Source organism: Podarcis filfolensis (genome assembly GCF_964270895.1).
Source record: "Podarcis filfolensis genome assembly, chromosome: 3".
In the NCBI taxonomy this organism is placed as follows: Eukaryota; Metazoa; Chordata; class Lepidosauria; order Squamata; family Lacertidae; genus Podarcis; species Podarcis filfolensis.
In genome coordinates, this window is record NC_139606.1 from 73275973 (window position 1) to 73348061 (window position 72089).

Consider the following 72089-nt stretch of genomic DNA (forward strand, 5'->3'; position numbering starts at 1 on the left):
GGATGAGAACAAAAATTGTGCTCTGGCAGCGCGGCGGCAGCAGGAGGCCCCATTAGCTAAAGTGGTGCTTCAGGTTAAGAACAGTTTCAGGTTAACAACAGACCTCCAGAACGAATTAAGTACTTAACTCAAGGTACCACTGTAACAATTTTTCCATGCTTTTGGAAGGGTCATGGTTTGTTTTGTCTTTTTAAAAGTCTGAATTGCTTTTAATTGATCAAAAGCCCAGGTACAAAAGGGATATTTGAAGGTGGATGCCTGATACACAAGCCCCTTGCACAGCTCAAAGTCTCGAAATTTGACGCACACACTTTCCAATTTCTCCCACCATTTGCAAAAATTCACATTGTGCTATTTTCACAGGCAGTTTCTCGGTTTCATTTTCAGCTTCATTGCTTTTAAGTCTACTAAATGCCAAGTGAGTGGAATGGCTTGTACTCTCTGCTGGTAAAGGGAATGATTGACAGCAAGGCTTCTGAGGGAATGCTCTGAATAATCCTGCCAGAACAAAGGTGGGGCTCATGATGCTGTCAAAGGCAAAAAATATTACTTTATAGTAGAAGTCAGAGCTGTAAAACATGACAAAATGAAGTCCTGCCTGCACCAGTGGCTGAAGGCACATTAATGTCCCCTTTAAGAGTATTTCCTATGCATCTCACCTCAGCATCATCATGGCAAGGAATCAGTATCTACTGTCCTCAATGGCTTCAAGTCAAGATGGTTACATGCTGCCTCCAGTATCAAACCTCTGCATGTCTGTTGCTGGGGAAAGTCTATGAACACCATATTGTTGTTGTTGTTGTTTAGTCGTTTAGTCGTGTCCGACTCTTCGTGACCCCATGGACCAGAGCACTCCAGGCACTCCTGTCTTCCACTGCCTCCCGCAGTTTGGTCAAACTCATGCTGGTAGCTTCAAGAACACTGTCCAACCATCTCGTCCTCTGTCATCCTCTTCTCCTTGCGCTATCCATCTTTCCCATCAGGGTCTTTTCCAGGGAGTCTTCTCTTCTCATGAGGTGGCCAAAGTATTGGAGCCTCAGCTTCAGGATCTGTCCTTCCAGTGAACACTCAGGGCTGATTTCCTTAAGAATGGATAGGTTTGATCTTCTTGCAGTCCATGGGACTTGAGTCTCCTCCAGCACCATAATTCAAAAGCATCAATTCTTCGGCGATCAGCCTTCTTTATGGTCCAGCTCTCACTTCCATACATCACTACTGGGAAAACCATAGCTTTTACTATATGGACCTTTGTTGGCAAGGTGATGTCTCTACTTTTTAAGATGCTGTCTAGGTTTGTCATTGCTTTTCAGCTTGATGGAAAATATTATTACAGAGTTTATAGATGTCCCTTGGCGCCCAATGCCCCTGTTATATCTCTGATTTAAAAGGTCGCCTTTTCTTTCAGTTGGTGTAAAATTTATTTATCTACTCTGAAATCTGCTGAATCTTCCTCACATACCAAGCTGGCTACCAGCTTGCATCATGTAATAAAAACCACACTCAATAATGAAGTACTTCAGTTAGCTTGTTCATCACAGCTATCAGACTTCCAACTTTTTTTTGTATAGAAGAAAACACTGCTTTTTTTATTCTCCATTTACAATTAAATTGTAGTCCTGTAGGATTAGCTGCATTAGCGTTATAAATGCACATCCACTTTCCAGATGCACACTACACTAATTAGCAAAATGCAGTTGATTGGAATAGCTCCATCTGATCTAATGAAAAAAGCCTTGCAGTTATGTTGTACCACAATGATTTCTTCATTAAAACCACCTAGCCCTGAACATTAATAAAAAAGCTAAAGTCTTCTTGGTTTAGACACCAGCTCTATACATAATGTTACTCTCTGATAACAAAAGTGCCATGGCCTAATAGTTATTTTCCCTACAGTCTGCAGGCTTGAATTATCATACAGTTTTGTTCAAAGAAATGAAATGGGTTCAAAAGTTGGCATTCTTTTTGGATGATTTTCTTTACAAAGTTAAAGCCACTTCTTAATTAGCCAGTGGCCTGGTTTGAACAACATGGTATTATTAATTATTATTATTTATTACATTTATATGTCACCTTTATCTTCCAAGGATGTCAAGGTGGTGTAAATAGTTCTCCTCCCCATCTCATCCTCACAGCAGTCCTGTGAGTTAGGATAGGTTAAGAGATGGCAAGTGGCCCAAGGTCACCCAGTGAGCTTCAGGGATATTCGTTTTGGGGCTCCTGCTCTTGCGTGGGTCACTTGTAGCTGTCACCACAATGGTGAGCCTTTCAAGTCATTTTCAGCCATCTCAGGGGGAGATAGGGAGTTCGGCTGAAAGAATCCACTGTAGGTTCTTAAATGGTTTGGGGTGGCAAGGAGGAGAGTCCTCATTAGGCTGCAACGACCCATCCTACGCCCATTTGGTCCATTTTGGCACTTAGTGAACTAATAAGGGGAGTGGTTTTGTTTAAGACCAACCTGGGTTGCCATTGTTATATGTACCCGCACAGCAATCAAAAACCTGCCATCTGTTCTCTCCAATTTCATTACCAACCACCCTGTCATTTTCAAAGCAATGTGTTGCTAAGACTGGCAACTGGCAAGGGCTGGAAAATATAATGGGGGTGACAACAGCTGTGTGAAATTTCATCAAAGAGAGTGGTGCTTATTACTCTTCAGCGATTATATCTACCTTTACCTTGAAGAGAAGAGGGGGAAAGGTGAGTCATTTGCTTGACTACAGAAACATGCTTCTCTCTTTATGACACTAACGTTTTAATAATTTGGGATGTTTCAGTATTGCTTCAAAGGGGATGACAAAATTCAACAGGGGCATGGCAAGAACAGAATGCATAATGAGGTCCAATTGAGAGTTAAATCAGACGTAGAAATGACCTTAGAATTGTAGACATGGATTGGGTCCCAAGGGTCATCTAGTCCAACCCCCTAAAATGCAGAAATCACAACTAAAGAATCCCTGACAGATGGCCATCCAACCTCTATTTACAAACCTCCAGTGAAGGAGAGTCCACCATCTTCCAAGGCAATCTGTTCCACTGATTCTTACTATCAGAGAGTTCTTCCTAATGTTTAGCTGGAATCTCATTTCTTGCCATTTGAATCCATTGGTTTGTGTTCTTCCCTCGGGAGCAGGTCTAGGTCTAGAGTTGATCAAACTTGGGTTGAGTGCAGACACAGAATCGGCTTGCCTGAGACATCAACAGTGGCAGCCTTACAACTGGAAGGGCTTTTCCAGTTAACACAAATAAAAGGGGAAGATAATATCTCTGTAGTCAATACTCAGGAAAATAACAGCAACAACGTGCTTTGTTCCTTCTGATTACTTACAACTATATTTTTTTTTACAATAATGACATGGGTTTTTTTAAATTTGAAAATGGTGTTGGGCTTAATAGCTTCTGGTAGGTATTTTATTTGTATAGTACACTACATTTGACCACAACACCATAATGGTACAGTTGTTGTTGTTGATGATGATGATGGAAGTACCTTGAATATGCTGTACAGTCGTACCTTGGAAGTCAAACAGAATCCATTCCAGAAGTCCGTTCGACTTCCATAATGTTCAGAAACCAAGGCACAGCTTCCGATTGGAAGCCACAGAAGCCACATCTGACGTTCAGGTTCCAAAGCATGTTCACAAACCAGAACACACATGGGTTTGCAGCATTCGGGAGCCAAAACGTTCGACTCACCAGGCGTTCAGGACCCAAGGTATGACTGTATTTCATTTTCCACCATCCACTTTATTTGGGTCTAACTGACTCTGTTACCCCTTTAATAAAACTTTTAAACTCAATACACAAAGTGTTGAGGAGAGATGCTACAGAATGATTGATTATTTTAATGTAGCAATATAGAATGATATTGATTAGGGGAGGGAAGTTTCACATTTTTTATATACAATTTGGAGTCAGTTATGACCCTTAAAGGACAGGAGTGCTTAATAATAATAAATGGATACTTAGTAATGTTGCATTATATGTCAACCTTATAGGCATGGAAGACACACAGCTCAATATATATGCAACACAATATTCTGCTAAATTCAAACATTTTGTCCATCAGCCTATAATACTTGAGGGGATTTATTTCCTTTGAAGGTTAGTTGTATTGATCTTCCATGTTTGTTTAACTTAAAAGTTTTGTAACACTGCTTTGTACTCCTTTACTCTTTATTGATTTGCTATTTTCAGCTTAGCTAAGAAGACTTTTAAAATGTAAAAAATCAACACTCTTTTAATACATGAATGCTCTGTGAAAAGTACAGATAGGCATTCCCTCTCAGGAGAGTGGTACACCACTTTGGTTCAGAGTGTCACCTTCATGAGTGCGGTCAACAAGTTTCAAGGTGATGTAGATTATATTCATGTTTCAAGGGTGCTTTGCGGCGGGTGGACTCTAATGGACAGCAAAGCCAATTTGTATTCAACAAGGAAAACCACAGAGAGATTTGGAAAGAGACTAGTCACAACAATGAACACAGCTTAATCTTGTAGATTTGCGTTAGTGTGCATGGCTGTGCAAGCAGCAGTTAGTATGTCCCTTCCTATGCACTTATTCTAGAGAGTCTGAAGGCTGGGCCAATAGATTCATATCTATCTCGGGGCAGTATAGGGTAGAATTTGCTTTCTTAGAATTGCTTGACTTCTGTGGAAATGCTAAAAGCTAGGACTGCCTACCAGATTAATTTGAAGCCTGGAGCCCAAAATGAATTGGGTTGATTTAGAGGAATCTGTGCTTCAGCCAAATTGGGCAGAGAAAGCCCTGCATCACTCTGGGTTGGGTCTCTTGATATCAGGGGGTGGGGTATCAGGCTTTAGCTGTGCTGCATAAAGACTGGTGTTTCTCCTTCCAGAATTCTTTCCAAGTCCTGGGATCATCTCTGGCCAGTGAGCTATTGTATCATTCAATGTAAAGAACTATGTCTGTTTTTATTGGAGAAACACTGGTTCCCTCTCTCTTGGCTCCATACAGAATGATAGGAGATTTGAAGCTATTTATTTATTTCTTAGTTTGGGAGCCCCTGTTTATTAACACAGAAGGGCTCAAGCTGTCATCATGCTATCTCCGAAAGTGTGAAAAATCCATTCAGACCTCACTGCCAATTAAAGGCTGTGCCTTCAGCTCCAGGCCAGCTGACACTAGCCAGTTATTGCTGTAGTCTCCCCAGCTGTTATTAGAAAATCAGGCTCCCCTTGGAGTCAGGGTATGCTGGAGGGCCCAGACAAGGCAAACTCAGAGAAAAGCTGGTTTGGCAAATCATTAGCTGGTTCAAATATAGTTGAAAATACAGAAAGACCCCTTCATAGTGCTAGGCAAGTTCTCTGGTCTAGTGGTCTATTAAAAACGCAGCAACAATTTTATTCCCCTTGAAATCAGTAGCAAAGGATTAAGTTATTTCCAAGGATCCAAAATATGTACAGTATAACCATAATATATATTAGAACCTTCCACACACTACCAGCATTCTGTTATTTGAATAACATCTGCAAAATCAGATTTATTTTAACATGCACTTCTTTGCCATGTAAAAGGCAGCTTGTAAAAGTTGTGTACCGAATCTGCTCACAATGCTACACACTATGTTTTGAAATCACATTCTTTCCCTCAAAAAATTCTGGGTACTGAACTTTACCACGCACCATTACACACACCAATTCACAGCAAACCTTAACAAACTATAGTGACCAGAATTTTTGAGGGAAATAATGTGCTTAGAACGTACTTTTTAAACAATATATGTATTTATTATTATTACTATTATTACTATTACGATGACTGCTACTATTATTTTAAATGTATAGTGTGTCATTATTATTATTATTTGGCAATCACTCGTAGTCGAGTAAGATTGTCTTCCATGAACACGGTCTTAGTGATGTGTCCGTAGGTGACGGTGGAGGCCAATTCAGGATCCACACATTTTCCAGGCAAGAGTTGATCATGGTGAGGGTTTGCCAAACATGCTTTCCTCTTAGCTCGTTTCTCCCTTTTGTTCTGAGTTTGAGTGTCTTCAAGGTCCATGGTATAGTGTGCATGTAGCCTTTGGCCCCATAAAAACTATTGCCATTAGTCAGCAGTGCCAAAGACCCCTGTGATAGCAGGGAAGATATTAATAGGCCCTTAATCATGAGCCCTTGGACTCTGTAGCATTATTCTGTTAAAGGCCATCATGCCAAGCGCAAGGTTCATGTCAAAGGAGAAAGAAATATCAGAGTATCATGTAAGATTTTGCCATTTCTTTGGCTTGTGGTAGCAAAAAGCCACACCACTCACCCATCTGTGAACTTGCTCTTTCAGGGGAAGTGCAATGTCATTCAGAGAAGGTTGGATACCATCCATAAAATCATTCGACCTACATTGAAGGGAAGAGTAGCAGTATCTGAGGAGAGTGTGAAAATCTGGCAAAACGAAGGAGGGAGGAGAAGACATAAAAATTTGTCACAGGATATAAAGCTTGACAAGAGATTAATAACCCAAGAGTGACATTAATGATGTTTGCTTAATTTTTACCCTCTTTTGCGTTATGTTAATTTATAATGTTCATGCTGGAGCATATTTTATACATGTGCGTGCTTTCACTCTCATTTTTTTTTCCTTCACTTTCATAGCTATCCTTTTCTGCTGTGATTTCTCAGGAGACGAGATAGTGCTTGAGGTCTGAATGGAGAGACACCTTACTTGGAGACACCTTCAGGAGCCAGTCCGCAAGGAGGCTCTATCAGGCAAAGTGAGAACTCAGATGTTTTCCTTCATGTGCCAATGATGTGCTAAGAGGCTACTTGGCTGTTAATGTCAATGGTCTCCAGAGAGGCTAGGCTAGACCACAAATCTTAATGGTTCACAAGGCATTTTATCTTACCAGCTGGCTTGACAGGATTTTAACAGAGGATTCTGAGATGTATTTTATGGTGGAAAGCCTTCAGGAGAGGGGCGGCTGAACCCTTTTGCAAGAGGGCTGCATTCAAGGTGAGCCAGCCTTGGCATGTGCTCATGCACAATAACACCCACACCTGAAGACCACACATGCATGCTGCATCTTGGTCTTCTCCCACATGACCTGAGGCTTCTGATGTTAATGGGGCAGCCTGGGAAATAGACATGGCACAATGGCACCCATACGCCTGAGGCCATTATTATACTTTGAGGTAAATGTATTCCGCCCCCCGCCCCCGTAACCATACAGTTTAGTAAAGCTGACAAAGTGGTTATTTTAGTTGAGCATTAGGGTATTTCTAGATTATGGCCCCATGTGCACTATACATTTAAAACAATCTCATACCATTTTAAACAGTCATGCCTTCTCCCCAGTGCTTTTTTTTCTAGAAAAATAGGTGTCGGTACTCACCATGAAGCTGTTGCAGTAAGTGCTATACTTTTTAACAACAACAAAAAGGTGCCAATACTGTGTAAAGGTAAAGGACCCCTGACGGTTAAGTCCAGTCGCGAACAATTCTGTGGTTGTGGCGCTCATCTTGCTCTATAAGCCGAGGAAGCCGGCGTTTGCCCGCAGACAGTTTTTCCAGGTCATGTGGCCAGCATGACTAAGCCGCTTCTGGAGAACCAGAGCAGCGCACGGAGATGCCGTTTACCTTCCCACCGGAGCGGTAACTATTTATCTACTTGCACTTTGACATGCTTTCAAACTGCTAGGTTAGCAGGAGCTGGGACCGAGCAACAGGAGCTCACCCCATCGCAGGGATTCAAACCACTGACCTTCCGATCGGCAAGCCTTGAAGAAAGCACTGCTTCCCCCAGAGAATCCCAGGAAGTGTAAGTTCTTAAAGGTGCTGAGAATTAGGAGATCCCTATTCCCATCATAGAGCTACAATTCTCAGAGTTCCCTGAAGCTCTCAGAGGAAAATGGGGAGGGTCTCCTTACAACTCTCCGCGCCCTTAACCAAACACAGTTCCCGGGATTCTTTGAGAGGAGCCACAACTGTTTAAAGTTTTCATTCTGGAATTAGAACAGTAATGCTGAATGCTCCACAGCCTTCCTGTATATTCTTCACTACATAATTCTCCTCTATCCCAATACCACTCATTGCCAGCCAAACTTCTCATTTTTCCCTCCCTTATCCCTGCCGATCAAATGTAAAGAAAGTACTAAATCATACATGGCAAGAAATAGAGAATGGTGCCGCTCCTGAAAACATCTCCTTGGTTCAATCCGTTAACTAGCTGTCAAAGAATCTGGCAAAGTTACCCCTGCTTCATTGAGGTTAGGTTTCTGTTTATGTTCAGGGACTGTCTTGGGAGAGGCTTAATCCAAGTCCAGCTGGTCAGCAAGCAAAGCCTGCAAGAGCTTTGTTTTCTTTTGAAGGAAGGGGGGGGGGCAAAATATTCTTCCCTCCTTCATTGTTGAGTGAATTAACCTCCCAAATTGCTGCTGGAGGTCACATGGGTTCAACCTTCTACACTACAGCACTACATTTTTATGCTTGAAGCTACCTGCAAACAGAATATTAGCAAGACAATTTTCTGTTTCAAAGAGAGGAAAACTCACAAAAGTCCATCCAGAAAGTCGCAGCTGGTACACCACAGGGCTTAAAGCAGGGCTAGCTGATCTGGTGCCCTCTGAAAGCTGTTGGACTTCAAGCCCAATCAACCCCAGCCAGCATGGCCAGAGATCAGAAATGGTGGAAGTTGTAGCTCAACAACATCTGGGGGGGATGATGTTGCCTGACCCTGACGAGTGATGTGGTCACATGCCCTGTCTCAACTCTTTATCACTCCACCACTTCTTCTCATGATCTTCAATGCTCATATCCATACATATGCCAATACACACTCCTCCATGCACACACACTTTGCTTCTCTACCTGCATTGGCTCTTCACCATTCTACCACAATGCCTGATAATAATAATAATAATATACTCCGTCCATCTGGCTTGGTTGCCCGAGCCACTCTGGGTGGCTTCCAACACCTATAAAAACATAATAAAACATCAAACCTTAAAAACTTCCCAATACAGGGCTGCCTTCAGATGTCTTGTAAAAGCTGGGTGATTCTTTATCTCCTTGACAGCTGATGGGAGGGTGTTCCGCAGGGAGGGCACCACTGCTGAGAAGGCCCTCTGCCTGGTTCCCTGTAACTTCACTTCTCACAGTGAGGGAACCGCCAGAAGGCCTTTGGAGGTGGATCTTGGTGTCTGGGCTGAACAATGCTACCAGTGTTTCCGCCAGTATTTATTCATTCAAAGCCTGGAACTGTGTTAAATTGTGTATATAGGCCCTCTTTTAGCTTTTTCAGGCCTCTGTGTTGACTGGGGCTGATGGGAGCTATAGTCTAAAAGCTCTAACCCAGGAGAGTGGCAGGTTAGCAAAGGCAGAGCCAAAGCTATGCTTGATAACAAGCCTTGGGGATTACATTTGCCATCTCCTGGCTTTAGACAAAATACAAACATTACTCTGTCTAAGCCTGGCAATGAGCCAGAACACGTGGCTTACTGGAAAGAGAGTGTGCCATGCTATATTAATGTCACAGACATCGATATATGCTTTTAGTGTTTGGCAGGTCAGGCTTTTAAGGCAGATACATTAGGGTATTGCTTATCCTAGTCAGATTCAAACGCAGCCTGTTGGTCTGGGCTGCATTTTCTCAGGGTCCCACATTTTCTGCCTTTGAACAGCCACAAATGTATGCATACACCCCCCCCCCCATATCTTGTCTGTTACATCTCCTGGGTGTTCTATAGACTGTTCAGCAGGAATGGAATCAAATAAAAAGTAGAGGTCGCTGGGGCTGGTCAGAAGCTGGCAGGTGGAAGGGGCTTAGCTATCTCCTCTGCTTGCAGCTGCAGTCAAAAACTACTGAGTCCCAAATGAGGCCAATCTGTTCATTCCAGGCAGGTTTGTGACTGCATCCTCCCCTTGTTTGCAGAAGCAGCCATTTTGACAGTTGACCTCTGTTGCAGAAAGGCTTGGTTTAAATATATTGGATACAGTTACATCACAAGCAGTCCCATGAACAAGCAGCATCCTAGCCATGGTTTATTTCTCCCTAAACAAGCCACGGCCACCAAGGCATGAACAAAACCCAGCTCCTGATTATGGTTTGTTGGAACAAGCCACATTCCTGCTTTGGACAATGCAGTAAACCCAAGTTTGTGGCTTGTTGGTCTGCTCACGCTAGGGGAGGGACTGGGCAGCTTACACTGCTTGTTCTTGATAAACCATGGTGCAAAGCTAGTGCCCTCCCAATGCTTCATAATGAAACTGCGCTGGTGGGAATTGTAATCCAAAACATCAAAATACAGAGTAGCTGGGGCAACCCAGCCAGATGGGCAGGGTATAAATAATGAAATTGTTGTTGTTGTTTGTTCTTGTTATGACACTAGGTTGGCAAAGGCTGGTGTAACTGTGGCATGTGAACAAGGTCAACATATTGCTTTTAGTTTTAGAAGAACCATTTGTTGTGTGTCTTTAAAATGTAGCCGGATTTATTCAAATGTGTCTGATTCCTAAATGATTCCAGCTCAGTGAAACAAATTGTGGTGAGCCAGGGAGGAAGGAATGACATCTGTCAACAGTATTTCCTTAGACCTTCTGTATTTGGAATTTATTTTGCTCAGAAAGATCAAGCAAGCGCTTCTCAATACTCAGACATGTTTTGGTCTTGGGAAGGGGGGAATATTTTTTTTAAAGAAAAGAGCAAACACATACTTAAAACCTGCCGTCACCCCAACATAAGTGGGCTCTTGAGACTGGCTTTGAACTATCCCTTTATCCATAGGCAAGCTATGAATGGACCAGGCTCATTCTTCTTCCTGCTGCTGCAGAGCTTATTTGAAAGATAATTATTTCACATTTCTGTGATACAGAGACATATTTACATTCACAGCCTGCCCATGAGACACTAAGAATGGGAGTCCGTTCTCATTCATTCAAAGGTGTATTGATTTCTAAGCAGCCTCTATAATAGCTGACAAATTTCTGCCTCAGGGTGTACTAGAATAAGCAAAGAACCAAGGGCTGGTTTGCATGACATTATTTACATTCAAAAACGAAGCAAAATGTCTAGCCACAATTTATGCCTCGTCCTAAACATTTTTTAAATGAAGTGCAGCATTCCTCAAACACCAGCAATTATGTTTGCTTGTTTCATTTGGAGGCGTTGGCCCATTTTCATCGAAAGCACTAAATTGCTAGTAGTCTTAATATGGTCTGAAGTTCAACATCAAAAAAACGAAGATCATGGCCACTGGGTCCATCACCTCCTGGCAAATAGAAGGGGAAGAAATGGAGGCTGTGAGAGTTTTTACTTTCTTGGGCTCCATGATCACTGCAGATGGTGACAGCAGCCACGAAATTAAAAGACGCCTGCTTCTTGGGAGAAAAGCAATGACAAACCTAGACAGCATCTTAAAAAGCAGAGACATCACCTTGCCAACAAAGGTCCGTATAGTAAAAGCTATGGTTTTCCCAGTAGTGATGTATGGAAGTGAAAGCTGGACCATAAAGAAGGCTGATTGCCGAAGAATTGATGCTTTTGAATTATGGTGCTGGAGGAGACTCTTGAGAGTCCCACGGACTGCAAAAAGATTAAATGCATCCATTCTTAAGGAAATTATCCCTGAGTGCTCACTGGAAGGACAGATCGTGAAGCTGAGGCTCCAATACTTTGGCCACCTCATGAGAAGAGAAGACTCCCTGGAAAAGACCCTGATGTTGGGGAAGACTGAGAGCACAAGGAGAAGGAGACGACAGAGGATGAGATGGTTGGATAGTGTTCTCGAAGCTACCAGCATGAGTTTGGCTAAACTGCGGGAGGCAGTGGAAGACAGAAGTGCCTGGCGTGCTCTGGTCCATGGGGTCATGAAGAGTCGGACACGACTGAACGACTAAACAACAACAAGTCTTAGGATCGTCCCTACAGCCAGCCCTATAAAAGGGTTCCCAGATGTACGTAACTCTGGTGCCTGCAACCTAAAACTATGCTGCAATCCAGTGTTCACAGCTTCCCGAAAGAATCTTTGTAACTGTGTAAGGAGTTGCAAACCTAGGGCTCAGTCCAGAGTAAAACGTTTATAGAAAGGTGCTGTTGAGTCATGTCTGTATCATGTCAGATACAGTAACTTCTTAGGGACAGCATAGGCTTTGCTACATTGTCCTCTTCTGCATGAACAACACTTTAAGCATGTTGAAGAAAATGATCTGTAGCCCTCTCTGTTGATCTGTGATGCTCCCTCATTTTTATGGCATACTTCAATTAATTTTCAGCTGGAAGTATGCACTCAAAGGGGATCCTTTAAGTGATGCATCCCCCAAACTATTCCACCCACAGACAAGGGAGTATCACTATATTAAAGTGCAAATGTGCAATGCGAAATTGGTCAATATATAACCTCCTACAAAGCAATAGGGATATACTGCTCAGGTTACATTCTAAGTGCTTTTTCACACAGGGACACACCGGCTCGTAGACATTTGTTTTCTACAGTGAAATCAAGACAGCCAGGAAGTTGGAAAGTCACTTCTTTGTTCTAGAGATGATACCCTTTTTTAATATTTAGGCAAATTTCTACTTGAAATGCCGTATTTTTCGCTCTATAAGATGCACCAGACCACAAGACGCACCTAGTTTTTGGAGGAGGGAAAACAAGAAAAAAAATATTCTGAATCTCAGAAGCCAGAACAGCAAGAGGGATCGCTGCGCAGTGAAAGCAGCAATCCCTCTTGCTGTTCTGGCTTCTGGGATAGCTGCGCAGCCTGCATTCGCTCCATAAGACACACACACATTTCCCCTTACTTTTTAGGAGGGAAAAAGTGAGTCTTATAGCGCAAAAAATACGGTAATTTGATTTGTGGTTGGTAGGAACAAGAATAAACAAACATCTAATATGAAAATATTATAGTTGCACCTTTAATCATGATCCTGTTGAAAGATTGCAGGCAAGGCCACTACCCTGATTTTTCTTTTGAGAGGGCAACAATATCCAAAAACAGACTCAAGCAGGAACAGGGACCCTGTAGCCCTTCAGGTATTGTTGATTTCCAGCTCCCATCAGCCTCAGCCAGGATGGCCAATATTCAGAGGGGATGGGAGTTGTGATCCAACAACATCTGGAGGGCCACAGGTTTCCCATCCCTGGCCTAGAGGATGAATATATGCCAAAAAAAAAACCACATGAGAACTTTGGGTTCTCCTTTGACCATCTAACTGGCAAGTAGCTGCTCTCCACACACGGCTTCCTTCTCTCTTGTGTCACCAGCCTCAAATAAAGAAAAAGATGGCATCAGGATTTTCTGCCAAGCCTGTAAGATTCATGTTGCTTTTGTCCAGCTTTCAAGGAATTGGGATTTTAGTGTTGATCCATGGAATCCAGTTTATGCTTTCTTTAAAGGTAGCTCACTTGTTTCAAGCAATCATTGAGAAGACAAGGAGTTCGGAACAAAACCCGGTGGAATGGCTGGCTACTAAGTTATGCTTTTTGAAAAGCCATACAAACAGCCTATCAAGAATTGTGCGCTACCCTGCTGTGTATACAGAGTGGTACCATATTCTAACCAGTCAATGTAAGTCACCTTGTTGTTTATTCTCCATTGAGGTAATTTACCAGCAAGTCTTTCAGAGATCACCTGCCCAAGTCCTTTCATTCTCTTGCCTGGATATTTCCGCTCTATTAAAGTTCATGGCGGAGCATTAGTGCTTGAATCCTTGCCTTTAACAAAAGCAAAAAGGTCAAAAGTCCACGGAATAAATTGTGGATGAGGCAGACTAATTGGTCTCAAAATCGAAGCATATGGCTTCTTTCAAGATTGTGACTTTCTAAAGACTTATTTGAAAGTAAACATTTGCCATTCCTCATGAAAGGCACTTTTCTCCATGGATCCTCTTGACCTTCGATGACCTTGCTTCCCAACTATACTGTGCTTTACACTTGGGGGTGATTAAGTCTTGAGGAGGCTCGCCTCTCTTATTATTCAGCACATTCGTCTCCAAGGTTGACGGACTCGAGGGCCAGCTTTGGAAAAATAAACTAGATCGGAAAGACCAGATACATGCAGCACCATTGCTCCACCTGGGCACCTAACATCTGCAGACTGGGACAATACAGTATGGATTATTGCAGAATCAAACAGTGCCTTGGTCTATTGCATATACAAATGCAATGACCAAAACAGCAGGCTGAATAATTAATATGGATCACTTGTAGAAAGCTTTATGGGGAATGAGAATTGCAGAGTGAGCTTAAGGGCATTTCCAGGTGATCACTTTTCTTCTGGCGAGTTTCAGTCACATTCTGGCAAATTCAGGTTGTACAATTACAGCTGATAGGGTGGCCTTGTGGAAACTCACCCCGCGCCCAAAGATTGTACTTTTTGCAATAAGGAAAATGATGGGGAAATGCACTGGAAAGTGTGGGAGAATGCATTCTAACACATTCGCCTATCCACAATCAAATCAGTATGAATGCTTATTAAATAGCCAAGATATGCTTAAAGCCAGATTAGACTATCAGGATGAATACTCAAGAAACAGGTATTCTGGAAGCACCCTAAGCTTAAATAAAGGGGTGGGGAATCAACTATTTGTTCCATTTTCATTTTTTCTGAGAGAGGTACAAATCTTGAGTTGTGACATCTGAACTAATGCTGAACCCAGGCTCTTCAAGAACTTTTAAAAAGTATATTTTGAAGAAGCTTGGACATGTGTTGGTTTTGACCATCAAGTTTCAATTGGCTGCCATATCTGGAGTTGTGAGGACATTTCCCCTCCATTTGTACATAGCAATACATGCATCATAAATGTGGCTCCTGTCAATCAAAATAGCAGAGGTCACAGTAATCTTGGAATGGATTATGGGCATTTTAGAGAGACCAAGCTCCCATCCAGCAAAGATTCCCAAAAGGATCTAAACAGGGTCAAGAAACTATGGAATCTCTACAGAATTGATAATGGCAATTAATGCACTATTTAATTATATTTTAAAAACATTTTCTTCTTAGGACTAAAGATACTAATTAAGAGAACAAAATCTTATCTTTACTCTTGCATACATAGATTTTTTTACAGAAGCTGTAGGAGATCAATCTGAATTGCATAGATGTTAACTGAAATTATGCTTGCAAAGGTGGGGAGAGAGAAAGGAAAAACAAACAAATCTTGCATTCACCATTTGCAATCAGTAGCAAAAGGAGGCTACAGATCCGACCATTCTCCTTATCTGGAGATTTTTTATTTTTTTAAAAAAAGCAGTCAGTGTTAAATGAAGATATGCAAATATACCCTTTCCTGTCCTGAAATACTTAGCTTGAAGGCTAGCCTTGCAGAATTTAATGCCAGTAGGAACACTTCCTGTCCATTGGTTCAGAAGAAATGGAAAACAAAAAGCAAGTGAGATTTTTGCCTCCCAAAGCAAAACACCTTGTTTGTTACAACTGGGATTTTCAAGAGGCGTGTAAGTTCCCTATCCTAAGGTCCTCTTCATATATTCAGCTGTCCCAGGTTTGCTGCCAAGGGTACAGGAACTGTGGGGTCACAGCCAATCCAAGTTCTCTAGTCAGTGGAGCTGCACAAGGATAACAACACTTTTGGCCTCTCTGCCTCCTGTTCTCAAACCTAGACTGTCATTTTTCCTTTGCAATGTGGCGTTTGGTGCACTCCATTTCCTATGGAGAAGTGTCAGATGGTAGGAGAGCACTTTCTCCTTTTCTGGCTCAGCACTTCCTCTCTCTCTAACCCTGCTCCCCACCACACTCCAGCAAAGAATTTCAGATCTGTATTTCGAAAGTAAATCTATAGATCTGGATCCTGCATTTGGGGGAAATGTAGCGGGGAGGGATTGCAGGGAAGAAAACTGGGTGTCAAAAAGAATGCCTATGCTATAATTCCCTGTGAAGCAAGGTTGCAAAACTAAGGAATTTTTGAGAAAAGCCAAGTAAGAGATGACATGATAGAACTTTAGATAACTATGAATGGCATGCAGAAAGTGTTATGTATTCAGTGTTCTGTGTTTGCCTGAGCTTGAGTCTGGACTAAGGTGTTCTGATTCGATACATGATATCCAATAACAGAACATTTCAGGGTTTGGGCCTCTGCCATTGGCCCTTAAATTCTGAGTCACGATTCGCAGCTTGGAAGTTTAAACAGCCAATCACATTGGGAGTGGGAGTGGCCCAGGCCTTCAGAAATGTATATAAGCAGGTTTTTTGCCCCTGTTGTCCAGTTATGTTAGTTCAATAAAAGTTATTGCTGTTATCACTGTGTCTTGCGTCGTGGGAACCCACCTACACTTCACAAAGTGGATAGAGAAAAGTTTTTCACCCTCTCCCATAACGCTAGAACATGTGGACGTTGAAAGTGAATGTTGGATAATTCAGGACAGATAAAAGAAGCTACTTTTCCCATGCAGCCCGTAGTTAAATTATGGACCTCAGGAATTAAGGAAGCAGTGATGGGCATCAACACAGATGGCTTTAAAGGAGGATTGGACAAATTCATGAAGGATAACACTATCAACCGCTACTAGCCAAGATAGCTGTGCTCTACCTCCATGGTCAGAGGCACTAATGCTTCCGAACGCTAGTTGCTGGAAGCCACAGGAGGGGAGAAGACTCTTTTGCTCAGGTCCTCCTTGTGGGCTGGCTTCCCACAGGAATCTGGTTGGCCATGTGAGAAAAAGATGCCAGATTAGATATTGCTGTGCCCCTGCTCTCTTCAGCGAGGCTCTGAGGACAGAAGGTGGAGGCAGAATGTCTAGTCCCATTTTCACTCTATGAGTCACACCCTACAAACTAGTGTTTGTTACATTTCATATACGCTGTACATTAAACCTGTTGGGCTACTGACTGATGCCTTGACAGATAAGAGACAATTGTCTTGTGTTCACCTCAGGGGAGCAGAGCAGAGTGAGGCCAAGCCTTCTCTTGCTGCTTCAGAGCTTTTCAAGGGACAAGGGAAGCTCTCTGAATCTGCACCACAAGTCTGTCCTTGGGATACATGCCATACATTTAGGCCTTAGCTCTGCACTTTTGCCTGGCTATTGCTTTTTGCCTGGCTATTGTTTTTCATTATTATGTTTATACCCCACCCTTCCTCCAAGCAGCTGGATGTGGCATTCATGGTTCTTCCCCATTTTATCCTCACAACAGCCTTGTGAGGCAGTTTAAGCTGAGAGGCAGTGATTGGTCCAAGGTCCCCCAATGAGCTTCACAGCTGAGTAGGGATTTGAATCCTGGTTTTTCAGTCCAGCACTCTAACCCTTATGCTACACTGGCTCTCTTTGTGTGCCTTCTCTGCTCATGTTGTGTTCAAACACTTCCACCTTCACTAAGACAGAGTCCAAAGTCGTATTGAAAAGCTGTGCCATAAGAATAGCGCTTTCCTTGGTGTTCAGTCACATGTTCAAGAAATACATTTTTTATTTTCATTGACTTATCTTGCAGTTTCACAGGGTAGCTTTCAGTGCAATAACGGCTAACCCTAAATTGGTATTTGGCTATTGTTTTCCAATTAAATCCTTTTCTGGGGGTGGGGGAGGGTCTTCAGCTCAGGACTTTGGAGGGTCATATTGATTGTCTGTTATCTGTCAAGGCATCAGTCATCAGCCAAGCAGCTCTCTGCTGGAGACTGTCCTGTTTTTACAATTAGCAGTGGAAGGCTTTTGTCACTGTACAATGATGTCCTGGCTGAAACCTAAACCCACAGTTTGCGGGGGGGAGAGATGTTTTCTGTGTTAAAGGAAGATCTAAAAACAAAGTGGCTGCACAGTGGTGGTTTTTAAAGGGAAGAACCACATTGTACAGTCATATAATATACTTTAATTCATTCCACTGTGTTTATTCCCATTATCTACATGTTAGGGTGTTTCATTTCCACCTGAAAGATGTATCTTTCTTACTCCAGAGATTTTTTAATGTGCAGACGCAAAAGACACCATCTGTTAGTTAATATCACACTTTATACTCAATATTTAAAAACAAGATCTACTGGGAGGAAAGCCAATGTTTTTGCACACAGAGACACACAGAGAGAGACACAGACACAAACACTCATTTAAGTAACCATTTCTTAAGTAAGCCATTTAAGTAATCAAATCAAGTAAAATTTAAGACTGATATTGTGAGATTTCATAACAAAACAGAGCTCAAATTAGGGGACTCTTAATAAAATTGACTCACGACATCGCCTAGTTCTTGCCAAATCAGGCTTGCCCTGTAGCCTTCCAAGTCAATAGCTAAAGGGCTGTCCAAAAAGGTAACCCACTGTCTCAGTTCCCCTGGGGAAAGAACAACAACACAGAAAATCTTCAAATATTCCAAATTATGCCTAGTTTGGACCACTGCATATCACTCACTCCCAGCTCAGGCAACCTAGTAGTGATTATCAACCCACCAGGTATTTAGCAATGTTAAATATTCCTAGATACAGGAGACCATTTTCAACGGTTAGGTTAAATGCTTTGCCACTGGCAGCTGTGGAAAATCGATTCACCATGCAGCCTTTGTGTCTGAGAGTTTGTCCTTGTGAAAGTGGCTCAGTTGAAATGTCAGGCCATGTTCTTCTATATGGTATTTTTTAATAGGAATATAAGACCCTGATATATTTCCCCTGTGCTTTCTTTACACTTGGGGAACTCAGATGAATGTTATGAGTAAATCGTAATGGCAGATTAAGAGAACAGAACTGGCAAAACTGATGGGAAGGATCCAGAACCAGCGGGACCAAGCATTCCAAAAAGACTGGAATAAGTTCATATTATATTTGAAAGACACCTGTAAGCAATTAACATCACTAGCAGGGTTATCTGAAGATTTGTAAGATGAAATTGCTACCTATCCAAGCTGATTTAATTTTTTATTTTAGGTGATGATGTAACAAGAATAGGAAAAGAAGTGAAATGCAAAGATGCAAAATTTAATTTTGTAAACCAATAGGCGAGCGGGCGGGAAGTCACCAGGCGCAATAGAGCCAAAGAGATATAAGAAGAAGGTATGATGTTACGCAATGTGATTATATGTAAAAACTAATAAAAATTATTATATATATATATGAGAACAGGAAATACAGTAGCCAAGTTCCTCACTGTAGTCATCAAAATTAGGACACAGTTGCTAAAAGGAAGACAAGTTCTGAGTTAAAAGAAAAGGTTTTTTAAAACTATTTTTGATTGTGAATTTTTCTATAGTCTTTTTTAAATGGCAAAACCCATAATAAAAAAAATTCCTTCCAGTAGCACCTTAAGGTAAAAGGACCCCTGACCGTTAAGTCCAGCCACGAACGACTTTGGGGTTGTGGCACTCATCTCGCTTTATTGGCTGAGGGAGCCGGTGTACAGCTTCCGGGTAGTTTGTTATTGGTATGAGCTTTGGTCTCTAAGGTGCTACTGGAAGGAATTTTTTTTTTATTTTGTTTCAACTACAGCAGACCAACACGGCTACCTACCTTTAGGCAAAACCCATGAGCATACATATTTGCATTTTTCTCTCTGCCATGGATGTCTTGATAACTCTATATACTGTGTCTGATGTTTGTGGTCTGCAGACTAAATAAAACAAACTAAAGTGCTTGAGCCAACTGAATGGAAGAGTCAACGTGAAGTCAGTCAAGCCTTCATCCAGTGGATGTTGGAAAGCCAGGATATGTAATCAGAATTACTAGGTAATATGGGGAAAGGAGGAAGGAATTTGAGCAACAAACAACATGGGAGTGAAACTAGCCTCCTTTGAAAATCAGTTGCAGAATACAGACTCTGGTAGGCATGGGAAAGGTTGCCCAATACACAATTGTTTTCCTTGATATGGAAGTATCAGTGGATGCAATCATATTTTACCGTCTATCACATATCAGATAAATACTGCACCCCAGGGGGAAAGTGACTGCAAGCAACATTGATCAGATACTTGCCTGCATTAAGTGACCTTTTGACCAGGAGAAGTGGAAGTTTCTAATGTCTTCCTGGAATCTGTGTTGAACAAAGAGAACTTTCCTTCCCCCACTTCAGTGGAAACAGGTGCATTTGAACTGGCCATCCAAATACAGTCTGCTAAACAAAATGGGAAGACTGGAGAGAATACATTCTGGGCCTCCTGATGGGAAGCTTTCATTAAGACACAGAGGAAGTTTTCTATTCACTAAGGTACAGTTTTGTCCTGTGGCCCCCTGCAGCTGAATGACCTCCCATCAAAAGGCATCCCCATCTATTGTCATGTAGGAGGATTAGGATCTGTCAGATCTCCCTATTCTTATGTACAGTAAGAGCAAAAGGAACCTACTGTGGACTTGACGGGGAAAGTAATTCTGGGTGCTGGAATGTAACAGCAGTCTTAGCTACAGATGTGTTTCACAGCTTTTCAGCTATCTGCCACAGATGCACTAGTGGTTAAATAATGTGTATTAGTCCTCCTTAGCCCAGGAAGAGAACACGCTAGATGGGCCAGTTCCTACATGGGAAATGGTGATGCTGAAGGGATAAGAGTTGCCACCTTTTAATAATAATAATAATAATAATAATAATAATAATAATAATAATAATAAATAATGGACCCCATTCTTGTAACTTGAATAGCTGGCTGACACATTTGAACCACACACACATTCTAGAAACAAGGTAAGTTAACAAAATGGCCATAACTTAGATGTGAAAATGCCAAGCAGTTTGAATGACTTAGGAGTCATAATCATTATATACAAGGGAAAAGGTTATTAATACAAGAGATATAATGACTAGTTAAAGAGGAAAGGTTATTAATAAAAGGAAAGGGTTTATTAATACAAGAGATATAATGACTAGTGGCAGACCAAGAAGTTCTAATCTAATCTCTTTTTTTGACTAAGTGAGGAATGAAAATAAAAAGATTATAGAGAAGAACAAATTATATCGTGGAAAAGACAATATGTGGTTGCATGTTGTCTTGTTCCTTATTATTCCAGCAGCTGATGAACAAAGACCATCTCTCCCTCTCTTTCTCTCTCTTTTTTTTGCATATTCTGTGAGACCCTAAAGTAACATGTAAGTTTAGCCAGTAGAGCAACTTCTCAGATTGTTCCTTAACCACATTGTTATAGCTGGAGATTTGGATGTCTTCCACAGTTGCCTAATACACAACCTGGTTGTTATCAAAAGGACTCGAAGACCCACTCTTTCCAAATAATGAAAAAGAGCTGCTTTATTAATTAATTAATTGATAACCAGTGATTTATTTTATAGTCACTACCTTCAGACCTAACCTACTGCACAGGATTGTTGTAAAGTTTTTGGTGCTAAGAGGACCTCGGAAAAAGGGCAACATACAATTGCAAAAAATATCATAAATATCAAAAAGCTGTAATATATGCATGTTTTCACTTATCGAAAGACTGGCAAAATGAGGAAAGAGAAGAATTCATTCTAAGGATGACGAAAAAGCAATTTCTCCGTATGTAAAATGTTTGGCACATTTTATAGTTATGTTTATTTGTTTAACCGGAAACTGTTCTTTTTGGAATAAACAAGCGATGCAGAGTATTCTTTCATGCAGCATTTTCTGATACATATAATTGATAGGTACAGCCTGTACTATGCCTTTGGGGTGATTTTATGTGGAAATCATGAATCTTTGCAAATTCTGTAAACAGGGCCTGCATTGAAATCACATTGGGTGATAATGACAATGACACGCCCTGAACTTACATCAGAAAGAAATTCAAAACAGTTAGAAAGGGGTTCATAGCATTGAGAGACAAATTCACTTAGTTTCTTCTGCATTACAGAGCCTTGAGATGTTGGGGATTACTTGGCATAGTAGTAGATTACATGCAGAGAAGAGGCAAGAAATTCACCAAAACATAAAACTTCACACCAGGTATGGGGAATTGGTGACTTTCCCAGTGCTGTTTGGATGCCAACTTCCAAGGGAGTTGCAGTCGAACAATTGGAGGACCACAGGTTCCTCATTCTTACACATAAGTTGTAAAGCTTTCCAAAGTTGCATATTTGCAAGTTTGCACATTTCTGCTTTCCTCTCAGTTGCTAATAAGTCCTCATTCCTCCAGCCAATAAAAACGAAGGTTTATTGGGGATTTACAGTACTCTCAGCTCAAACCATCCTCACAATTCTCAGAGTGGGGGTTTAACAATCACTCTTCTCAGAAAGTTCTGGAAATTGTAGACCTGTGAGAGGAATAGGGGTCTCCTAAGAATTCTCTGCATCCTGAACAAACTATAGACCCCAGGATTCTTTGAGGGGAAGCCACAACAGTTTTAAGTGGTGTGATACTGCTTTTAATTATATAGAGCAGATGAGAGGCAAAACTGAGATAAGAAAACAGATTTTTTTTTTTGAAGGATGAAATTCAACACATGCCTTTCCATGTTAAAAATCTGTTATTTTCTTTAAAGGACATTTTCATCCAGTTTGTATTCATAGGATCATTATTCATTTTCTATCAAGAAGTGCCTGTGAAGGTTCTGTGGGGCTTGCAGAGTCCCTAGCAAATCACATTCCTTGTAAAGTGGAGATTTGGCAGATATGAGGCACCAGAGTCAGTCCCTAGTTTTTTTCTGCCAAGGATCTCAAGTTTCAGACATGGCTACTATCTCTCTGCCTGCTGTCCTTTGAGATTTGCTGGTTGCTTGATTTGTTGCTAGTGAGAGTTGACAGTGCAGGCTAAAGTCCTCTGACCTCTCTCACCGGCTGAACTCCATGGAAAAACATCAACAAATGGCATTTGTTGATATTACAATAACTTGAAGCCTAAGAGATGAACACCAGATTCCTATGACTGTTTTGCTCCCGAGTAAGTCCTGTTGCATGGGGCTTACTCTCAACACTCACTTAGGATTGCAGGCTAATTTATTATTTTTATTTATGTATTTGATAATATTTTTAGCCTGTCCTACACCCAAAGATGCGTTGCAGTCTTTAGAAACACACAATTAAATAAATAGCAGGTAACAAAGCAAAAATTAAAATTACGCTGTACAACCTAGCAGGGGAATAATATCCCAGTACTTGGGCAGAAATAATCCAGGTTTTAACTTGATGCTAGAATGTAAAAAAATGTCAACACCAAGCTATTTCCAAGGGCAGTATGCAATGATGGACTTTCAGGTTTACTCACTATTGAAGGATATTAAAATAGGTGCTTGTTTTTACCAGCTGAGGCAAAACATGCATATTGTTTGCAAACCTCTGGCATGCTGAATCATTGTAGAAACCATATACTATATTGTAGCCCTTTTTGTGATGTTGGTCATCTTTTATTGCGGGCACACACGCTAAACCCTGTCTGTGGTGCCTACCCTTTCCCCCAAAGAATGAGACAAGAGACCAGAGCATGGGTTTCAAATTGGCCACAAATTTATTTAGCCTCAGAAGTGGGAAACTTGGCATAGGCCCTAGCAGGTAACCCTCAGCCTGTCTGGCTGAGGATATGCAGGCTGATGAGGTCCAGTGGGAGGGGACGGTAAAGCACAAACTTACACAGCATTCCCTTCCATTAACCTCATCCCAGGAGTTTGACCTACATGCCGCCACTCTAGAGCCAGGGACTCCCAGTTTTGCCCTTTAACAGGCCCTGCAAGCGCCACTGCATGGGATAGGAGCATGAATGCATCCCCTCCAACTTGATGATGGACTAAAGGATACCTTGCCAAGGCCTAAAACTGCCAAAGTAGTGACAAAATGTTACGGGGAAGGTGAAACCTGCCAATGCAGGAAAAATTTCTTCCTGGTTCTGAATACAGCAACCATCTTATGACCGCAGCAGGGCCCGCTGACCTGGAACGCAAAATATTAGTCTGTAAAAAATAATTTTAAATGTTAACTTGATGTCCGCTGACTTAGGATGAAATTATTTGGAGGCAAGAATTATTAATTATTGAGGGAGGGTTGCGTGGGTGATCCTGGCAAGAAGAAACCAAGTGAGGCCTGGCTGAAAGGCTCAACCTATTTTATTTGGACTTAGCCCCACCCCCGGCCAACCGTCCATTGTCCTCCCTGGTCGAGGGCGGGTTAAAGGCCAACCTAAGCAGGTGTGAGGCACCTGTCCAGGTAAGCCCCCGCTCAGTGTCGCAAACCCCGCCCACCTGTGGGGAAGGGAGGGTGGAAATTGTGTAATGTCAACTTCTTTCTTTCTTTTGCTGGTTATAGCACCCATGACACTGTTATCAAGATATGAGTATCAGCACCTCATTTCTTTTATATAAAAAAAGTACTGACTAAATTAATATACTCTTGGCATATTCTATGACATAAAAGAAAGCAGAAACACAAAGTGTCATGTGGCACCTGAAAGGCTAACACATTAAAACAAATTACAGTTATCCTGAAATATCCTGAGTTATAGTTTATTTAAACACTTGGAGTCCCCCCCCCCCGGGTGGGGTGGGAATTGTAAACAGCAAGATCAGAAGGAAATGAAAGTACAGACAGCGATAATTATGCAATTAACAGTAGTGATTCACAAAAAGGCAGATATCTTTACTCTTATCTCTCTGTGTCTCCTGTGAGAGCACCACAATTGTTTATTTAATTCAATAATAGCTTCCCTCTTTCTGGCCCGCTCTGGAATTGGGAGAGGTTGACACCTACGCTCCTACGCTTGGGATTTTAACCCTCCTTTATTGCAGTGACATCAACAGCTGCATTTCAAAAGGTCGGCCAGGGCAGAAAGGTGCACAAACATTCAGTTATTACCATTTTGTGCACACACCAAGGTTAATCTTTACGGTTTGTCCGAGTCTCCGGAGAAGAAGCGAAATTCCTCCTGAGATGATCTCTTTGCCAATCATGAAAACATTTCAGCTGCAAAGAAACTCCGGCTGAGAAGTGATTGAATGTGTACCCAGGAAGAGTGTTAAGGTGGGGGGAAGCCAGGGATGGAAAAGGCCTAATCCTTTGAGCAGCTGTCACCATAGGTAGAGCAGGGAAAGAATCCCTTGACTGCTGAAGATGCAAACACATCTGTCATGCAGTAACTCCAAATACTTCACTTGCAATCCCTTTGTGTTTATGCTACACACATGCCTGCCTGACAGCAACACTGATGGCACTTCATTTGGGAGGCTGTCGGTGTTTACACAGGGACCTGCTGGCCGAGAATGATTAACCCCTTAAAGCAAGACAAAAGAAGACCTTTCTTTAATCTTCTCTGCATACCTGCCTAGATACTTTCCACCTGGTACCCTAACTAGCACTATCACACTCAAATTATTGCCACCTTAGTTATGGCATCTTTCAATGGACAGTCATCATTCCCCAGCCACGATTTGAAGATGTGTTGACTCATGTGATAGATTAGGGAGAGTGATACTTTCTTCATCGTCTTACACTGCAATCATATACACAAATAATCAACAGTAAATCAATGGCAATTACTCTCAAGTAAATTGGGTAAAAGATTGCACCATTAGCCTCCTTACCCTATTATTCCAAGTGCAGGCTTTAACTAATGAAGTCCTAAGCGATTTGGGTCCTGCATATTTCTTCACCTACTTTCTTACCTGTGCCTGGTAGGAACCACTACAGTCATCTGAAAGTGGGCTCTTGGAGTGTGTTCCATGAACCAGGCCCAAACATGAAGAGGATGGTCAGTGCTGCCTGCAAGGGTGCAGGGAGCTAGTCAAACCAGAGCCTATGCAACCACATTTTCTGTAATCAATAAAGCTATGGCCTAAATCCTGCCAAAAACCAAAACTAATATTTGAGTCAAATGTGTGTTTATTTAGGGGGGAGGTCTCTGGGTCTGAACACGCAACTATTGCTATTGCTTGAGGCTCAGAGTGGCGCAGAGTGCCTTCCATCAGCTTTGGCCTTTGGCCTAGCTGCACCCCTATCTGGAGAGGGATTGCCTAATTTATGTCATCTATGCTCTGGTGACCTCTAGGTGTGATGCATCGTATGGGGGACTACCTCTGAAGACTGGAAACTTCAGCTTGTGCAGAATTCAGCAGCCTTTTCTGTGGTGGCTCCCTGCTTGTGGAATGCCTGGTACCTTCCTTACATATCTTTAGGCACCAGGTGAAAACAATCCACATCTCCCAGGCCTTTGGCTAATTAAAAAATCTACGGTATATGTCCTTTTAAACGGTGGGGGTGGATTATTGTTTTTGTTTGTTACTATGTTATATATTTTTGTGTTTAGATATTGTAAATCGCCCTGTGCTCCTCAGATGAAGGGCGGTATAGAAATGTAATAAATAATAAAAAATAAAAATCAAGTCTTGCCTTTCTGGCCTAGAGAAGACAACACAATAAATACGGTGTAGAGTTATCAGGACAACCACATCTAAAAAGAAAGAAAGAAAAAGACAAAAAAGACAATCAATGCACAGAGCCTCCTGGGTATATGGTGGTTCAAAAATCCTAATGCATATCCATTTAAAACTGTTCATTGACTAGCAATGTATCTTAAAAAAAGAAGTGATGGTTTCAGTATTGATTGTGCTGTTTTTGAACCTGTCCAGAGAGCAACCGTCTGTCTTATTAAAGTTTTAACAATGGGGAGCCTGCTTTTAGAAGAGCAATCAGTCACACAGACCCAAGATAGGCAAGGGGTTAACTAAACACGCATATCAAGAAATTGCTCTTTTGTAGTATAAAAGGAATTTCACCTCCAAATTCCATTTAATTAGTCCGCTGCAGTAAAACATGTTTATGGCCAAAGTAAGAGCAGGGATCCCTTTAATTCTAGTGTACTTGGTAGGGAAGACTTAGGCCCGAGCAATTAAACTTTGTTCCTTTCTTCATGGTGAGGGCAGTTTTTTATTTTCTTTTTTAAAAAAAGGATCCTAAGTTTGGACTCACATGTTAGGAGTCAGAGTCAGTGTTCATGTACATCAACACAGGGTCAATAAACAAGGTGACCTTCCTTGTTTAAGTTCCAGCAAAACTTCACATTATTTAGCTTGAGAAAAGGAAGTAAGTTATTCACTGAGAGCTCAAGGCTAAGCATATCATGCTGAGCTTTGCATAATGAAAGTGACACTGCTATGCCTTGGTTGCTCTTCAAGGATGATGTGGCAATGAGAAGTTCATACGTAGCATTTCTTGACGAGCCAAAATGGCTTGAGTCATCACATCTGGCAGTGTGTTCGAGTCTAATGAAAGTTCTGGACTGGACACAATTCAACGCCATCTTGTAGACGACTCTAGGGTGTGTGTGTGTATGATTTGTGGTGGTTCAAAGCTTACATCCCCAGTTCCTTAATCATTTCTACCTGTTTTGACTATGATTGTGTACGAAGGTGCCACATATAACACTGGCTTTTGCTCAAGTAAAGTGTTGGGGCAGATGCCATTTTTTTGTAAAGGACACAATACTGAAAATGTCACTGTATGTTTTGGGGTGGCTCAAAGCTTTCTATGGGGTAAATGCCCCAAGTTATTTATTTTATTTTGTTATTTGAAGTCCTCACACACAACTGTTTTGACTGGACAAAACTATTATGGATCTCAAAAGAGTGAGCCCCTGCTCATGAACATATATGATATGGACCATGGGTAGGCAAACTAAGGCCCGGGGCCCGGATCTGGCCCAGTCACCTTCTAAATCCGGCTCGTGGACGGTCCAGGAATCAGCGTGTTTTTACATGAGCAGAATGTGTCCTTTTTTAAAAAATGCATCTCTGGGTTATTTGTGGGGCATAGTAATTCATTCATTCCCACCCCCCAAAAATATAGTCTGCCCCCCCACAAGGTCTGAGGGACGGTGGATCAGCCCCCTGCTGAAAAAGTCTGCTGACCCCTGAATGGACTGTATCAAAGCTTATATTGAGCTCCAGGGACACTTAAACTTTGCGTGATACTCAACCAAGTTTTATCCAGAGCAGACCCATTGAAATTAATGAATGTGACTAACTTAGGCCAATGAATTTCAGTAAGTCTACTCTGGGTTATACTTCGTTGACTACCACCCTTTATTTGCCAAGTTATCTGATTGTTTCAAACTTTCGTGCAAATAAGGAGCTAGCACCTCGTAAGCAACTTCAGCACCATCAGACTTCAATAGATTTATGCCCAGGGTGATTGTATCCTTGAAAACAAATGCTGAGCAAGTAGCAACCAACAGAAAAAAGTAGAAGATATATGACATATAAAACAAATTGTATCAAGTTCAGACTTGAGGGGGTATTGAGTTCTGCTGGCAAACATATAAATATGTTGTCCAAGATCCTCCAACATTTGGTCTACTAAATAAAATACTGTAACAGCAAACCAAATACAAGAGCAACGGTTTTAAAGCAAAAAAAAAAAAAAGTTATTTTTTAATATAAAAATGAAATTGCACTTTATTCAGATTATGACCAGTGTCTCATGTTATTGTATCCACTATATATTTAAAGTGGCTTGTCCATTTGTGTGTTTGTTCTCTATGAGCATAGCTGTCTCTCAAAATACCATCACCAAACTTAGAGCAAGGGTTCCTCATGGGAGGGCAGCACTTTTGGTTGTTATGTTTAGATGCCAGATGCTGTTTCCATAGAAACATAGAATTGTAGATTTGGAAGGGACCCTGAGGACCATCTAGTCCACCCCCACAATGCAGGCTTTTTTTTTTTGCTCAAGTTGGGGCTCAAACACATGACCCCAAGATTAAGAGTCTTGTGCTCTACTGACAAGATGACCTTGCCACCAAACTTGGCATGAGGGCTTCCAAGGTTGGGGGTGGTCTTCATTGACATTTGAATGCCGGGTGCCATTTTGAATCAAGGTGGCAGACCAAAGCATGACTTTGGTGTGACTTCACCCCTTTTTGTATGTGACAGGTCTGAACTCACAAATAACGATGTCTAAAAAAACAGGAAAAGGTTTGGGTTTCTAAAAATTCCAGGGCAGCACCAGACACTCTCTGCTAGTAATAGATGCAAATAAAGTGGGGTATCCAATATACTTCTTCCATTAGTGCTGAGATATATGTTGGCAAGAAACAGGTTTTTTTGTCTAACCTTTTATTTCAAGAGTGCCTTTTATTATCCACTTCCATGATTGTGGCCCTAAATATATTTCCAAAGCTGTCAGTTGTCATAGTGCATTCCACTTGGCAGATTCCTCCTTAATTCACTTTTACTTCTCCTTTCCTTCTTGATGGTTAGGAGTTTGTTTGCTTTTCTGGTCAGGATATAGGCCTACTTCACCCAGTTGCCTAAGCCAAACCGCTCACATCCATAACCAATAAAGTTGTGGCCTTATTTATCCCATTAACCCAATATACTTGTGTTTGTGTATTTATTTCAGAGGGTATTGCAGGCCTCGCCTCGCCAGGCAAAGGAAGCACTTAACTACCTGATACACTGAACTGATAGATGACCTTCAGTGCTGTCTGCTAGATCAATAGATGTTATCCTTTGCAATGAAACTGCAAGATAACAGCTATGCCTTCCATGGGCATTTGAACTATATACTTGTTAATGAAATGGCTGGAGAAGTGGCACATTTCTCACCTCTAACATGCAGCTGGCTAGGTGTGAGACAGATAAGTGAATTGCTAATTACTGGCTGCATTTTCTAAACATCCTTTTAAAATATTCAAATGGATAGAAGCTAGGTCCTCTTGGAAGTCTATAGAGGATTGGCTGGCAGTTAAACTGCCTTTCAATTCTGTCGGATTAAAAGCTGTTTGTGAGTGCATTTATGCCCACAGAGATCATTTCATTAAAATAAATTACTTTACTTATAAGATCCTCTAATGAGTCCAAGGCAGAGTGGAAATTTAACCCTAGGTCAGTTTCAGAACTTCCTGAGCGAAATTGGTTTTATGTATGCTATGCTGAAATATAAGAGAAAAAACAGTAAGTCTTGTGGCACTTTAAAGGCTAAAAAAATAGCTTTCATGGAATACACATAACACCATCAGATCAATAAAGGGTTAGTTCAAGTTGTAAGTCTGTCTGTCTGTCTGTCTCTCTCTGTGTGTACATAAATACACAGGGCAGGGAAGAGATTGTAAACATTTCATTCTGACCTCACTGAATTCCCCTTCATCAAAATCTGGCTGCATTCACATTACAGTTTATTCCATTTTCACATTTCCCTAACTGTTGACTTCCACATTATATTTGAGCTTCCACATGATGCAAACACCACTTCCAGAACTATAGTGGAATATAGCACAAGTTTGTTGCTCATTTCCATGTTATCTGAAAGTAGCTTTTTTCTCTGGAAGGAAATAATGCGGAAAAGATCACTAAGCGTGCACTATATCCCACTGTAGTTCCAAAAATGGTTTTTACATCACATGGATGCTCAGATATAATGCAGGATTTAAACAGTTGGGGAAGTGGTGAAAATGTAATAAACTGCCCTGTGAATGCAGCCTATGTCTACGACTATTATATATACCTGTAACTCAGCATAACATTTCATGAATCTGATGAAGTGGATAGTAGTCTACAAAATCTTAAGCCAAGAAATGTGTCAGTCTTTAAGGTGTAGAAGTCCTTTCGATCTTTTGACTGTAGCAAACAAACATAGCTACCCATCTGAAATCTAGGACCGTGACCCACAAATTTCTTAGTACTGTGGACCCCCCATTTTTCAAAAGCCCAAGCCATGGACCCCCTTACTTTTGAAATTTTTGATATTTCTATGGTAGTTTTTGTTATGTGATTGGTGCCATGGAGCCCCTGAGTGGGTTATGTGGACCCACTGATCTAGGAGATTCGGTTCCCAGAAAGGTGTTTAGGATACAATAACATCTGGAAGACATCCTTGTTTATACATACACATTCTCCCTTTAATAATGCTTTCCATCAATTTACATGGAGCAGATGTTAACTAATCTATAGGAGCAGGGCTGGATTGGGAATCATGTTTGCGTAGCCTTTCCTCCTCTCATAGTTTCCCTAACCAAATAGTTGCAGCCTAGCCCAGAGTGAGCCAAGTTTGATTTGGAAATTAGGATGGGAAGAAAGTGATCCCTTGCCCCAGCACAGATCTACTGTGTAACATGTAGTTTTGCACTGATGAAGAACCAAAGAACCATAACCATTCCAGTTTTCTGACCTTCTCTCAGAAGGGTCCAAAGACCTTTCTTCTCTGCTTCTGGCAAGAGCCGGGTATATTTCTGTGCAAAGAAGGCCTTTCATTTCACCACATCAACTCTTCTTCTGCTGCTACAACAGCATATTCCACAGTCACCTATGGCAAACTTGGCCATTCCTACTGTCCATTTTATGAAATATCAAAAAGGTATTTTATATTATTAAACATAGCAATTCTTTCTTTTTGTGTGTGTCCTTGAACTCTGATCATGCTTCTTTGTTGACTAGATGGAGGACAGTGAGGTGTGTGTGGAAACTAGCCTACTGTAAGCAGGAAAAAAATAATTTATTGCCTTGGCCACTTCTGCTCAGCCATAGCACTTTGGGCACGTGGCTCCTGAAATGTTTCTCCAGAGATATTGCCCGTCTGGTGAAAAGGGTTTTCCAGCATGGCTACAGTGTGGTAGATTAGGCAGGGATTGAATGACTAGCTCAGGCCCAAGGTTGCCCAGTGAGTTTCTGGCTGAGTGGGGATTCAAACCTTGGTCTCTTGCTTTTTATTACTTTTAATGGCTGCACCACACTGGCTACGTATTAGAACACTTCAGCACCCCAATTCCGTGCTGGTCTTTTTCTGCATGGGAGATGTAAGCTGGGGCAACTAATCCAGCCACCCCAGAAACCAGAGGAGGAAGGGGTCACCCTCCATTGTCCCCAGATGGAGGGCTATGGGGCAGGGTACTGAGGACCAGGAGCACATGTCAGTGGGGGACAGCAGGCCAGCTGCTGCCCTAGACTTATCACAGTGGCCCACCAGACGCCTGTGGGAAACCAGCAAGCAGGATTTGAGTACCGGAGGACTCTCCCCTCCTGTGGTTCCCAGACAGCACAGCCATCCTAGCTAGTGGTCATCCATAACCCTCTCCTCCTCCATGAATTTACCTAATCCTCATTTAAGGCCAACCCAGCTTGATTGCCATGACAACCTCCTGTCGCAGGGAGTTTTGCATGCAGAAGGAACTGTGTCTTCTGCCCAAGCTGCTTCTGGGGGCATAGGAAACTGCCTTATACTTAAGACGATTGGTTCATCTACCTCAGTATCGTCTACTCTACACAATAGTGGCTCTCCAGAATTTCACACAAGATTCTTCCCCAGCCCTACTTGGGAGATGCCTGGGATTGAACCCGGGACCTTTGACATGCAAAGCAGATTCTCAACTCTGAGCTATGGCCCTTCCCCATCCTTCATAGAAAGCAGCTGGTAGGGGCAGCAGGGGCACTAATGGCACCAGCTGGTTATGGACCAAGAGGTGTGCCTTGCCATACAGCCCCCAACTCATTTAATAACTTAGCCACACTGCTTTAGCTGTGCAATAGGTGAATGAAGTTGTAATCAACATGGGGTAGTTTTCCTCCGGTCACTTACAATGCGATCCTAGACATGTCTACTCGGAGGTAAGTCCCACTGAGTTCAGTGAGACATACCCCCAGGCAAGTGTGTTCACAATCGCAGCCATAGTCAGGGGTTCTGTGCACGAAGAAGAAAAATAACTCTCAAGTATGTTTTTCCTTTCAGAATATGTTTTTTTTTAATAGTTAAATGACACCCCTACCTTTTAAACACAAGGAAACCAGACAGCTGTTTAGAATAGTGGATCATCATAGCATTTATTGAGCCTGCAATAAATCAGAGGAGAGATGCTATGCTCTCAGCCACAGCAGCGATTAACGTGCTGTGTGTGACACAGTGTTCGGAATGCAGTTGACCCACATAGATATACTTTTTAAAAACACTCACACAAACATCTTAATAGAAAAAGATTACAGCTGTTATGGTCAGGGTTATATTTTGCTGAATCTGTTGAATTTGTAAATGGGACATAGCAATACTGGCACATTCCTCTGACCAACATACTTTTTTCCTGACCCTAAGCCCCATGTTTAATTGATAGCCAACATGGTGTCTTACATGCTGGATTACAACTCACATCTGCCTAGGCAATGGTCAGGGATGATGGGATTTGTAGTCCAAGGGCACCAGATTGGCTACCACAGGCGTATCTCAAAGGAAAATGGATGAGCTACTGGGTAAGCAATATTAGCAATGGATGGCTATGGGGAAAGAGCACACAAGTTTCCAAGTGAGCTGTGACCATGTAATGCAGACTTCCCCAGCCTGTTACCCTCCTGATGTTTTGGACTACAACTCCCATCAGCCGAAGCAAGCATGGCCAGTGATTAGGGATGCTGGGAGTTGAAGTTCGAAACATCTGGTGGGCATCCAAGGCTGGGGAGGGCCAGTATAGTGAGCACTTCTGAACTGTTAGGAGATCCCCTTGAAAATAAAAAGTTATCTTCAGAGTGCCATCTTTAGTAACAGTGGTACCTTGAGTTACAAACGCTTCAGGTTACAAACGCTTCAGGTTACAAACTCCGCTAACCTGGAAGAGTTACCTCGAGTTGAGAACTTTACCTCAGGATGAGAATGGAAATCGTGTGTCGGTGGTGCAGCAACAGCAAGAAGCCCCATTAGCGAAAGCACGCCTCTAGTTAAGAACAGACCCCCGGAACAAATTAAGCTCGTAACTAGAGGTACCACTGTAATGCTCTCTCCCCTTCTCCACTGGCAACTTTGGGAAATCTTCCATGTGTTGCAGGCGGCACATCTACTTCCCAAAATATCTATCAGACAGGATCCGTTTGAGGGGGGCATCTCATCTAAACCCTTCATCTCTATCAGAATGGGGCGGGGTATCAAGTCACAAACGCACACACACAAAAGAAAAACACCAGAAAGAGGTAAAGAGTAGCAGTGTCATCCATAAAGGCATTAGCACATAAGAAAAGGTCCTTTGCCCAGCGATCTAGGGATTTCATCACATTTCATTTAACAGAATCCTTTTAAGTCTCAATCCCCTCCTTTGTTTTGCAAACAGAGGCAGCTGCCAAAACAGATGCTCCTTCTCACTTCAAACCATGGTCATCACTTTCAGAGAGGCCGGTTGGAATCTCCTAATCTTCTTCTTGAGGGCCTTTGAAGCTTTGATGCGACAGAGTTTGGGCATTGGCGGAAGAGACTTGGACGAAGTCGGAACAGCTGCTGGCTGCCTGGGAGAAGAATCTGGCCAGACCAGTTCATGCTCATCGTCGTAGTCAAGAGTCAGGCTGCTGCCATTGCTGCTGCCCTCTGAATCGCTTTCGCTGGACTCGCTGTCCCCAAAGCGGTTGGCTGTATAGTCACTGACTTCCCCTTCACTGGTCTCCGCAATGGTGGAGTGGAAAAGGGAGGCACACTCTGCAGAGTATTCAGAGTGATCAGACTCACTTCTGGCATATGCACCAGGGCGAAAGGGGTGGCGGTTCTTGGAACGGGCCCTCATTGTGACAGAGCGGGTAATCCCCACTCTCCGCGCCGGCTGCCTTGGTGGCCCCAAGGCAAAGCCGCTTGAAAGGCTGGCCACTTGGGTTTTTGTCGAGATTTCCACCGTAGACTGCCACTTACGCTGCTTTTTCTTGTTGGTGGTGTCTATGTAGGCCGCTTCGAGAGAATACAGGGCGTTGGCCTGGTAGAGCTCAGGCCCAGAGGGTACTTGAGGGAGTCTGAATGGCACAGGGTACAGGCTAGACTCCGAACAGGACCTCCCTGTAGCTTCCCCAGCAAAAGTAGGCCTCCTCATGAGGTTCCTTCCTCTCAGCTGCCTCTGAGGCAAACTCCACTCAACGGGCAGCCTAGCAGCAACATGGTGGAGTCCCCTTGGCTTCTCCACAAAGAAAGCCTGCTTCCCAGGCCTTGGCACCTTCTCGCTGCTTCTCCTCTTCACCTTCACAGGCTTTGTTTTAGAGTTGGCAAACCTGACCCTGACTTGGTGGGATTCTGCAGGGACAAACTTGGCATGAACAAAGCCACCCTGAGGCACCAGGTCATGGCCTCCTGCCTTGACAGGTTTCTTGTGAGATTTCTTGGTTGGGGTGACATTGGTGTTTGCGGGGCTCAGGCTAGAATCCTCCGTTCCAAGCTGGGAGCTGGAAGAGCTGCGTTCCAGGCTGCTTTCTCCGGCTTCGGTCAGAGGAGAATCCCTTGCTGACGAACTGGCAGAGTAGCAGCCATTCGCAGCCAGCGGAGACTCTGCATGGGCTGGGGCAGCTGCCTGCTCAACATTTGCACTGTGCTGAGTCCCCTGCTGTTTGGCACATTCCCCTTCAGGCATTCCCCTCCGCAGCTTCCCCTCCGCTTTGTTACCATGCAGCGAGCTCCCTTGTTTTTCCATCTGGCTGCCACTGCTGTTAATTTTCACTCCGCCAGGGCTGGGGATTATAATGAGCCTCTGGAGCATTGTGAATGGCTGGCTCTTTGTTGGACACCTCTCACCGGCGTCCGCCTGATTGTTTCCTCTCGAGCGTGTCAGCTGGAGCAGTTTGTTGATGTAACCTCCTGGCCTGGACTCCGCAACGGGCAGTGTCCTAATCAAACTGGGCCCAACAGCGTGAGGGGCAACTTTGTTAGGCAAGGGGTGAGCCTCTTTTTCTGACGGGGGCCCAGCCAGGGAAAAAAGTGGACTTTGTAAAGCCACAGCGTGAAGAGGACTAGGGTAAGGATACACTTCGTTCCCGCTTTTGGAGACCAAGTCACTCTGGTATTTGGGGTCCACACTGAAGAACTGGATTTCCCCTCCGGGGGAAAGCAGAGGAAAGGATTTGGGGTCAGTTACTTTAGGATATCCTGCATCTGCCAGGGCGAGTCTTTCAAGGTCACCTGGTAAGAGGACAGAATTATAAAAAGGTAGTCAACAACGTAAAAATGAAGGTCTGTCTCAAGACACCAAAGACTAAATTTTTCTCATTTCTCATTTTCTCATTTTTCTCTGGAGTATTTTTACTGGGCAATGAGAGGAGCTCTCAAAATCTTATTGCACCCAAACTTGGCAGTGCTGAACTTTATTTCGCTTCTTGAACACTTCCTTTGCTATAAAGCTGATTCCTGAGTCCTTAATAAAACATCTAAATAGGGCCTCAGGCACCCCACTGGTAGAAAGATACACATGCCCAAGAGCTCATTACATCTTACACCCACCATTATGGTCCTCACCAATAAGTTCTTTCAGAAAGAAATGAAACACAATATTAGACTTCCATCTTTCTTTCTTTTTTACTCTCTGTATGTGTGTACACATGTACGCACACACCAGAAAATGAGTTTTCATTTTTCTACAGGAATGATTAAGATGGGTTAAAAGAATTTAGACCAGCTAAGGGATGGTTTCACTCATGCTTTACATTACTTGTCCTATTAACTCTTGATGCCTCCCATATAAATGTGTGATGCAACTGAACTGGAAAGCACCATCATGCCTGAGGAGATGCAAGGTGATATGAAAGCTTTAATGGGATGTTTGTGTAGTCACCTGTAGAAACAGGCCTTGGCCTGGACCTGGTAGGAGTCCCTGAAATATCAGGGCAAGCTTTGATTTGGCATTCATCACCGATGTAGGCTCCCTGCTGTTGGAACTGGTTGTGTACTGTGGTTTCATCCGCAGATTTGGGGCGGTAATCGAAGATGCTGAGACGGGTCTTGGGGTGCTGGGAACTTGGCAAGAGGCTGGCATGAGAAGAAGAGATGGATTCACTGAAGACTGATGTACAGGAATTGGACAGGGAGCAGGAGCCGCCATCACTCAGATCATAAAAGCCTGTGAGGAGATAAAGAGGACATTTTCTGGATTATAGAGAACACATGTACAGCATGACCCAAGTGAAGCACTCCCATGTTTTTCTTTTTACAGAAGGGTCAGTCTTCTGTGGAAAATCTAGATGCAGAGTGTTGTTTAAATAATAACTACATAGATGTCCTTCAACAATCAATTCTCACATTACCTGAGCTGGGTCTGCTGTCACTGTCAAGATACTCAATGGAGGTCTTGCCAACATCCAACTTCAGTTCACTAATTTGTTGGTCCAGCTGATCCAGGTGGCCTTTCAACCCAACATCTTGTCTCCTCAGACGTGACTGTTAGCAATGGGAGAGTGAAAAGGAGACACTTTCAGACAAGTTCTAAGGGACCAGACCAAATTGTGTCCTCTTTCAGGGTTAAGCCCGCCTTCAGAGGAACAATACACATAGAATGGCCACATGGAAGATCTCATACCTCAAACAAACTAGACACACTAGAGCAGTGTTTCCGAAACTTGGGTCTTCCACTGTTTTTGGACTACAACTCCCATCATCCCTAGCTAGTAGGACCAGTGGTCATGGATTAAGGGAACTGTAGTCCAGAAACAGCTGGGGACCCAAGTTTTGGAAGCACTACGCTAGAGCAAGGAAAGCCAATGTGGTGCTTTCCACATGCTATTGGACAGCAACTCCCAACAACCCAGGCTAATGATCAGGGATGATGGGAGCTGTAGTTCATCAACATCTGGTGAGTAGAACATTGGCTACACCTGCACTAGAGTAAGCAATGCAAAGGTAATCATACTAGAATGAAAGGATTAGAACACTTGTGAATGGAGCGAGAAACCAACTTGGTTGACAGAACTGCATAATCTTTGCAGATATGGAAGCAAATTGTATTTTATATATTTATGTAAATGTATACTATTTAAAGTTGTATTCCATCATATTGCAAAGATTTGGGGGTAAGTGATATTTTAAAACTGGTAGAAACAAAAGCATTATTTTAAAAAATACAACAGTCCATTAAAACAGCCTATTAGGCTTAAATTCTACATGCACTTTCCTGAGAATAAGTCTCACTGAACTTGAAGAGACTTACTTTCAAACACACAAACACGTGATTGCACTGTTATTTGCTTAAATTCTGGCCAATGAATGCATGTCCCACATTTCCTCTAAAAGATCACTTTGAAAACACTGGTCTGGTGTGAGCTCCCAGAACACTCTAAGAGCAGCTTCTACATGTGTACAGGGGGCTTCTGAATTCCAAATTAGATTTTATGTGACTTCTACCAAAAATGGATCAGTCCCACCACTTCTGATCTGCACCCTATCACATCATGTTATAAGTCGAACTACTTATTTGTTTTATTTAGTCATTAACTGTGTACACTTTCCTTCATCTGAAGAACCCAGGGCAGTTCACAAGATAAAAATACAAAATGAGAGCACAAAATATATACCAAAAAATAACAAACCAATAAACTCCCTTCCTACAAACACACCTAAAAGTTCATAGATTGTTGAACTAGCCAAAGGTCTGGTTATAGAGAAGCCTGGCACCTAAAGATATGCAGTGCAGAAGGTGCCAGGTGAGCCTCCCTGGGGAGAAACTATCATGCAAAATCCACTAGATGCCTACGGGAAGCATCAAGTTTAATCCCCAGTAGGGATAGGAAAGACTCCCTGGCTGAAACCCAGGAGAGCTGTTGTCAATCAGTGCAGACAATATTGAGCTAGAGGGACCATTGGTCTGACTCAGTATATGGCAGCTTCCTAAGTTCCTGTGAAGCATCCCATTCCATGTTACGTCTGGAGGGCCCCCTATCAAGCCACTCCAGGCAGCAACGTCTGGGGCAGCATAAAAGCCTGGGGGTTTGAAAGGGGAAGCGCAAAGTCCTGGCTGCATTGTTAACAAGTATTTTGGATCTCAGCTTAGGCTGGAGAGAGTGAGCCTAAAGCACAGTATGTGCAAAAACCAGCAACCTATTATTTGCCTCACTAAACATTCTGTTAATTTCAGACCCATGGATTAACTTGTCTTTTCCTCATCTGAACACCTTGGAGCCAATTTAATTCCCAGCAAAATGCAACTGGGCGATTTTCGGCGACTTCAAAAGAGGTATAGAGCAGGCTCATAAAGCCAACGGGCCAAAATGGCACTATGTCCAGTTACACTGACTTAATAAATTTCTAGATAAAAGACTTCGTAACACAAAATAACACTGTTCACGTACTGACTTCTTGAAAAACAAATAAGTTTTAAAGTGTCTTTTGACGCCCAAAGTACATTCAAACATGGACACATTCTTGATTTACAGTTCAGGAATAGAATTGTTAAAAGCGTTGCCATTTCAGTAGCACGCTGCTATCCCAAAGAGCCTGCTGTGCTCAGAGCCTGCGCTTGTGAGCCTTCCACAGGCATCTGGTTGGCCACTGTGAGAACAGGATGCTGGACTAGATGGGTCACTGGCCTGATCCAACAGGCTTGTCTTATATTTCCGTTCTTATGACTAAGACCTAGTGTGCATATGTTGGTGAAGACAGCTAACTTAAAGGCCATGGACCCCATCCTCCCTCAAGTGTTTTCCGGTGAACCCCAGCAATTTGGCTGTTGTAGCAGCAATTTAAAAATAACAAATTACTGAGGTGGTGCTGATAAGAAAGGCTGCAATCTCTCTGCCTACGTCCTAGACCAGGCATGGCCAAACTTGGCCCTCCAGATGTTTTGGGATAAAATACCCATCATCCCTGACCTGTTAGCTAGGGATGATGGGAGTTGTAGTTCCAAAACATCTGGAGGGCCAAGTTTGGCCATGCCTGCCCTAGACCATCCACCAGTGCAACGGATGCAGATCCCCCCCCATACAAATAAGCTGATGAAAAGGAGGAGTGATGTGAAGCCCCATCATTGTGCTGGCTGGTGTGAGCCCAGACCAGAAGGCCTGAGAGAGGAGTCAGCATGGACGAGGATCTTGGAGGAGAGTACAGTGCAAGCAGCCCAACTTCACATGGTGGTAGCATCTGTACAGAGCTTGAGATCCCATCCCTCAGGGAGAGGCCCCATTGGTTTGTTCATCTGTCCCAAACCACAAGAAGCAAAGAGGACTTTGCCACATATCTGGTGGACTTCAATCTTAGTTTTACCAATATAATATGAAGTTATGCTATACTTCTCTCAGTACTCACAGACAGTTGTACACAAGGCACAGCTTCCCAAAGTGTCCTTACTACAAGGTATTGTGTCCACTACAAAACTTGTTCCAAAAATGTTCGGATTCATTAAATTTCAAACACGGGACAGTTATCATTCACATTTGAAATAGAAAGATGCCAATTTAATATTTGTGCATTACCTTTCTGAATTTCCTGCATGGAGGGTGGTGGAGGAAACACTTTATGCTTCCCTTAGCCTCACCCGTTCAGGAAGTCAGAGTTTTGTTTTCATGGCTGGAATTAATTGCTTAATGATTAATGTTTTGCCAGCCAATCCCTCCCTTTGTGGTTTCTGATTAATGGCAAAGAGGCCACAAAGCGTTCAACAAGGCTCTCAGGTATTCAAAGATAATTTATTGCACCTCCAGGATCTGTTTGTAATTTTACAGCACTTTAATCAACAGAAAATGATTTATATTTGCCTGGTTAACCCTTTCCTCTTTTTCCATTGTCTCCTACTATGGGGAGTGAGGTGGGTCTCATGTTGCTGGGAGACTCAATGCTTCCCATTAACTCCCAACTGCTAAAGACCAAAGTTTGCTTACAATCACTCATCTGGGTCTTTGATATTCTTTACGATGATCCTGGAGTCTGCTAGCCCCCAGTGGAATTTTGCTAAGGAGAAATTTGTGCAAATCGCATTAGCTGGTACACTTAAACAGTCAAAGCTTAAAATCTGTGGAAATCTTACGCAACATGTAGGCCAATTACAGAGGAACTGATCAAATATTTTGAAAATCCCATAAGGCGGGCATGTTCAACCGGTTGATTGAGATCTACCGGTCGATCGTGGGGCATCCCTGCTCGGTTGCGTGATCCAGATTGATAATAAATAATAATAATAATAGCTCAATAACTTTGCCTTCCCACAAAAAACTCAACTTTGATGAAGGCTCCCACCCAAAAGTCCAACAACTTTGGTCAATCCAAAGGGTAGACCACTGCCAGTTTTTTATAGTGGGAGTAGATCGCAATCTCTTGGGAGTTGCACATGTCTTCCATAAGGGAATCACCGCAGATCAATGGGAGGAATTCATCGTAGCACTATGACAATTGTTCCATCAACACAAGCTAGACTAATGTCTTGCAATGAGAGGGGAAATTGCCATTGGCTTTGAAGGAGACAGTGATGCACCTCTCTTTAGAAGATCTCCCTCCACACAGAAGTGTTGAACAACTGTTGTTAAATATTAGGGGGTAGGGGTGGGCAGGGAAAGGACTAGACCATGTGAAAAATGAACATAATATTTCAGCTGCAGTTCATTCATTTTCAGCTTTGTATTCTTGTTATATGTTATGTTGCTGGACCATAAAGAAGGCTGATCTCCGAAGAATCGATGCTTTTGAATTATGGTGCTGGAGAAGACTCTTGAGAGTCCCATGGACTGCAAGAAGATCAAACCTATCCATTCTGAAGGAAATCAGCCCTGAGTGCTCACTGGAAGGGCAAATCCTGAAGCTGAGGCTCCAATACTTTGGCCACCTCATGAGAAGAGAAGACTCCCTGGAAAAGACCCTGATGTTGGGAAAGATTGAGGGCACAAGGAGAAGGGGACGACAGAGGACGAGATGATTGGACAGTGTTCTTGAAGCTACCAACATGAGTTTGACCAAACTGCGGGAGGCAGTGGAAGACAGGAGTGCCTGGCCTGCTCTGATCCATGGGGTCATGAAGAGTCGGACATGACTAAGTGACTAAACAACAACAACAATTCTTGTTATGAAAAAGCACACCTAGACATTCTGTTGTTGCATCCATAACCTAGGTTTATGGTGCCATTTAAGCTCCTAGCTTTCATATCTCCGTTTCTAACGCTGGGGTTATCATTTCACTCCAGCATCATACCTGGACATGGAAGTGAAAATGACTTGGTTTCCCTGACCTCAGACACGTTGATGACCTTTGCCAAGAGATAGGCAGGAGAAGTGTGACTCTGTTGATTCATCTCTACCTCACAGCAACAGCTTTTGATACTATTAGTCATGTTATCCTTCTGCATCAGCTCCATGGGTCAAGCATGGATTGGGGATGGATTCCTGTGTGACACTGCAAGGTCAGTTCCCATGGTGCTTGACAGTAGCCCTCCATTGTCACCTGCTGGGATCTGCCCTGCAGTAGGAGCGGAAACACAGCAGCCAATGGGACTCCATTCTGTCACCCCTGTTATTAACATCTATATTAACCTGCTGGGCATTTGGAGTGAGGTGTAATCAGTATATTGATGATACCATAGATAAAATCTTATGGTATGATTATGTTTTGCAGCTTGGGGCGGAGGATGAAGTGGATTGGTCCTAGAATGCTTTACAGGGCAGCAAAGAGAAAAAAAGATGAAGACTATCTCCATCATGCCATTGAGGAAGCAGATGAGTTCCTGGTGATGTGTAGCGAGACCCTGTGTGCAGCTGGGAACTGTCATCAGTACACTGATGACCCCAGCTTTAGCTCTGCTTTCCATCTGAATCAGACGAGGCCACTCAGGCTCTTGACAGATACTTGGAGGCAGCAATGGGCTGGAATCGGATGAGGGCCAATAAACCAAAACAGAATCCATAAAAAGATGGGAGGCACTGCATGCATTAAGTTTTCAAGTCTGTGAGGTGAGGAGATGGCCTGACTTGGAGTCACGCTCCCTTTGAAAGGGCAGGCCCTTAACTCAGGCTCAGCTTAGTCCAGCCTAGGTGGCCTCAGTGGCAAGGAGCGCCTCTTTCCAGCTGCAACTGGTTTGCTACCTACAGCCCTTCCTGGAAAGAGGAGACTTGGTGACAACGATCTACATTCTGGTAACCTTCCATCTTGGGGTGACATGCCGTATGTGGGGCTTCCCTCGAAGGTTGTTCAGAAGCTTCAACTAATGCAGAATACAGCTGCAAAATTGCTGAGAGGCACAACTGACCAATGTAGCACCTATTTCTGAGATAACTGTGCTGGTTGCCTATTTGATTCTGGGCCCAGTCTCTCATGTACAGCCTTGGCATTATCAGCACCACGCTCTAACCAACAGAGCTATCCAGGCTAGGGCAGAACAAGAAGCGGTAGGTGGTATGGAGACTGGGTACTTTAGATCAGGCACCCCCAAACTCGGTCCTCCAGCTGTTTGGGGACTACAACTCCCATCATCCCTAGCTAACAGGACCAGTGGTCAGGGATGATGGGAACTGTAGTCCCCAAACAGTTGGAGGGCCAAGTTTGTGGATGCCTGCTCTAGATCCAGAGTTCCAGATGTTGCTAGCTATGTCAAAATTGGTTTGGATAGCCAAGAGCTGTTTGACAGTGGAATTTGCTGCCAAGGAGTGTGGTGGAGTCTCCTTCTTTGGAGGTCTTTAAGCAGAGGCTTGACAACCATATGTCAGGAGTGCTCTGATGGTGTTTCCTGCTTGGCAGGGGGTTGGACTCGATGGCCCTTGTGGTCTCTTCCAACTCTATGATTCTATGATCCTGTTGAAGGAAGTGCCACTGAGCTTAGTGGAACTTACTTCTGACTAACAAGCACTCTGGATGGGCTGAATGCACATTAGTGAAAAGATACCATTTACACATCCAGAGTTCCAGATGTTGCTAGCTATGTCAAAATTGGTTTGGATAGCCAAGAATGCAGCAGTTTCCTCCCCAAACACCACATGCTACTATTCCTATGATAAAATGACTCAACCCATTCCTTATGACCAATGGAGAGAAAGCTCAGTCTCTCCTAATAAAAGGGGAACACCATGGACTCTCTTATTTTTTACCCTGTTTTAAACCCCGGTCAAGTGTCTGCCATATCTTGATAAGCTAATCCTCTATTTTCAAGTCTTACTGGGAACAAAACACACATACAAATGAGCTCTTACAGCACAAAGCACATGTGTCAAATAGGAATGGATTGCTTTGGTCAGAGGTCACTGGGTGTTCCTATTAACCTGCTGGCCTTGAGCAAGCCATAAATGTTTTAAATCATATTCTCTTTGGGCTTCCATAAAATAAAGTGGAGTCATTAGTTAACATTATCAATGACAGGTAATCAAGTGGTTGGCAGTAGACTTGTGCTGCCATTTTGACTCTAATCAAGATATGCTTGCTGCAATGTTTCACAAGTGGGGCTTAAGCAGCCCCTGAAGGTTAAAGCCAATTTTCACTCTGAGATGCCTTCTGATAAAGCTGCCTGCAGTTAGTGAATACCCTTTGTGTTTTCACACCTGATTGATAACTGATGGCCAAGTCTAACACCAATAAGGAGGAGGGGGCAGGGGAGATCAGAATTAACTCAAGAGTTTACTGAAGTGTGTAATTGCCAGTACTGGAGAGATTAAAGTCTATAACATTTTGATTGCATTATTCCCCCACCCCAGAAACGAATTCCAGTCCTAATATATATTTGCCAATCCACACACACAAATGCACAGGGGTTTAAAAAAAGAAGTTGATGTCACACAAATTCAATCACTTTCCTCTTTTGATCATGCCATCTATTTCAACACTGGATGTAGGAGTTGCAAAAAAAAATTCCCCTCACATGCTTGTTTTAATTTGGAGGGCAACGGATGAAAAATAAACATTGCTAAACTACATTAGGGCTGACTGAAAAGTCACAAAGATGGAAGCAAGCTTTGGACTTATTAAGAAGAACAATGCATCAAGCTGGATATCGAGCAAAACAAAGTGCAAGGTGTGGGCGAAGAGAAACAGATGATCTGGGGGGCAGGGAACCACGTGTGCACTTTGTAATAGTATATGGTGGCATGGAAGAGGTGTTTTGCAGACAATTAAGCTTTTGCCATGTTTTGGTGCGATGTGAGACCTTTTTGCATGAGTAGTGAAAAACATGGCGACTCTTCCAGCAATCGTTCAGACTGGTTTCTAGCAAATAAATTACAAGGTGTTTACTTGTGGCTTACCCAAAGGACCCACATGACTGCTGGAAGTTTTCTAACACAGAATTCTAACACAGAAAAGTATTTCACACAGAATACATATACCCAAAGGCTCTCTAAAGCTCCTCCCTCCCTCCTCTAAACAGTGATACTCGATGGGGGAGGCACTTTAGAGAGCAGCTTTGCCAAACCACTCTCTGAAGCACTTGCCAGCCTCCTTTAAATGTCGCTCCAGTGATATTTAATGGAGGGGGGGCGGGGTGAGGCTTCAGAAAAGTGCCTTCTTCAAACAGTATTCGTTCCTCAGCAGCTTGCCTAGGCAGCTTGCTGTTCTGTTCTCAGGCCGTAGTTGGTGTGGCCACCTGTGGGCAGCCGTGCAAACTGCAGCATGACAACAATTTTTCTTCCAGAAATATAGCAGGGGTCAGCTTTCTCAGCAGGGGGCCGGTCCACTGTCCCTCAGACCTTGTGGGGTGCCAGACTATATTTTGAAAAAAATAATAATGAACAAATTCCTATGCCCCACAAATAACCCAGAGATGCATTTTAAATAAAAGGACACATTCTACTCATGTAAAAACACGCTGATTCCAGGACCGTCTGCAGGCTGGATTTAGAATGCGATTGGGCCAGATCCAGCCCCTGGGCCTTAAGTTGCCTACCCATGGTACAGAGAGATATATTTGAAACCCAGCACACTGTAGTGTGGCAAGAAGTTAGTGTGCCAGACGCCTCTAATGTACTTTTACATTCCTATGGGAGGAAGGGTTAGATATAAATTTAATCAATTTAATAGGTAGTGCCAGTTAATGACTATTAGCCTCTTCACCAATGAATAAGCCATTCAGATTTTGAGGTCTGCAGCATGTGAAGCTCAGTTATGCAGGTGTGACTTCAGACAGGGTAGACTTGAAGGAAAAAGCTAGGAACCATACATGAGCTAGTAAACTTGAAAGTCCTCTTGTAAATGGGTGGGCTTGCTTTCATACTTCTGGTCTGACTCACTGTTGCATTTGAGTCTGGACAGAAAGCTTGCCTCAACGCAAACTTGATTTTTGCCAGAGCTTTTCACTGTGGAACTTTTTTTGGGGCTGGGGGGCGGGGGGTGGCAGCGAACCCTTCATAATGTGCATCATATTGTTTTACTTATCTGTGTTACATTTGTATTCTGTCCTTTCCTTCCCAAGGCTTTTTTCGCCTCAGAATAAGGCTGAGAAATAAGATACTTGATCAAAATTCTCAAATGGCTGCAAGCACAGGCCTAGATTTACCACTGGGTGTTGACTTGACTGCAGTCGATTACAACTCTTCAACAAATGTACTTGTGTGATACATAGTTTGCAACAGATTTTGCCATATCCACCATTTACAATTTTTGGTGTACCTAGGCATAAACCTGTATCAAAATAATGTGTGAAGCAGACCAGAGAGAAAAGTTGGGTTGCCTGCATCTAAACTCAACACTCTGCCCCAGCCTTCACCAATCTAGGATATTTTGGATGGGAGCTATGGTTCAAAACAGCTGAGGGCACCTGGCTGCCAAAGTCTGCTCTAGCCACTATATTTCACTGAATCATCATGCTGAAGAAATTTCCGGAGCTGTCCTAGTCTTTGTTATTACAACACCGGTTGTTTGTGCTAGTTATAATCAGAACAGGTGATGGGTTTTGAAAGTCATCTCTAAGCCAATGGCCATCACCACATCTTGTGACAGTCAATTCCATGAGGTAATTACACATTGAGTGAAGAAGTTCATTTGTGCTTGTCTCTCCTGAGCCTACTGCCAACCAACTTTTGAAAGATAAAAATGATATTTATCCACTCTCTCTGCACTATTCCCCGTTAGACAGCACAGTTGAAATGTGCATTGCTTAAACTGAAGGAAAAGTAAATAGCAATTGCTTTGTGTTGCTTTTGCTTCTTCCTTTGAGTAAGTTGGTCATTGTGTGCCTGGGATGCAGAATGTGTGGTCCTCTGGATGTTGTTGGACTCCAACTCCAACATTCCCAGCCAGCATAGCCAATGGTATAGAAGGATGGGCCCTAGATCAGGTGTGGGGAACCTTAGTCCTTCCAGATGTTGCTAAACTACAACTTCTTGAGCTCCAATAAGCCTGCCCTCGGATGATGAGAACTGTAGTTTAGCAACATCTGGAGGAACAAAGGTTCCCATATATTATTCCATCCACAATCTAGGAAGTTGGTCCAGATCACTACTAATCCCCTTCCTGCTCTTTGCAAATCATGGCTGCCTTTTTATTATTTTGTAATATTTCCAAGTGGACTGAAATATATTAAATGAACAGCATCCAATCAGCCTGTCAAATGATACTTCTAGTGGCAAAGTTTTTGCACCCCTTTTCTTCCAAAGGTAAGATGAAAGCTGCCATTCACAGGCATTGCAGATCTGCTATTTCAGTATGATGTGAATTTCTCTCTACATTTCCAGTTAATAGCAAAACAAGTTCTTGAATTTATTCAAATACCAATCTTAAGACACTCAGGAATATGCTTTATTTTTTTTAAAAAAACCCAAGCCAAACCCCAAAACCAAAGGTCCCCAAGTCAATGGTATTTTATATACACAGGGTCACACACATTTATTATTTCAGCCTTGTTTAAAGAATGACATCAAAACAAAATTCCCACCCTCCAGAAATTTAGTGCACTAAACCAGAAATTTAAGTTCTTCACAGATTCCATGACATTTCAGTGAATTTATTCATTGAGACCTTGCAACTGATATGGCAAAATATTGTTTTTTAGGACTGTACAGGATGATCTGAAATGTGTTTACTCAGAAGCAAGTTCCAATAAAATAAGTCAATAGGACTTACTTCCATGGATTGAGAGGCTGAGGCTTAAAAAACAAAATAATAAGACATCAGGTAATGGGTGGAGCAGATCAAAGGCAATTCAGCCTCCAAGTGCACTTACCCATAAGAAGTTTCTCACTGACAACAAGAGTATATAAGAGCCTAGTCAAAACATGTAGCCACTAATGGAAATGTATTATTACACAGATTTAGAGCAGCTTCAGCTATTACATCCGAAAAAGCAAGAAAGCAAGAAAGTTTGTCAAATGTGACAATTGGAGACTGTGTCAATACAAATGTTACAAATGTAACTGGGAAAGTGCCTCTTAGATTTAAGGCAGAAGATAACCCGGACTGGTTCAGGGTTGTTGTGTCTGTAATTTTAAGAGATTTGATTCCTTAATTAAGTAATCATTCCTTATCATACATCCCTGTTTCATAGAATGGTTATTCTTTATATCAAAAGCATTCATACAGACACCCTTTCTCGGACCTTGCAACAACACAGCCCTGAATGTTGCATTTTAAAAAACCAAACTATTCATTACCATTTTACAATGTACCCAACAGTCTTTGAACCTTTTTTTATGGATCTCTTCAATTAACTTGTGCACTCTCAGTCATCACCCTTCAAATCACCATCCTCCATAGATTCTCTAGTGGAAACGAAAGATTAAATAGATAAAACCTAAATGAGGGGATCAGCTCTACAATTGTGCAACTAGGGTGTGTGTATAGTTGGGGGAAGGCAGATCATAATGAGGCTCTGCTCCAGGACAGATTTACTTTGCCAATGTAGGCTGTCCCTAAAATGCCCCTAAAGCACAGTTTGCCTAAGCGTGAATGAAATAATTCTGCTATCATGCAGCCAGCAAATAATAGACTTGTTGATGGCTCTATAACTGCAATGGAACCATTTAGTGAGAATAAATGCACTCATCACAGGATTTAAATAGAATAAATCTGAGACTGGTAGCCTGGCCAGAGGTACCAACCGAGTATGACCACCAGTCCAATTAATGTGGTTCATAGTTTAGTTAGTTAGAGCCTGATGCTGATAATGCCAAGGTCGTGGGTTCGATTCCCTGCATGAGCCAGCTGCATTGCAGGCGGTTGGACTATATCAGTGGATCCAAACCTTTTTTTTTTGCCATGCCCCTAAGCACCTCTAAAATCCTGATGCCCCCCTCCCACGACATATAATTATTCTTATTCAAAAAGTGAACTCCGATTCACGTGGAGGATGCCTAAAAGGCCATTCACTGTTCATAACTCATTCTCGAATGCCCCCCTTAAAAATAAAATCGCCCCACGTTGGGAACCACGGCATTAGATGATCCTCGAGGTCTCTTCCAACTTTTAGGATTCTAACCTAGCACGGCTTACTCTGACTGGCAGAAGCTCTCCGCAGTTCCAGGCAGGATTCTGTCCCGGTCCTACCTGGAAAGAGGAGGAGGGGGGCGCTTCTGCATGCAAAGGAGGGGCCCCTGGAGGATCCCCGGCGCCTGGATCCATCCAGGGATCCCCGCTCTCCCCTGGCCCCCTGCCGCAGTTGTGGCGCAGCGGCCAGACCCCCTCGCCGGCGGGAGACCCCTTACCAGTTGCTCCTTCAGGGCGCTCAGGGTGGCTTCGAGGCGCCGCTCCTTGCTGCGCGCCTGCCTGCCGTCGGCGGTCGGCTGCTCGGCCAGCGCCCCGCTCACCAGCGCCCGCTGCTTCTCCCGCAGCACCTGCAGCTCCTGGAGGCCGGCCAGGGCGGCTTGCAGCCTCTCGCCTACCCGGCAGCGGTCCCAGCCGCCCGGCCGCTGCTGCTGTTGCGCTGGCCTCCCTAGGAGCATCTTCCGACGCCGTCCGAGCCACAGGCCACGCCGAAGCGAGCGAGGCGGAGCCCAGGCAGGCGCTAACCTCTCCCTCCGCCGACAGCCAAGCGAATGCAGCCGAGCAGGCGCTGCGGCGGCCGAGGGGGGCGCGCGCGGCCAAGCTGCAGTTCAGCGCCCTCCCCGGCGCGGGGCAGACGCAGAGCCAACGCCGAGCGAGCCGAGTCGCCGGAGCAGCCAATCGCGGCTCGAGCTCATTCATTCCCTCCCGCAAGCCCCGCCCCCAGGCTGGGAAGGTTCAACCCGGGGTCTAGACGGCATGTGGATCGCCGCTTTCCCCAAGCATGGGCGTGTATGCGCAATCCCCCCCCCGCGCCCCACCATCACCACCACGTGGCCAGTGATTTCAGGCTGCTATCCTGAGTCAATGACACTTGCTAGGAAGGATGCGTTGCTGGGCTCCGTGGGGGCTTCCTTCCAAGTAGGCATGCTCAGGCTTGCCATAGGTCAGGAAAATTCCTGACGTGTCCTGGTTTTTGAGTGTAAAAATGGCATCAGGTGGTGATAATTGCAGGTGGCACTGTAGTCTAAAACACTGAGCCTCTTGGGCTTGCTGATCGGAAGGTCGGCAGTTCGAATCCCTGTGACAGAGCGAGCTCCCATTGCTCTGTTCCAGCTCCTGCCAACCTAGCAGTCCAAAAGCATGCCAGTGCAAGTAGATAAATAGGTACTGCTGCGACGGGGAGGTAAACGGTGTTTCCTCTGGTTTCCATCGCGGTGTCCCGTTGTGCCAGAAGCAGTTTCGTCATGCTGGCCACATGACCCGGAAAGCTGTCTGTGGACAAATGCCGGCTCCCTCGGCCTGAAAGAGATGAGCGCCACAACCCCATAATTACCGTTGATTGGACTTTACTGTCCAGGGGTCCTTTACCTTATCTTTTTTACCTTTGCCGAATTGGCACAATGTCAGGGAAAACCCAGGTGTATGGCAACGCGATGGAAAAAGCAGCGGAAACAGTTCCAAAAGCTTAAAACCACTATTTTTAGGGGAGGTCTCCCTGCAAAAGCCAACAATTTCCTTTAAAAAATGCTCAACAACTTTGTGGGTGTTAGAAATTTTACTTTTTGAAATATGGCACAGCTCTCTCCTTTAAAATTGTGCACTTTTTTTAAAGAGCAGACTTTTTTAAAAAAACAAACAAACAAATTAGGGTAGTTGCGTAATAGTGTGGCCTTAATCCCTCCCTCACACACACAGACATTACTGAGCAAAGATGAAATTTGCAGGGGTGAGACAGTGTGGCATTTTTCAATCTCTAATCTAGATCTGTCTCATTAGAGACAGGGGTGGGTGGGAAGCTGTAGCTGAAAAATGGGATTTCTGCAAGTTAAAAAATGTGTAAGGTTGTCACCATACAACTGGCTCAGAAGTAAATCCCAATGTCTTGATCTCCCTCACCCAGCAGAAAGACAGCAAGAAACAAGGCATTTTGGATTTTGGTGAAATCATTGAAAGTCAATTTTTGAACAAGGGATTAGAATTTAACCAAATAAATAGGTCTTCTGAATGCCACATATGTCAAGATGGGAACCTGAGCACCTAATAAGCTTGCACAAGACTGATTTCCTACACCAATGAAATCTCTTCCATATGTGATGAATGTATGATTCTGTTTTCTCTTATGTACAAGCATGATTCGAGTACTTTCCCACACTGAAAAAACTTTGATAAAGGAAGTATTTTACATGAGGTGGGTCTTAGGCTGAGGAAGGATTCACACATGAATAGAAGTCACTTGATTTATCAACTGAAGACTTGCAATGGAATATGTGGATTGATTCCATTGAAAAATACAGTGGTACCTCAGGTTAAGTACTTAATTCATTCCGGAGGTCCGTTCTTAACCTGAAACTGTTCTTAACCTGAAGCACCACTTTAGCTAATGGGGCCTCTCACTGCTGCCGTGCTGCCAGAGCATGATTTCTGTTCTCATCCTGAAGCAAAGTTCTTAACCTGAAGCACTATTTCTGGGTTAGCGGAGTCTGTAACCTGAAGCGTATGTAACCTGAAGCATATGTAACCCGAGGTACTACTGTATATGTTTAAGCTGCAGTAATAGGAAAGCTCAGTCCAGGGCTGTCTTAAGCATATCCGGCGCTGTGGTGCAAAGATCCCTCCGGCACCCCCCTTTTTCCCAGTGATCTCCCCAGAGGCTTGGGAAGGAAGCTGCATGCCCACCAGCCATATAGTTAGTGGGGGCAGCTTCCATCGTAAGCCTCTGCGGGGATCGCTCTCCTCCTGCGGAGGCTAGGGAGGCAAGCTGCACGTCCGCACAGCTGGCGGGTGTGCAGGGATGGGGCACAGCTGGCGGGTGTGCAGGGAAAGGGAAGGCCACCGGCAAAGCCACACAGCTCCCCCACTCGCTGGGGTGCCCCTGAGAGGCCAGCGCCCTGGCGCAACGAACCAGTAAGCCCAATAGGAAAGATGGCTCTGGCTCAGTCTGGGCAAGGATGAGGAACCTATGTCCCTCTAGATGAGAGCTGGGGAACCTTTGATCCTCTTGATGTTGCTGAACGACAACTTCTGTCAGCCAAAACAAGCATGACTAATAGCTGGGGATGATGGGAATTGTAGTTCAGCAACGTCTGAAGGACCCAAGGTTCTCCACACTTCCTCTAGATATTGCTGGTCCATTGGCCGTGTAGGTTTGGACTGGTAGGAGTTGGAGTTCAATAACATCTGGAGGGTCACAGATTCCTCATCCCCGGTCTAAGGTGATGGACTGCTCTTTTGCACAAGCAAATGAAGCCTTGATACTGCAGTCTCTAAGCAAGCACTCTTCATAAGAAGAGAGTTTACAGGCTTCTGCCACTGATTTGTTTCACCCACCCCCAAACCCCAAAGCTATGCTGAAATCATTGCAGCCAACCTTACACAGCTCTCCAGAAGATGAACACTCCAGTGTCTCTTCCTTCTGAAATGTTGATCTGGCAGCCTTAACCAATCTCCTTTTCTTTCCCCATCTCCTGGAGGGGAGGGGGGGAGGGAGGGAGAAAGTTTATTGCTTTTCCACAAAAGGAACATGTCTAGGCTGAATAAATCCAGCAGAAAAAGTGATTACAGGAGGCGTCACAGCAGCTTTAATCTCAGGGAGTTTTCATTTAAAATACAGTAAAAGCCTGCAGTACGGAAGCAGTGGGGGAAAGCAGGGAGGGAGAGCCAGTGATCTATGATCTTCATATGTTTTCAATTTGATGGTTGCAGCTTTTTAGATAAGCCAATATTTTCTGGGATGAGAATCTGGAGAGCAGCTTAAAATGAAACACTAACATAAAGCACAGCAGTAGAATCAGTGGGTCACACTCCGGTTTTATTTAACAGCAGTTATATCCAAGAAAAAAAAACCCCAAGTCCAAGGGAGACTATGGTTTTGCTCAAGCTGGGTTAAAGAATATAATTTTGGAGTGAACTGCAGAAACAGCCTCATCCCAATACAGGGCTAGACCTCAAACATGTATTTAAATTAACCTTCACTCTTACCCCGTGCTTAGGAGTTGGGAACCAAAACTGGATGCTAATGATACAAACACTAAGTCCTATTTTATGCCTTCTTCTATATCTTCACAATAGCCATGTGAGGTAGGTTAGGCTGAGAATTGGTGACTGAAACAAGTTAGGAAGTCACATGAGGACAGGTTTCTTCCCCAGAAAACATGCTTGGCCCCCTCTCCATATCTGACTCTGTGCCTAGTTTCCTCGGCCAACTTCCAGACCTCCTGGGGACTGGATAAGGTCTGTTCCAACCTGCTGGGACTCTCCTTAGTATCATGACACTCTAGCTCATGGATAGGGAAACTAAGGCCCGGAGGCCGAATCCAGTCCAATCATCTTCTAAATCCGACCCACGGACGGTCCGGGAAGCAGCGTGCTTTTACATGAGTATAACATGTGCTTTTATTTAAAATGCATCTCTGGGTTATTTGTGGGGCATAGGAATTCATTCATTCTCCCCCCCCCCCCCAAATATAGTCCTGCCCCCCCCAAGGTCTGAGGGACAGTGGACCGGCCGCCTGCTGAAAAAGTTTGCTGACCCCTGCTCTAGCTTTTCAATCTTTTCCCACCCTTGCTCCTGATCTGGCCACCCCATCCAGGACATCTCCACAGGGCTCATGGCATACTGAGAAATGATTGCTGTAATTTAAATAGAAACATAATATGGCCTCTTCTACACTATACCTTTAAAGCAGTGTCATACCACTTTAAACAGGCATGGCTTCCGCCAAAGAACCCTGTGAACTGTAATTTGTAGTTTGGTTGGTGGGAGTTGTTGTTGTTGTTTAGTCATGTAGTCGTGTCCGACTCTTCGTGACCCCACGGACCAGAGCACGCCAGGCCCTTGTTAGGAGACCTCTATTCCCCTCACAGAGCTATAACTCCCAGAATCCTCTGGGAAGAGGGATTGATTGTTTAACCACTCTGATAATGGTGGGGACAGGGGTCTTCTAACAATTATCAATACCCTTAAACAATTCCCAGGATTCTTTGCAGGAAATCATGTGCATTAATTGTGCATTAAATGTGTTTTAAACGTGGACCTTCCCATGACTCTCTGTTCTGCTAATGCAGGCGCCAGTAGGGAGGTAATGAACAAAGTTTGGAGAGTCTTCAAATTTTCATCTTTGAAAGAATCCCCCAATAGTACTAATCTCCCATCATTTAGGACAGTGGTTTCCAATTAGTTAAGTACTATGGAATCCTTGTTTTTCAGAAGCCAAGCCATGGACTCCCTACCTTTGAAAATGTTGATATCTATAATAGTTTTTGTTACATGAATGGTGCCACAGACAGACACACCCCGGGTGGGTTCCGTGGATCCCCTGGGGTCCACGGACCATTTGGGAACCACTGATTTAGGGAATTACTAGTTTCTTTGTGACATCAGCAACCCTTCTTCTAATCCCTACTCCCACCTCAGACCTCTCTGCAGGCTTCTCAACCAAAATACCTCTTACTAACAAAGGTGTCAAATACTGTTTCAATTAACAGACCTGGAAACAGCAGCAGGTGAATGAATTAATGAATGAGAACCATGGATGTGAGCAACAACCAGCACAGAAGCTGTTTGGAAAGTGAGCAAGACTTGAGGAAACAGATGTATAATAAGCTCGAAGGTTTGCGTATAGCAACAACAAAAATACTGTACATTATGTTAATACGTCTCATAGTCCTGTCTACATTACTGTACACATGTCCATCATCTCTGCCCTGCAGTGTAGCTTAACCATTGTCTCCAACCCCAAGCAGGCATGTAGTATATTTCCCTAGTGCTTACTTTAGTTAGTAAAACAGGCTCATGATCTACTGGTTGCCAAAATTGGTGTTGGATGATAAGTTTCCTTCCACAGGGATATGCCAGAGGCTTCTGGGCAGGTTTTGCTACATTTTCTTTGCCATATACTGTAAACATAATTATATATTGCATCTAATTTTCTTGGCTATCTGTTCCTTTGACTGTTTGGGTATAGAATAGAGTAAGGAACTGGATGTAATGGCGTTTATCAGATCTATACAGTGGTACCTCGAGTTAAGTACTTAATTTGTTCCGGAGGTCCGTTCTTAACCTGAAACTGTTCTTAACCTGAAGCACCACTTTAGCTAATGGGGCCTCCTGCTGCTGTGCCGCCGGAGCACGATTTCTGTTCTCATCCTGAAACAAAGTTCTTAACCTGATGTACTATTTCTGGGTTAGAGGAGTCTGTAACCTGAAGCATATGTAACCCGAGGTACCACTGTAGTTTTATCAGCCTGTGAGTTTTCAAATACAGGGCTTTGTATAGTTATTAGGTCAAGTGGGATGATTTTAAGCTGTAGAAAGGAATTCCAAGGAGAAAAATGTAGATGGTGCTCCTTTAGGTAATAAATATAAAGTAATGGGCTATTAGAAAAAGTCGCTGATGCAAAGATGACAAGTGTCCATCTACACACTGCTGTTAAATGAACTGTGTGCGGTGCAAAAATAAAAATGACCTTGAAACAAGCATAGGACCAAATGAAAAAGCAAGTTTCAAGTTGTTGTCAAGCTGATCTGTACATTCATGCATGTGTTCCAGCTTCTGCAAATGCTTGAATACTGCTGGGTTCACAACAGAGCTTGCAGACTTAAGCAGCTTATGAAAAAATTGCCAATTTGAATAAATGTGGATAGACATCGTTTCTTTTGAGCACTCAATTGCAGTTTCGGTTCCATAGCTTTGTGCCTGCATTGTGCAATGGAAATAACTTGAAAATCCTTCTCGTTTGTCCTGAGATGTCAGAATAGCATCCTATTCCCAAGAATAAAAGTGCTGCTTTCTGTATAGCCACAATTCAGAAAGAGTTTTGCAATCCTGGTGCTGCACACAGCACAATAGCAGTGGACGTGCTAGCTATGTACATATGCCTCATGTTAGTGGTGGCACATGCTGTGGTTGGCTGGTCAGTTTCCAGCTTCCACTTCTGACTGCCTCTGAATGGGACCCAGTGCCCATTCTGGCAGTGATGGAGGCGCCGGGGCTGTTATTTCAGTGCTGTGATGTTGGGTAGACAGCAGCATCTGCTATGGGCCACAGGTGTCATCACCTATGACCATGATACGTACTGCTGTCTGCCCTTAAGTCACTTGCTTACACCATGGATGGAGAGCCTTAGCCCCCTTGAGGGGGGCAAATGCTCTTCAAGCCTCTTTCTGGCCCTTGGAACTTTTCACATGCCACACCCCTCTCCACAGGCCACACCCTCTCTCCATAAGCCACACCCCTTGGTGGTCCTGCTTACCACTCCCAGGTGTTTCTGCCTGGCTAGAATTTGTCCTCAAACTCTGATTAACATTTTTTGCTTGCCTGGATGGCGCACACAGGGGGATATGTGGGTGTGGATAGAAATTGGTTAAAATGTGGTTATTCATGTATGCCACTACTGCGGCTCATGTTTCGTTAGCCCCAAAATAGAAAACAAGCTGAGTCCCAACTAAAGAAGAACGGCAACTTAAACTGATGGAATATGTGCAGCTTGCGGACCTAACATTTAGAATAAGATAACAAGAAGAACATACATTTAGAGAAGATTGGAAAACACTTGTTGAAAATATGGAGGACAATTGTGTATGTTTGAAAATGTTGGCAGCATTAAGATAAATTCAACAGTGTAAATAAGGTTTGATGGATGTAATAATGGAATACTGAATGGTTTAGTTTATATAAAATATGCAGGGATTTATGCAGGGCCAGATTTAGATGAAGAGAGGCCCTAGGCTACTCCACTTGTGAGGCTCCTCCCAACCCCCCAGAAGAAAATGGAAGAGTGTTATAAACAAAATTGAGTGAAGCCAAGGATGACGACGGGTATTTAAAATTCTGCAATTTCTCCTCTAAAGGACATCAGAAAACTTCATCAAAATTTGTTTGTCTAAGTTTGTCACTGTCAATGTACAGAATGCTCAGTCCAGACAACCTGTCTTGAGACATCGTGGCCCTTAATTAATTTTTAATTCTTTTGAGTCTTGAAAAACTTGGAAAAAAAGTTATACAAAAGAAAAAGAAAAAAAGAAATGTATGAAATAGCAATTCCTGCTCCGTGATTGCAGTCATGGGATTGTTGTCTATCACATGACGCTATATGTTTTGACTCCACAGAGTGGGAAGTGATGGAGACAGGATGTTTGTGTTACTGTGTTCCATGAAGTGGGACTATTGTCCTTTGTTCTTTTTCTCTTTGATGTCTGATGCTAGAGAGAGAGGGAGCCATGTTGCAGTGCTCGGTGTGTGTTTATATGTAAATAAAGTAGATTAGCCAAAATACTGAGTTGTTGAGGTCTGTCACGCAAGATGTGCAAACTCTGCGGATCCCTAAGTGTGCCGGTGTCTGTTGGCATTGGTCGCTGTGATGTTTGGGCTGAAGAAAGTTTTTGAAGCTCCTGAACGATCGACCAGGAGGGAGGGAACATGCCAGTTGGGCATGTGTCTCTGCCAGGGTCCTACTCAAGCGTAGGCTGAACTCCTGACACAATTGTCTCTGTTGCTCCAACCACAACTGACATGTGACCCTTGGAAATTTGCCTAGGTGGTTTCCCACTGCTGACGATGCTGAATTAGCTGCCCTGATAACATTTTCTCTTCTGCCTTATCACACTCTGAAAGAGCCCTGGGTCATCCAGTCTGTTCAGCAGATCCTGACCACCTGCCAAAGAACAACTGCCACAAGCTCCAGCTTGGAGGTGGGTTGGTCATGTTTCTCCCAATGACTGAATGTTGCGGCTTCAGTAATATACAAATAGATCACTGAAGCAAATGTTTCGCCACAAGGGGAAATGCCTGACTATGTGCAAAAGTGATGTACCTCTTGCATGCAAATCACTTTGTAGGAAAACATTGTGATGCAATGAAAGCATTTTAAAGCCCCTCCTTTGAAAGACTGGGGCCTCGCATACTTCCTCCTGGCTAGAGATAAGGGAATAACATGCACTCTCATTCTGAATGTCCCCTGAAGCTGCAAAGGGAACGTTTTGAGCAAAGCTTATATGGTATAATCATGGACAAGAAATAAGGAAATCCGCAAATAGTTGACACAGCTCTAGCTTCTGTTAGGAAAACATATTTTACTCGATAAGAGTATTTGGACAGAAGACTCTTCTAAAAACATGAGCAAAATCCTGACTGGTGGTGATTAGAAGGATGCCCATCTGCTTTTCTGACATTTTCAGTTTATTTTTCACAGGGCTACAGTTTGATCATTTTCTTGCAGAACAAACATATGGGAAAGGTTTCCAATGCAGCTGTGATTTAGTTAGCCTGACAGTATTCATTTTAACCTTTCCCCTCCACCACTGCAATGTAAACGTGCATCTGAGAAGAAGTAGCAGTAATCAGAAACATTACTTCAAAACAAGTCCTGGTGGGTTGTTTTTTTAATATAGTAAAGGAGCAGTTGAAAGATTTTACTGCTTTTTGGTTGTATAACAACATTAAATAGAAGCATTTAACAAAACCCGGGTCTAACTTGGATCTAATATGTTTCCTCTTTAAAGTGTATTATTATCATTAAACCATCCCGATAGCTTTCAAATGTCAATTGCATTCATTTCTATTTACTCAAGATGGTTTAAGGAATGCACTACCCAGGTCTGCTAGCTCCTGATTTCTGCTTTTATAAGCTAATGCAGTGCTCCCCCCCTAAAAAAATGTTTAGGGGTACTCTCATTTTGACTCAAGAAAATCACCATGGGATAGTTCAAATCGGGAAAAAGAAATACAGCGGTACTTCGGGTTAAGAACTTAATTCATTCTGGAGGTCCGTGGGGCCTCCCACTGCCACGCGATTTCTGTTCTTATCTTGAAGCAAAGTTCTTAACCCGAGGTACTATTTCTGGGTTAGCGGAGTCTGTAACCTGAAGCGTCTATAACCCAAGGTACTACTGTACAGTAAATGGATGAAAGTACAAAGATTCACAAAATGTTTAGGGGTATGCGTACCCCTGCGTTCCCCCAGAAAAAAGCACTGCTCTAATGTGTTATTGGGGTTTGTTTATTAGTGTTTTGTAGTTTGACTATATTGTTTTCAATAGTTCTGTTACCTGCCCTGAGTTTCTGCAGGGAGGGCAGGATTTCAACAATCCAAAAATAAATCAATAAAAATAATAATGGAAGTGCTGGTTCCTACTTGCCTATCCATCAATAAGGGAGTGTTTGTTTCTGTCAACCCAGGATGTCTTTAAAAGGTGTTTACACCTTGGTTAAAGATGAATTATGAATGGTTTCTGGAAGCCAATGGGTGTGAAAACCTCAAAAAGCTGTATTTTATAATAAAGCCCTGGAAGCCCATACATTTTGCATAACGTTGTGTGTGAACATGGATTAAAAACCTAGCCCTGGAAGTGCAGTGAGGACACAGTAAACAGGAATCTGAACACAGCCTCAGTGACTGCTGGATAGAATAAAAACTTGCATGTTCCTCTTTCAACAAGCCTTTGAGTACCTTAATTCCAACTGGTATCTGTCTTGGATTTTAATTTTTTTCATGTACATGCTGTTGTCTTCATCTGTTTTTATATCTATAATATTTTTAAAATTGCTGTTATTTATATGCAATTGTTTAAACTGTTGTAATTGCATTATATTCATGATTGCTTCAGGATGCCTCAGGGGAAGCAATTCCTAAGTCAAATAAATAATAACTCATGGCTGAACAACCACAGATCAAACATCAGAAAGAAAACTTGCATATCACCTTGAACGCCCTCAAATGACGCACTTTTCAATACATCTAGTTCACATTTTAACCCATAAATTATCAAGTGCTAAGTAATCAAGTGATATAAAGGCAAATATGAACCACATTAAATCCATTTGGTGGATTTGGGAATAGAACACACAGAAAGGAAAGACCTGGTAAAATCCAAGAAGAATAAAGGAGCCAGATAAATGTGAAACGCCCCCCTCCCCCAATTCCCAATAGAAAAACAGCAAGTGTGCAAACAGCAGACAACAGTGCTATGCACACATGGGGAACAAAGCATTGCACATTTGTTTATAATACGGCCCATTGCAAGTGTAGATATATCTGAGTATTTTCCTTTGCCTACTGAAGATAGAAAGGCAGTGGGTTTAGGCAGCTAAAGAACTGAGCTTTTAAATAAATGTTGCCCTTGTAGATTTAAATGTTGATTTTCTTATTGCTTATGTTTGAAAGTATGCTTGTTTGCTTAATGGCATCTCCTTTTTTTATTTACATTTTGTGATCAATATCATGGCACATTATATTGCTTGCCTTGATGAGATGTGCGCGGCTGGGAGGTCAGAAGGGGTTGTTTTTGGCACTCCTCCTAAAGATCTGAAAACGTTCATTAGAGAGTGTTTGAGCTATTGCTATCTTAATGCAGAAAGATATTCATGTGCTACTTAGCATGGATTTTCTGCTCTTATTGAACCAGTGAATCAATAAAAACCATGGTGGCTAGTGCAGCACAGTGTGTCTATTATCAACAGAGGCTTTCAAGCTGAGAAGCAAATATATATATGAAGGGAGATGTAAGCTGAGTGGTTAATGTGGGGGGGGGGGGAACTGGCCACAGAGTTTGGTGAATATATTGCAAGGGTGTGCAGAACGAAAATGTAAGGTTTTTTATTTATTTATTGCATTTACATCCCACTTTTTCATTTAAGGAGCTCAATGTGGCATACATGGTTCCTCTCATTTAATCCCCACAACAACCCTATGAGGTAGGATAGGCTGAGAGGCAATGACTGGCCCAAGGTCATCCAGTGAGCTTCATGACTGAATGAGGATTTGAACCTTAAAACTTTCCTCTCCCGGCGATTCCCCTTGTGCTGCTCAGGTGACTCAGGGTGTGTGGGCTGCAGAAAAGGTTTGTCTGGCTCTCCAGCCCTTATTCCTGCTGCTTGGTTTAACAGTAGGAGGACATATTGTGGGCCATGTAAGATTAAACTGAAGCAGCCTGGATGTGGCCATGTGCAGGCTACACACTTCTGAACTAGAGCTAGGAAAGGGTGGGGGGAAGACTTCTTTATTGGAGACTGCATACTGTCTAGAAAATGTGCATATTGCCCAGAGAAGGTACAAAAATCTGTTGAGATAAGCACTTTATTTATATTGACCAGGAAATGTGCACACTTCCCTCTTCATGGATGGATGTACACATTCTCCATGAGGCAAAATGTCCAATTGTTATGCATATTAACTGCTCAATTTATACCCCCCTTAATATCTCAATCTCTGTCTCTTTGTAACACCATTAGAGTGTAAGAATGAGGTGCATTTATGCATTGTTAAACATGTTGAATATTATTTAACCAAGTGAACAGCTATTAGTAACAATGTGCTCTATGACTTCATACAGCTTGTTGTTTACTAGTATCTGCTCCAAATGTCCTTGAAATATGCAGAGAGGCTTTTATTTGCTGAAGTGTTTCATCTGACTTTAATGACCACTCCCCACACCAAATGGGAGGTGTTTTTTGTGTGGTCGTGTGCAGCCCCCCCCCGATCCTATGCGGCTCCCTAAAATACAACCTGGCTTTGCTCCCTCCCTGGAGGTTCCCGCCTAACCTCAGACAGTTAACCTATCCCAGCAAATGGGGGGGGGGGCTTGCTAGGGGAGTTGGCCAGGTAGGGTGGGACTGCCCTGCCCACACAATAGAGGGTGGAACTTACCTGGGAGTCCTCAGTCGGAATGAGGTGCATTTATGCATTGTTAAACATGTTGAATATTATTTAACCAAGTGAATAGCTATTATTAACATAATGTGCTCTATGACTTCGCACAGCTTGCTGTTCACTAGTATCCACTCCAAATGTCCTTGAAATACGCAGAGAGCCTTTATTTGCTGAAGTGTTCCATCTGACTTTAATAATGTAAATTTCCCTAGGAATTGACTTCCCTTCCATCCTGCACACCCTTGCTGGGTCAAAAGAATAACCAAACCACAGAGATGGAAGGGATATAAACAGTACCTTCAGTGGTGCTGTAGCCCCATCCGAGTCCTGTTGCCAACTGAGCAGGGGCTAGGAGTCTCCAAGGAACTCTTGCCTGAGATTAGGATCCCCATATGAAATCAGACAGTCCAGAAGTTAGGGAATCTAGATGATCACAGAGTCAAAAGATGGAGAGCGGGAAGCAGCAAGATAGGGCCAGGAACCACAGACGTTGTTTCCAGCATCTGACTGCTGCTGAGAGCTCTGTTTAAGAAGACTGAAGCCAGCTGGTTCTCATCAGCGCCTTCTTCTTCGTGTCCTTGAAGGCTGATCATCTGCAGGTGGAGTCACTCCGCCTTCTCCCCCTTCAGGCTGCTGTTCAGCAGGCGACACTGAATTGTGGCCCATGACAGTCAGAAGCAGGATGCCTCTTAATGCTGGGAATCACAAGTGGGAAGAGTATTGTTGGGTGCAAGCCCTGCTTTCAGGTTTCCCACAGGCATCTGGTGACCACTGCGAGAGCAGGTGGCTAGACTAGATTGACCACTAACCAGATCCAGCAGGCTCTCCTTATGTTCTTAAGCTTGCACACACTCACTCAGAAGTAAACCTCACAGGGTCCAATGGGGCTCATTCCCAGGAAAGTTTGTTTATGGTTGAAGATGAAATATATAATCTAATACCTCTACTGCCCACCACTCCACACTCCCCAAACAGCAGAAGCATAATTGATATAAACATGGTCAGTACTAGTAATTGGTATAGGCAGACATTTGCTGTACCAAGAGCAACTCAGAGGCCAGAGAGAATGACACTCTCTTTGCGGTGAGGCACACTCTTGATTTCAGCAAGTTCTGGCACAATGTGAGAATGCACCTGCTTTCTCCTCTCATGGTCTCTGGCACAGAGCTGGGCCTACTATTAGGTAGAGTGAGGTGGCCGCCTCAGGCAGTTGACCTGGGGCTTTGTGAAAGGGCATCAAACGGCTTGTTATTTAATGTATTATTGTTGCATTATTACTGCCTCTTACCCACTACATCAGTTGGCAGGGGAGCCCAGAGCAGGACTTTGATGCTATTGGACCAGAACAAACAAGAGGAAGTATATAGACAAGGGGTCCCCATTAAAGTTCCAAACTGGTTAGGCCTTTAAAGGTAAAAACCAGTACCTTGGATTGATCCTGGAAATGAATGGCTGACCAGTAAAGATTAAATAGGGCTGGAGGAATATGCTCCAGCCTGCCTGCCAAAACACAGCTGAGTGGAGAAATTTTGAGCTAATGGAAATTTCTGGACCATTTCCAATGGCTGCCCCACGCAGACTCCATTACAATGATTGCAAAGCGATTTGAGTGGCTTGCAATGTTTCAGCGGTTCTCAACCTATGGGTCTACAGATGTTGTTGGATTACAACTCCCATCATCCTTGAGCTCTGGTCTTGCTAGCTAGGGGTGATGGGAGTTGTAGCCCAACAATATCTGGGGACCCACAGGTTGAGAAAGGCTGGTTTAGATGAATCAGTGCTTTTAGACATTGAAATATGAGGAACGGCTGAGGGAGCTGAGGGGAAGAGGAGTCTGAGAGGAGATATGATGACCATCTTCAAATGTCTAAAGAGCTGTCACCTGGAAGATAGAGCAAGCTTGTTTTCTCCTGCTCTAGAGAAACGTCACAAGCAAGGAGATTCTGACTAAACATCAGGAAGAACTTTCTGATGGTAAGAACTGTTGGACAGTGGAACGGACTCCCTTGGGAGGTGGAGGACTTTCCTTCCTTGGCGGTTTTTAAGCAGAGGTTGGATGGCCACATGTCATGTATGATTTAGTTGAGATTCCTGCATTGCAGAGGGTTGGAATAGATAACCCTTGGGATACCTTCCAACTCTATAATTCTATGATTCTGTAATGTCCATTTCCCCAGAAAAGTCCTTGATTTCATCCTTTTTGCCCCCAGGATATGTGGCAAAACAAAACACAAATTAAACAGAAGGTGAAGCATGTTGAGTGCCTTAGGTTAATGACTTCGGATTTCCTCACCTCAGTTGTGGCATCATCTCAATCAGATTAAAGATGAAGGCATTTTACTTTGCAGATGAGAAGCCCTGATTACTGACAGACAGAGGAATTGTAAATCATTTTTGCATAAAGGTGCTTAGAAGGCAGGAGGGAAGATGTCTGAAGGAAATAAAGTCTATCAACAGCTTTTTGTAAAGTACCATTACATGTTAATTTGAACATCATCTGAGCTATTGACTTGGTTGTTTTGCTTACTGTCTGACGTGTGCTGTCATCTGGAGATTATGGCACACTTTTTATAATTACATTAAAAGAATTCACCATCTGAGTGGGAGCCACATCCATCAGCAGCTTCTCAGTGGTTGGGAGAACAGTTAAATAACTGAACTCAATGGGCAGGGCCAGTCAAGTGGGTCTTTCACAAAGACACTGCTGGGAAAGACCCATGTTCTCTGTGTGCCATTTCAAAGTTCTCCCCTCCCAGCCACACAGGAACTTGCCCATAGATAAATGACTTCCCACATCACTGGGATAATGTTTAAAGTGAGATTATAAGATATTAATTCATTTAGCTAATTATTTAATGTTTCCTTTGAACATTTATGCCTGAGGAGGAACCTAATCCTTTGGGAGCTTCCAAAATGTTCAAACAACTTGTTGGTGCAAAAAAAAGGGTGCTATTCTCCTTTCCCTTTTTTTTAAAAAAGTAAGCCCTTTTCAGGTGTTAAGGGAAGAGGACGAGTATGGTGAAAGGGGCAGTGGGGATGCATATTTAGCCACAGCCCCAATATCTTGTGGTTCTCTCTGCACCAATCACGCATATATTCTGAATGTGGGTGGAACAGCTCCATGTGTGACGGCTCCATGTGCAATATAGAACCCTGGGCAGCCAAGGTTCTAAACTACATGGGAATTCTTTTCATGTAATTCAGGGTCCTTGCTTCAAAGGTTATGCCCTAACTTGGCAACAGCAGGTGCAAAACAAATTGCATGGTTTTGTGGAGCAGGGATAAGCTCATCACCCTGCTGCCACTTTTGCCCATGCTTTCCCCCCTTTGCACAAGTAACATCTGAAGAGGGTCACTGCTGGGATCCAAAGAGCTTTGTGGAAATAACACAAAGCACTTCCACACTTCCACACGTGGAAGTAAGTAAAGGACCTGTGGACAGTTAAGTAAAGTCAAACTTGACTATGGGGTTGCGGTGCTCATCTCGCTTCAGGCCCAGGGAGCTGGCGTTTGTCCACAGACAGCTTTCCGGGCCATGTGGCCAGCATGACAAAACCACTTCAGGCACAACAGGACACCACGACAAGTACCAGAGCACATGGAAACGCCGTTTACTTTCCCATCACAGTGGTACCTATTTATCTACTTGCACTGGTGTGCTTTTGAATTGCTAGGTTGGCAGGAGCTGGGACAGAGCAACGGGAGCTCATCCCATCATGCGGATTCAAACCGCCGAACTTTTGATCAGCAAGCCCAAGAGACTCGTGGGTTTAGACCACAGCACTACCTGCTCCCACTCCTTCTGCATGTACGGTATATAGGGACAAAAACACTTTCCTCTTCCAGCTGCAGCCCTAGTGCTGCACTGAATGCTGCTCCAGAAGCTCCCTGACCTTTCTCAGCCACTTTTAGGGGACACAAAGGGCAGGATATGGGCCCAGTGTATGCGCAGACCACTGTAAGAGAGCCTTTGGATCTCTCTCTCTCTATATATATATATAGCGTATGTTTTAAATTTGTTTTATTGTGCTTTGATTTTTTGTGAAGCTGCCTTGGGAATGCTATTAAAGAATAGCTTATAAATCCCTAAAAGAACGAATTAATAAAAATGATTCATGAACCATGGAATATGGCCTATTTGTAATCTCAAATGATACACAAGGCTTGAAAACTGAGTAGTCAACCCACTAGTCAGAGGAAGTTCTGTCCTGTTGCCCCCATAGTAGGGATTAATTCATCTTCATCATCTCTAGGAGGATGTCTCTGCAAATATTTCCTCCTCTTTCCAAGCAAATGACCACACCTTTCCCTTAGTTATTTTAGTCTCACAGGAAATGTAAAAGATGAACACCACAGATGTCAGAAGTCCATTTTTTGTTATTATCTACTAATCCATCCGAAAGATAGCATGGAAATTTACTCTGCTCCAAGGTCAGTGTTTTAGGGGCTTAATATCTATCTGCTTAACTCGCTATCTCTCTGTTTCTCTAGCCCAACTATCAGCTTGGTGTTGTTGTTGTTTTTTGTTCCCCTTCCCCCCAACTATCAGCTTGAACCTAAATATGTTTACTCTGAGTCAGAAGTAAGTTCATTTCCTTCAGTTGGCCTTACTCCCTGCTTAGGTGGGACCTGCTTAGATGGATATTTCAGTTCTTACACAATGATGCTGTTGTACTAAGTATCAACAGCGAAGATTAAGAGCAGACATGGACACACTTGCAAAAATATGCATGTCTGAAGGATCTTGTCATAATGGAGCTTTTGCAAAAACAAATTGAAGTGCAGAGCAATTCTTGTCAGCAAGTAGATTCTTGTGGAAACCTTGCATAATTCTTTCTCAGCCACAGTTGTACACGCTGGGTTTACCCTGATGACTTGATAATATGCATTTTGTATTTAAGCCTTTCCTGGCTGGAAATCAGGATAATCTTATCCATCTGCATATTGTAGTGGAAACAGAACTGCTTTCTTTCTTTTTCTCATGTTGTACTTCTCTCTCTCTCTCTCTCTCCCTGCCCCCCCCCCCCAACCACCTTACTCAATGCTGTACAGTGGTACCTCGGGTTACCGAATGGAATAAAGAAAGATCTAGAGGTGTGGGGAAGAATGAAATTATCTTTTTGGGGTAGAATATCTACGATAAAAATGAGTGTCCTTCCAAAGATGTTATTTCTATTTCAAACTATCCCCATATTAAAGGGGGTAGCAATTTTCAGAGAGTGGCAAAGAGTGCTTTCAAGGTATATCTGGCAGGGCAAGAAGCCGAGAATTAAATTTAAGTTATTAACGGATGTAAAGGAAAGAGGAGGCTTCGCCCTGCCAGACTTGGAACTGTACTACATTTTATTTATTTTTTAACTCTTTTATAATTTATCTGTATCTTCTTCTTCCTTTTCTTCTTCATCTTCTGTCTTTTCCCCATTCTCCTCTTCTTCTTCCCCCGATTCTGATTCATCCTTGGCACCTGCTCCTTTGACTTCTTCAGCTTCCTCTTCTTCTGCTTTTAGTTCCTTATACCTTCTAAGAAATTTTCCTGTTTCTTCTGGACTTGTCAATCTGCGCTTTTTAGTTTTGTAGAAAAATGAAATTCCCTCCGGAAATTCCCAGCTGAATTCAATATTGTTCTTCTTAAGTACCTGCACCAATGGTTTATATGGGTCTCTTCATTTCAATAGTCTTATTGGTATGTCTTTAAAAATGATTATGTAACTTCCATCTATATATAATCTTTTCTCTCTATTCTTCTGTAATATCAGATTTCTCATTTCTCTGTCCTTAAAAGTAATTAAGCAGTCTCCTGGAAGTTTTCTTGTTTTGGATGTTCTTACTCTCATTCTAAATGCATTTTGTACTGTTTTAGCTACCTCTTCTAATGGTAACTCCATCCATTGGGCTAATTCCGTTATCAATCTTTCTTTGATATTTTCATTCTGTATTTCCGGGACGGCTCTCAGCCTCAGATTAATTTCCCTCTGTCTCAGTTCATTCATAGCAATCGAATCTTTAATTTCTTCTTGAGATTTGTTTAGTTCCATCATCTCCACTCTGATCCTCTCTTCCTCTCGCTTCACTTCCTTCATTTCTTGTTTCGTCCTCTTAAAGCCCTCCTCCAGTGCCCTTTCAGTTCATTAACTGTCTCATCAATTTTTTTATCCATTTTCCCAATTTTATTGTCCACTGATTCTAATTTTGATTCTAAATTCTTTTCACTTTGTTTTATTTCAGCAAACATCCTCAAAATTTCTGCTTTAAACTCTGCTTCTTGTTTAGACTCTTTCCTCTCTGCAGGTGTCCCCCTATCTGCTCCCTTCTTTTGCTGGTGTGACATTTTTCAGATTTTATATTTAACCAACTTAGTATAAAATATAAAATATAGTCAAATTAATAACCTAAATAAAACAGAAACAATCTTCTTGCCACCAATTAGGCTATTCCGCCAGATGATTAGTTCGGGTATAGACCAAGCAGAATAATGTAAGACGATATTAATCTTCTTGCCACCAATTAGACTATCTCCAAATAGGTTTTTGCAAATTAATCCACAGCTGTCTTCAAGGAAGAGTAGCTAAAAGTCAAATTAAATCCGCCCAAGGAAAAAGGAGTTCCAAAAGAGAGAAAATATCTTAGTCCAAAATTATGTCCAATTGTCAACTCTTTCCAAAATTTATCTAGGTGTCCAATATCCGCAGGCAAAGTTCTATAACTGAAGAGGCACTTGTCACTTTCAAATGTTATGTCTCTCCCCCCAAAAAAGAAAGGAAAACTTGAAAAACAAAATGTAATGTCTCATTCCCACCACTAGGGTTGTATGTAATTTACCACTTTAAAAATTCCAATTCTTTAAAAAAAGAAAAAAGAGAAGTTCCAATACTTATATGTCTTAAGTGACAGGAGAACTAAGTTCTTCTTTAATAATAAAGCTCCAAAACAAAGATTTAAGAGTCCTATATTCTTTGTCTCCACAATGCTGCAATGCTACGGACCCAAACGAGTCTTAACAATGGAGTCGGAAGCTCCCTTTCCGTTTCAGAGCTCTTTGTTCTTTGTTCTTTTAAAAGTGAAAGTAGCAAACCGCAACCACCCTCTGCTTTCCCTTCCGTAACATCAAGGGCTTCAAAAAACCCCCCTAAAATCTTCACTTTCTGCTCCCCCTTTTGGCTTTAAAAATCCTTAGGGCTTGTAACTTCTTAAAGAGTTACTTTTTAAAAGTTCAGGGGGAGAAGGGAAACAATAACTGCTAGCGGCAACTTACTTTCTGTTTCCAGCTCTGCGCGCTGCGTCTGTGTTGATTCCAGATGACAGCCGAACTCCTCACTTTTATATTTATACTCCGAATCCTTCCTTAGTCTGTTTCCATCAAATTTATAATCCAATTTGGTTCAGATTTCTTCTATTTTGAGAATGAAGCGCTCCTCTTGCAAGCTCGGGGCTTCGCTATTTGGATATAGAAAATGGCTTCCCTTAGCCCGCTGCCCGCTCCGCCGTTCTCTTCGCCCCTTTTGGGGTTACCTGACGGCCGTGTGGGTTGCTCCTGGCTTCGCTGGGAACCTGTTCCTCTAGATATCCCCCCAGAGGTTAAATTTGGGGGCTACTGCGCCCTGTAGCACCCCTTTTTATCCAAAATAGCACGGGATTCACCTTGCGGTAGAATCCCCGCTTGCGGGAGAGTCGCGCTCCACCGGAAGTCCCAGTGGTACCTCAGGTTACAGACGCTTCAGGTTACAGATGCTTCAGGTTACAGACGCTTCAGGTTACAGACTCTGCTAACCCAGAAAGAGTACCTCAGGTTAAGAACTTTGCTTCAAGATGAGAACAGAAATTGCGCGGCAGCAGCGGGAGGCCCCATTAGCTAAAGTGGTGCTTCAGGTTAAGAACAGAACCAGTTTAAGCCATCTGTATTCAGCTTCTCTGAAGGTATAACCCAAATATCATGACCCCCCTGCTTGTTTCTTTCACACAGAGAAGCTTCCAGAACCCTCTTGAATTAATTAGAATAGGAAAGATCTCCACACAACAGATCAATACTTTCTGCACTAAGAAATGCAAACTGACACCTCCAGATGTTATTAAGCTACAAGTCTCATCAACCCTGGCCAGCATAGCCAATGGTCAGGGATGATGGGTATTGCATTACAAAGATGTCTGCAAATATGACACAAAGACTGGCAACATCAACCCTGCCAAATGGGAATCCCTTGCAGATGATGACTAGAGACAGTCAGGTCATGCAGCAGTGACCAGAGGAGGAATGAATGCCAGAAGGAGTGCAGAGAGAAGAAATCCCATGGTGCATCTGCAGCAGCACAACCAGACACCTTCATCTGCCCTAGCTGCAACGAAACATGTCTGTCTAGTATTGGTCTCTACAGCCACAGTAGGTGTTGTAACTCTCCAATGGTTTGACTCCACCCCCGAAGGTGCGTTCCTCCACTGTCTCCCGAGACAAATGGATGCCAACAATCACACTGGCTACCCTGGGGTAGGGGCTGACCAAGACTTTGAATCTTGCCCTTATTGTTCTCTGATTTAGAGATCTTTTTGTTTCTAGCCAGAAAGCTTTCAATCACCATGAAATGCAACTGTCCATGTTTATACCCTTTCAAATGCTGGACAAGAAGAACCAAAACCAAGCATTCATGCAGAGCAGCAGTGGGGAAACTGTGACCATCTTGAAGTTGTTGGCTTCCAACTTCCATCAGCCTCAGCCAACCTGGCCAGTGGCCAGGGATGATAGGAGATGTTGCAGAAAACATCGCGGGGGGGGGGGAACCACCTCAGACTGGAGGGGACTAATCAGATATTGCAGAATGGACCTGATGGCCTTTATTCTTTATAATCCTCTCTTTAGGGCAGAAGGCCTAATCCAGTTCACTCACGCTTTGGCACATCAGACATTCTCCTTAAAAAAGTAAAATAATATAACAATAAACTTGATTTGGTTACAAGGTAACTTCAAAGATGGCCAGCTTCCAGTCATCAATGAGAGACGCATTATAGTGCTTCTAAACCAACCAGAAGCACAAGGTTTTCCTCTCTCTAGTTAAATAAAAAAGGAAGCTGGAATTTACAGGTGATATCAGTGATATGGTCAAGGCACATTAAGACATCGTACTTTGATTTAATTGGCATATGTAATGATCTTTATAAACACAACAAAATAGGATTCAGTATTTATTTTAGCACTTCTCCTAATGGGCCAATCTTTTTCAGCAAGGATAACAAAACCTTGAGATGGTCCCATGGCCAGGTGAGACTGAAGTGAGGTTTCAACAGTGGACCTTCAGAACACAGCTGATTCTACAAATCAAACCATTTCACTAGTCACCACCAAGACATCAGTATTTTGTGGAAGAGATTCAGGTACATATCAGAAATGTAGGTTCGTGCAATAAAAGTGGATTAAAACTCTCTGTTAAAATGGGACGCGGGTGGTGCTGTGGTCTAAACCACAGAGGCTAGGGCTTGCCGATTGGAAGGTCAGCGGTTCGAATCGCCGCGACCGGGTGAGCTCCTGTTGCTCGGTCCCTGCTCCTGCCAACCTTGCAGTTCGAAAGCACGAAGTGCAAGTAGATAAATAGGTCCCGCTCCGGTGGGAAGGTAAACAGCGTTTCTGTGCACTGCTCTGGTTTCGCCAGAAGCGGCTTAGTCATGCTGGCCACATGACCCAGAAAAACTGTCAGCTCCCTTGGCCAGTAAAACGAGATGAGCACCGCAACCCCAGAGTCGTTCACCACTGGACTTAACTGTCAGGGGTCCTTCACCTTTTTTAAAACTCTCTGTTACCTTGGCACAACAAATCCTTTTAAAAAAGAAGGACACCATACATATCTCTTGCAGTTTGTAAAGAGATGGGGAAATACACTGAAAGGTGTGCGGTGAATAAATGATTAGCAGCAAGACATAAACACAGTTCAAGGAAAATGTTGACTGTCGTAGACCCTCCCTGCCATAAAATAATTGCATAATGAATACTCAGTAAATCTGGAGGAGTCCTACAACAGGAGGAAAAATGTCATATTAGACTAACTGTGGCAACCTGATTTTTTTTTTAAAAAAAGAAGACACACAGGATTTTGTTCTGCACATCAGAAAAAGAAAAAGCTGAGACAACACTTTTCATTCCTTATGCCAAGCTCTGTTCCAGATCAACTGCAAGCTGCTGTTCCACATTTTTCAATATGAAACATTTTTCTATATGCTTCAAGGTCTGGCAGAAACAAAAAGAAGATGCAAATCAAATTAAAGGGAGCCAAGGAAGTCGGCATGATAGCAGCTAATTACACCTGCAGATAAACAGTCCTGGCAAGATTCCTTCATTTTTTCCTCCCCCCTTGCCCTGAAGACAGTTTCTGAGCCCAGAGCAGTTCTACCATTATAAAAGGCCTGGTGTTATATATAACTGACATTCAACCAACATGCTTTAAAAATGATCCCCTGCATGTGTACGTTTGTAAAAGTTACACAAAAATGTTATATACATTTCCAGAGATTTTTTTGCATTTTGCTAGTGGCTTCATTCCTAAAATGTTTGCATGAATAAGATAAATTGATTTCTTTCTACTGCTCAGATCAACTCCAAAAGTCAAGTGATGAGGGGACC

At 43.0% G+C, this 72089-nt stretch overlaps 1 protein-coding gene across 1 annotated transcript; it reads right to left on the bottom strand.

Annotated features, from left to right (window-relative positions):
• Positions 1-32553: 32553 nt before the first annotated feature.
• Positions 32554-49417, bottom strand: DACT2 (dishevelled binding antagonist of beta catenin 2). The gene is made up of 4 exons (XM_083606176.1): positions 49066-49417; positions 36783-36915; positions 36314-36598; positions 32554-35664 (listed from the first exon to the last, which is right to left on the bottom strand). The coding sequence occupies exons 1-4, from the start codon at positions 49300-49302 to the stop codon at positions 33881-33883; spliced, it is 2439 nt and encodes an 812-aa protein (XP_083462302.1). The 5' UTR covers positions 49303-49417; the 3' UTR covers positions 32554-33880.
• Between the last annotated feature and the right edge of the window lie 22672 nt (positions 49418-72089).

Bases quoted from the DNA above. Each gene is read 5' to 3' on its own strand.
- DACT2 (XM_083606176.1), bottom strand. From the start codon at position 49,302: ATGCTCCTAGGGAGGCCAGCGCAACAGCAGCAGCGGCCGGGCGGCTGG. The intron at 36,599-36,782 runs GTAATGTGAGAA...ATCTCCTCACAG, and splicing joins TGACAGCAGACCCAGCTCAG to GCTTTTATGATCTGAGTGAT. The intron at 35,665-36,313 runs GTGACTACACAA...TCCTCTTACCAG, and splicing joins GCCAAGGCCTGTTTCTACAG to GTGACCTTGAAAGACTCGCC.